The sequence below is a fragment of the Diplotaxodon limnothrissa genome, linkage group LG7 (genome assembly GCF_057381915.1).
Source record: "Diplotaxodon limnothrissa isolate DT_005_m linkage group LG7, D_limnothrissa_male_GT1.1, whole genome shotgun sequence".
NCBI classification, from domain to species: Eukaryota; Metazoa; Chordata; class Actinopteri; order Cichliformes; family Cichlidae; genus Diplotaxodon; species Diplotaxodon limnothrissa.
In genome coordinates this window covers 51,882,822-51,952,197 of record NC_140602.1, presented here as the reverse complement: position 1 = coordinate 51,952,197, position 69,376 = coordinate 51,882,822, and the positions used below count along the sequence as shown (strand labels likewise).

Below are 69,376 nucleotides of genomic sequence, written 5' to 3'. Positions count from 1 at the left end.
TATCAACATTCTAGATAATGCGAACCAAAGATAAATAAATAACATGTATATAACAAAGGGGGCTCTGAAGTGTTGAGCTGCTGAAATCTTACATGAAAACATGTTTCTTTCAAATCTACAGCAACCGGTCTGCCATAGTTTCCAAGCCCTTGAAGAGTGTTGTTAGAAGAGCTGATGCAACTCTGTGGTAAACATGCCCCTGTCGCAACTTATTTGAAAGATTTTGCTGGCATCAAATTCAAAACAAGAACTTATGTTTTCCATAAAGAAAAGGAAAAAGGCCTGAATAATCCTTAAATTCTATTTTGTGCTTCATTAATTCACTTTTATTTTATTTTTTAAATATAGGGTTTAACGTGCTTGCAAATTATATTGTTTTATTTTCATTTTATATAGCATGCCAGCTTTTTTTAAATTTTTTATTATTAAACACTTGTATTTTTTTATTTACTATTTAACTCCTTTTGAGTGTTTTTTTGCAATATACTTCTATTAACTATATTTAAAAATATATATATTACACATACCATGATTTCACCCATATTGCTCACAATGTTAACACCAATGATTGGCTGTGAGAGAGGCTGTGTTTTGGTCTATAGATAGTGTATGGATTTGGACGGAATGACAGCCTGTATGTAACAGGAAATGTCAGTGTCGAGGTTTCAATATCAAACATGCCTTTGCATTTTAAAAATGGAAAGAAAATGTGCTTGCCCCTACTCCAAAGTAAGCAGTGTGGCAACCTGAAGAAACTGTCAAAGACAGCTGAGAAATGAGAGCACATATAGAGTGAGGGGACCGTCTCAGTGACAGCACAGTGTGGAGAGAGGAGGGGGAGGAACACATGGAAATCAGCAAAAAGCACACTGAAGGTTAGGAAGAAAACTACAGTCTTTATTGGAAAAATATTAGTATGTGTGGCACTGTGTGATAATAGTAATAATAAGAGTAAGAGACTCTACATAAGCATAATAAGCATAATAATAATAATCCCATGCAAATAAAGACCAAAGGCAAGGCCTGACCATGCTCTCTGTAGGGTTAACAGAACAGAAGCAGCATCCAATGAGTAGATGTGTATGCTTACAGCACATTTCAGTACAGCAGGGACATCTCTTCACAAAGATTACATTGGAATCTGCTGTTCAATGTGGAAAAACAAAAGTATAAAATGACCATGCATTAGGATCTAATACAAGAACATAAGGCAGAAAAACCACAACCAAAGAATAAAAAAGACATTTTGATTCTAAAAAAGGAGATCTACAGCAGTGCAGGATATACACATCCCTGTAAAATGGATAGCATTCTGGAGGTGCTGGAGGTAAGATTTGAGAGGGAGTGGTAGTGGTGGTGGGGCGCTGCAAAAATGGCAAAATGGGTTTAGATTCACATCTCTCCAATTTATTGTGAAGTCCGCTCAGCTAGCAGGGACAAATGCTTTGACACATGGATAGGATTATGACCAGCAACCATTAACAGGTGCAGTGGACCTTCAAATGTGGGGAAAAAAAACATAACGTCGCCAAAAACAAAATGACTTAAGCGCTGCATGCCAATTAGTGATTATCAGGATAACAAGATTATTAGTAATAGCAATTGTAAAGTGCTCCTTTGACAACAAAAAGACGGTACAATGCACCTTTGTGAGGAGAGTAATCAACGAGTTCGATCAAGCCTGGCTGTAATCGAATCGGGGAGGATCAAAATGTATCCACTTTACAGAAATTTACAGCAGAATGTAGTCTATCCACACTGAATGGGAGAATCACAATGACAGTCTGTAGTAAAGTCTAACGCTACAATGGGTTATTCACTAAAGAGCAACATGACAGTTTAAATTAAGACAAACTGTTTTCTACAGAGAGTGTTATTCTTTAGTCTGTTACACAGAAGGATACGGTATGAGTGGGAACTCTGTTTTAATGCCAATGTCGTCTTCAGATGGAAAGAGGAAATGAGGAAGAAGGGGTTCACAATACAGCTAGATGCAGAGAACAGGCAGAGGCTACGGCAGACAGCAGCAGATGATCGTTAGCTACACAATGGAGGGGGACAAAGGTCTGAGAAATGCGGAATGTAGAGCCAGCCTCGATACTATGGAACAGGAAAAAAGAACACAAATAAAAGCACAATGAAATCATTGGTGCTACTGCATGTAGTTTTAACAATGCACGACAAATTACTATTATTATTACATAATCAACACAGAGAGCCCTGCTGCAGTGGAGGATGATGTTATTGTTGTTATGCCCTATTAAACGGATTTTATGCTGTTTCACTACTGGAGCACCTGCAGCGAAATTTGCAGGGAATTTTTTTTATTATTATTTTTATTAGAGGTTTGACGGGGACATGCTCCAAAAATGTTAAAGCCTATTCGCATTAAAAACCAGTCATATGCTTATACTAATTTACACCGATTAGCCTAATGCTGTCTTTCAGTGGAAGAACCATCCAGTTAAAGTAACTCGCAGAAATGAGATTTTTTTAAAGGATGCACTTTGGATTCAGAGGTCTACCCTAGCTTGGCTAAATTCATAATTTAAGAAACCCCTGTGGAGGTTGTAAGCTAAATAAAGCTGGGCTGGTATTAATCTGCCGTTGTTGTCCGGGCTGTAGTAGCTAGCGGCGACGGCACACACATAAACAAGGCGAAGGGATAAATAGATAAACCAGACAGAAGCGCGCTAGCCGCCGAGGGTAAAAAAGAAAAAAATGAAAAGGGGAAAAGAAAAGCTGCCGCTTGACAGCTGAAGTCCTTTTAGTGCGGTTTACAGGCCCGAAACACAACGTCTTCGTCGGCATTTGAGGGCTCACGTCTTCGGTCGCTTCATTAGCGGTCTCGGTTCGGCTACAGCTAGCAAGAAGGCTAATATAATTTCGGTATCGCTCGCTGTTACGTTGGCTCGCTTTTAGCTAGCAGGTGTCAGCTCTGTTTACATCATCTGTGGATATTTAAGACAAGTAATGAAGAAGTATTATTTCGGGGTTAGCGTTAGAAAAAAAAAGAGAGAACATAAAGCTCCTCATACCTCTGTTTCTAACTGAGCCGAAGACGGGGAGAACCAGATATCCGACATGCACTAAAACCATCCTGGGTCCTTCTTTGTTTTGTGCGCAGCCAGTAAGACAGATGGTCCATGGAAATGATCCTCTTCAGTCACCAGCACATTCAAACAGACTGCGCTGCCTGCACACACACACAGACCCCTGTAGCCAATCAGTGGAGCCTTCCGAGCAGGACCCTCCGGATTTGACAGCGGGATCCGCCAATAGGATCAGTGCCTGGGCGGAGATATCCTTCCCATCCGCACGCACAGTGCGGGGTACTTTCGTGGCTGGAACATTTAGATCTGATGGTACCTTATGGCTATAGTTTATCACGGAGCCTGAAATAAACGGAACTTTACCTCACCAGGCTTTACTCAAGTATTTTTTTATGAAAGTTTTGACTTCTGCTTCACTGCATTTATTTGACAGCTTTGGTGACTAATTGCAAATATTTTTCTATTTTGGTCTTCCTTGCCCCCCTCTCCCCTTTTAAAATAGGTTCAAGTTTTCATTACACTATGTTTTCGTTACACTTTTAAAATTGATGTGATACTACAGATAAATACTATACTGGCACAGTTAACAACACCAGTATTACCCAATATATGTATAAATTACAAAAACAGCAGCTGTATCCACAACAATAGTAATCAGCAGTTGCCCCAACTTGTCCCGATTATGCCTTTATATCAGGCATTTTCAATGCAGGACTTGAGATGATTCTGCTATATACATTACCTTCTTTACACGTAAGGCATAAATGTTGCATTGCAATGTAGTAGATTTATCATTTATTTAGTACATTTACATTTTTAAGTTCAAAGTTGCTTTCATGTATTGCAGATAGGGTATACTGAACTGAACAATGCAGGGATTTATATGAGATATGCCCTGAAAAGTATGAAAAGGTTTCTATTCAAAGGATCTAAGAGGATGGCAAGATAGGTGTCAGTGATACTCATAATAAGGAAAATCATATGTACATGGACCATGGGTAAAATAACATTTGAGAGTACAAATGTGATTATATTTAACACTCTGAAGGGTCTTTTCAGTAGCGTTACTCTTGATGCTTCAGGTATAGTTGGCTTAAAAGGGAAGAGAAAATAGCATTATGAAAATTACACTGGATTCAGTACCATACATGTATTGCTGGACTCATAATGGGCAGCTTGCAAAAAATTGATAAGGCAGACACAGTTGTTTGTTTGTTTTTCACTTGCACTTTTCAAACCTTGTCAAAGCCTCTTGCCTATATTACCCAAAAAGCTTAGCAGGTGGCAGTTCATTTAAAGAATCATTCAAAGTTAAGTCAGTAAAAGTGAGAACTTCCAGGGCTGAAAAATTGAGTAAATTTAAAACTGCAAACACCATTAGCTTCAATATGGTACCTTCTTGTAAAAAGAAAAACAAACAAACAAACAACTTACTTTATTGTCCAATTTCATCACATCTGCTTTCAGTGAAATCATGAAAAATGTCAGTCTTCATCAACGCTGAAACAAGTACTGATGGCAGAGAGGAAGGATGTAACTTGCTTTAACAATTAAGGGCCAACAAGGGTGATTTGTGACAGCCAAATATTCACTGCCTGACAAGAAAAACAGCACAGGTTGTCTTACACAAAAGTGAAACAAAAGGTATTTACTGTTTTTGCTTTTTAGATTGGATTGAAGTGCTGTGATTGGTTGGGCCTAACCCTACCTATAGGGCAGCCAATGGTTATGCATATGCAACTGAATTCTCTCATAAACAGAATTGAAAAAAGGAAAGATATATACTTGCATAGATTATTTGCCTTGACCTTTGTCAGACTCGATCATCAGGAAAATGTTGCTGAATGATCTTCTTGATGATCCGATACAGTTCAAGTAATACTTAACTCTTTGAATATTCGTGAATATATGTTGGCCAGATTTGTCATACAGCAGAACTTGTGAAAAAAGGGGCCTGTGTCCCAAAAACCTCACTGCCTGTAGTGTTAAGCCTGAAGGATGAAGGAACAGATGGGCCTGTGGAGGCTGAGGGGGGTCACAAAACTCTTAGTCCCATATGTCCTCCAGTTCCCGTCATCTAATGCCTTAAGCCTGCTGTGAAACACAAAGAGCCTTTCGCGATGCTTTACTATCACTGCTGCAATCAATTTCACACATCAAAACTGCCACTTTATTCCACACATTTATGTACATTTGAACACAAGCATTTATCAGGATAGCTGGCTGTAGTTGACGTATTAACAGAAGCAGCAGCTGAGCTCTCTTTCAGCAGAACCTGATGTAAAAATTGTGTCCTCACCAGAAATGAGACTTATTTCCACTCTTTATTTTTAGAAAGCCCTCTGGAGGTGGGCAGAGCGAGGACTGAACAAATGAAATGCCATTTTGAAGAAACTGGAGATAACTTGGAACAAAACATGTACAACACAAAAATCCTAAGTGGCATCATTTAGTGTAAAAGGACATCTGCAAGATGAAGCGCAATCATTTCTGGCTTTGAGAGTGAGCCAGCACATTCACTGCTCTGTGAGGCCACCGCTGCCCTGTGAAAATTAGCATACAGCTGATGTTCTGCCCCGAGGGTGGAAAGAGCTGGCTAAAGGGCTTTAGTTTTTCGTTAAAGGGCCCCGCAGACTGCATTGCTCCACTCCCTCATTGTCTTCTTCATGTGAACTCCATATGTCCCCCTAGTGGCAGGTGTTACAGGGTGACCTCTGACCTGGCATGCTACTTTGGTGGGTGAGGATGAACCTGCATTGTTCACAGTCAGGCAGCCGTCTAGACTGCTTGGCCACAGAATAAAATAAACAATGAGACATCTTGTTAAGTGCTATACCTATGGTGGCAGTTATACAGTACTAAGTCTTGTGACACCCTTTAAATATTTTGTTTCCAAGGAGCCAGACGCTTGTAATTTCTTTTAAAAGTGATCTTGAGCAATAGTTCTCCAGGCTTCTGAAGATCTGTTAAAGTGTCCTTGGACATTGTCTGCTTTTTCACTCATTTTCAATCCAGGCCTTGTACGTAACCATTTTGTTTGTTTGTTAAGTCACTTAACACTGACCTATCAATCATTCAAACACAATAAAGGATACTTAACTTGAAGGTTGAACTAGTGTTGTTGTTAAACCAGTTTTGTGGCAGACAACCTAGAAAGAACTTGAAGTTGTAAACACATAAATTGTTCCCATTTCTTTATTTGCATATAGGAAAACTGTCAGCTTGACGTGCGTAAAATTCGATTTCTGCACTAACAAGGCCATTTCCAAAAAGATATTAGCTTAAAACTTGGCAGATCTTGGTGTGGTGTGCAGTGTCTCCCTAAAACAAATTGAGGAAGCTCGACAAGTGGAGTACAAAAGAAGAAGCATCAGGGCTAAAAAAAAAATCTACAGCAGATGAGCAGCATCTGAAAGTCATGTCCTTTAGAAGTAAGATGGAGAGATTCATCTGGGCCTTCACTTCATCCATCTAATGTTCACTGAATCATAAATGGTCTTAATGGGGTCGCTATCAAGGAGTTATTCTTAAGGAAGAGAAACAGGCAGAAAGGTATGTTGAGGTATGCCAAATTACACAAGAACTGGACTGAAAACCAGTGGCAACACGTCTTATTATCATGAATATGTACCAAGGACGTCAGGGTAGAGGTACAGCAGTGAGTGTCAACAGTCATCTGTAAAACACAATGGAGTCATGGATTGGCCTCCCCAGAGCTTGGACCTCAAAATTATTGAAGCAGTGTGTGATCATCTTGACTGAGAGCAGAACAAAAGGCAGCCAACGTCCAAAGAGAGCTTTGAATGTTCTTTAAGAAGCCTGGAGAAGGATTCCTGGCTGTGTCGAAATATAAAGGTGGCCATACCAAATATTAATTTCAAGCTATTAGAACTGTACGAACTATTTGTCTTATATACTGTGTTTCATGTGTGCATGTTTCAGTAACTCACTTATATTGTTCCCTCTTACCTTATAGTTATATTTCATGATGAAAATGTAAAAGGAATGAGGGTTGGCTCGAGACTTGTGCACAGGACTCGACAGATAAGAACACTCAAACAACACTCACAGTAAGCAAGAATTCAGATCAGTCTTGTAATGACATGATTTAACATTTTTAGGGTGAACTGTTAAAAGTGAAATTCAAATCGCACTTTATGCTAAAGTTGTAAACATACCTGAAAGGCTGAAACGTGTCACCATCCTCGTCTCAGATTAATTACACCACTTTGGTCTGCCAGAAAAGGCAAAAATCTGTGACTGGTGTCAAAATCTTGACACCAGTCACAGCACACGAGCAAAAACTGCAAATATATGCTTGTAAAACACAGAAATAAATGACTTGACAAGAGCTCATTAAATAACGGTCCGTTTATTTAGTTTTAAAATAGTTTCTTTTTGTTCTACAGACATAATTTCAAGGAAGTCAGGGACTTGCAGAAGCAACAAAATAAACACTTCTGTTAAGTTAAAATACTGACAGCAAAACGGAGCAAAAACAGAAGAGTGAGGCTGAAATACCGGCAATGACGATAACATCGGAGATGAGGATGAAAGATGCCACCAAACATGCTATGTGCAACCAGCATCACTGCCGTGGTTTCTACCACACTTATATCACTAAAGACACAAGTGATGCCTCGCTAGCATTTCATAATAGTCCCACAGAAAAACAGCAAAATGGTTTTTGCAAGCTGAAGTGTTGTGGTACAGAGTTCTTACAGTGGTAGATGTATATAACAGAAAAAACTGGCCAAGTAAAACCAAATATATATTCAACAATATATTCAATTTGTAACTATATTCGATCTTTTCACAGCAAATTCACTGACTTCCAAATGAAGAGATTCAGATTCACATAGTAAATTTCTAAGAATAAATTGGGAAATAAACTGAGAACATAAGCTCCATATAGACTTTGGTTTAGATTGTTCAAATTTTATCTTTCTGTGACCAGCAGAAGTTAAAATAAATCTATAATTATCAAGCGTCACTTAGGAAAGTGTATGTTATTAAATATGCAATTACAAGAAATGTGTTAAAATAGCCTGTAAAGCTATTGATTACATTTTTTTTAGCCAGCGTGGCTGCAGTACTGCATGAAGACAAAAGAAGACAGCAGGAAAGAGAGCAAGCAGGCCCTGAGGATCAGGGTTGAAAAACAAAAACAGAAAACAGTTTATACAATAATCATCTCATCTATAAATGCCCCATAACTCACACATTGGGCATAAACTCAACATCACTTTTACTCTTTTTCTATAGATATATATGTATAGATATATGTGTGTTTGTGAAATTAACATCTATTATTAAAATATTTATTGTTGCGATAGCAAAATCCGCTGCTTTGTAAGGTAAAAGAATAAGCTTTAAACCTTTCTAAAAGGAAATAGTGCACATTTCAAGGCATTCAGGCCATCTTGCTTTGCAGTATTCATTGGAAGATACAGTTCCTCAGTTATTATAAAGGGGTCCCCAGAGATTTAAAGGAGTTTGCATCCATTCAAGGTAAGCATGCAAACAATAAGTACAACCAGCCAGCACGGCAAGGACATACATTCACTGATAATTAAAGTCGCCCTTGGACACTCAAACACTGTAACAAAAGTGTGGCTTCCAATGCATCTTTGAAAACAAAAACAGCACTGTCGTAGTGTTTTGTAGCTTGGACTTTTTTTTTTTTTTTTTGCTTATTTTCTTCCCAGGCTTCAAATCACAGGTGTGCAATTAATTTCCCCCAGGTGTCACATGACAAACTTGAATTCTTGTGGAGGGCCCAAAAAACAAGACACCCCTAACCAAAAATAAAAAGTTTTATTGTTCCTGTATTATAGTGGCAACAAACAAAAACTGAAATTTTAAATGAAGTGACTTCTTCAGAAATGTTTATTGGCATTCTGGTGATGAGTAAACATTAGATGAGAAGATCGATAACCTGACTGTGTGAAGCTAGCGGCCAGTTAGCTATGTAGAAAGAATAGAGACCAAGGAAACTGCAAGCATGCTCGTGTCCATCTACTTGACCTATTTATTTCTGACCATACTAAAGGTGGAGAAACCAACTCCCAAGTGTCTTAAACCTGTATTCTTTTTAACAGCCGGCAGCAGGTGACTCCTCTGGCTGCAAAAAGACTTCTGGTTGTGCGCGAGCCTATCGGAAAACAGCCGTTAACCTGCTTGCTCTGTAATCTCACTGAACACTTCCCTGATGACTTCATGGGCTCCATCACTAGTTTCAGGTCATACAGAATGAAACATGAAGCTCATTTTGTAATTTATGGTTTACATAAGGAGTATAAAAGGAGGATAAATGTTAATGACTCGTCAGTCAAAGACCAATGTGTACGCAGTGTCCGGGGTTTCACACTACAGCATGTAAAAAAAATTTTCTTTTATTTTTTAACTACTCATACTGATATACCATGTGTTAACTAGTAAATGCAAAGGAACTAGTATGTGGCTCTTGGAGAGAGTGTTTCCCTGATTTCTGTCGAGCGAATATAAATGGACTGCAGTCTTAGTTTTTATGTTTTGTCACCCACCTAAAACACCCATCACACAATCATGCATCCAGCACTATCACACAAACAGTCAGATGCAGATTACACATTAATGGGAAGATTCTGGAGTTCAAAATTTTGACCCTTTTGACATGTGGCTAGATGGAGCTAGGAAATCAAAAAACCCGACTCTCCAATTATGGGATGCCTCACTCTCTGTGTGGCTCTGAAGATTAAAGGTCTTCTACTGATTGGAAGATCAGTGATCCAATCCCTGGCTCTTCTTCATGTCGAAGGATCCTTGGGCAAGATATTGAACCCCGAGTTCCCATTAATGCATGCATGTGCGAGTGCTTAGGCATGGACAGAAAAAAAGTGCTTGTATGAATGTGGGTGAAGGGAAAAGAGCGATAAATACAGTCCATTTACCACTCTACCTCAAGAACCACATCCACCTAGCTCTAAACTGCTTTATTTTTTTAAATAGATTTCTGTTACCAGTCTTCTCATCTAACTCTCTAAAAATAGTGAAAGTTTCCCTAAATATCCGATACTTCTTTTCAAATGAAGCAAAGCACTCACTGACAGCATCAGAGCATGGGTTGTACACCGTATAGTAAAACAATCTATAAAGGCAGACGGATCTAAATGCAAGTCCAGTGGCAAGACCTTTGAAAATGGGGGGGGGGAAAAAATAGAAAATTACCCTTGACAGATACAAAGTAAACTTTGTCATTTATCTATGGTCTACTACTGTACAACAGAAAGTGTACAAGCTGCCATTCTGTTCTGACCTCAGGTGGCTGCAGATTTAAAAAAAAAAAAAAAAAAGCCAAATCAATTCTGAAAACATTTCATTCAAAGTCTGTAGTGAAGCAGGTTCACAGCCATCTCATGATACTGACCTGCTCTAAAGCAGCAACTTGAAATGTTCACTATACGGCTTGCAAGCACATGACACACTGCCTATATCTGGTATTGAAGGGTAACTGAGGTATTAAATGAAGGGAAGATATTGCTATCATTACCAGATAAATCATTCTTGTACATTTCCACCTTCACTTGAGGTGCTGTGCCATTTAGATGCAGCTAAAATTCATAGCTGACAAGCAAAGGTTCAGGGAATCACACCAGTTGAATGGCTTTGATACATGATTGTTCAACAGTAAAGTTAAAAACAAAAGAGTGCTTTGGAGCAGGAAGAGCCCACAAGCGGTTACAGGCGAGGCCACAACTCTAGAAAGGATTCAGTTTAGCTTTAACGTGGAGGACAGGCAAGATGGATGAGGAGCAGTTGGGAGGAAGAGGTGTGTAGGGAAAAAAAAGTCTTCAGTGTATACGTTGGGTTTTTTTTGTTTTTTTTTTTTATTAAAGTAGGTATTTGTGTCCGCCGTCCTCGTCCAGCGTGAGGTCCACCACTTCAGGAGGGGACACCCAGTTGGGCTGAGGGGAAACAGTAGTCCAGAGCTGTGATTGATTTGTGCTGTTTAACTGCTCCCCTGAGTTCTCTTTCCAGGAGGACAAACTCTTTATGACCCCCCCGCAAGGATGGGCGCATCTAGATTTGAAAAGGAAAGAAAAAAAAAAAGTAAAAAAAAAAAAAAGTAAAAAGTTGAATTCAGTGGAGAGGTGGGCAGTAACAGTAGAATTTTACAGTTTCCCCACTGAAAGTCTTTACCGTGCTTTTTCTTGCACTCCGACTATTTCCACCTCACTGTCAGAGGAAACAATGTTAATCTGGCCCTTGTGCTGAGAGCTCTCCTTGTGCGACAGCTCTGCCTCCATGTGGCCTGAAACAAATGTAGAGGAACACAGTCATGCTTTGTGAGGAGGGCCGAAGCAGTAGAGCGCTTCAGACCTCGCTGACACGTGAAGACAGCAGCTGCTTTGACACAGACACACAAAAAACACAAACCCCAACACAAAACAGAGATGAAGCTGACAGTGGTGTTTGTAAAACTGACTGGACAGCATGGAGTGACACATTAGATGGCTGCCTTTATATTCATGTTCTGTTGGCTGCAAAAAAGGTCAAGACTTTTAGTAACATCAAATGCCAGCTGGCGGTGTGTGGGATAAAGAGTGCTTCAAAAGTGTCTTGCTGAGATTAATAAGACCGCCTCCTGCCACACGGCACATTTCAGCTTACTGATGACAACCCATGCCTTTAAAATGTCCTGCCTTCACTGAGAGGATTGGAATTTATTATACCGGGTTTGTAACTGACCTGAGGTAGAGCTCAGAGCTCTTATACACCCAGAGTGAGCTGCCATATCCTGGCCTCTGTGTGTTTTTAGCTCATGCTTTATCACCGTGGGCCGGACTGCCTCCACATTCATACTCTCGTGGTTAGAATCAGTGTCTGAAATATCATAGTGACCCACTACTGGAGGCCCGTCTGCAGAGAACAAAGAAAACACTTCATTATTCAAATCATGCCTGGGAATAGTGCGACTTCTGTTTGAATGAGAGACTGGACACTGCTTCCACAGACCCGCTAAGTCTTAGCATCTACAATAGACACAAGAAAACCCCCATTGGTCCCCCGTTTCCCCTGAAGTAAAGGTCTACATTAACTCTAAAATAAAACAATGCATTATACTCTTATAAATGATGGTTGTATTTGAAGCACATCAACAAACCTTTTGTTCTTTCCATTTATTGCTTTTTAAAATAACAGCCATTCACATAAAAACTACACTCGAGTACAGTCGTTACAAAACACATTTCAAAATAATCTTACTCAGTGAATGAAATGTAGTGGGGATAGTCAAAAAAACTAAACAAAACAAAGCCAAACAACAGGAGTGTAACTAGAAGAGCGGGAGCACATAATTGTTCTACCCTGTAAAAAGGAGTCCCTGGGAAAGAGAGAGAGAGACACACAGACACAGACAGACACACACTCTGCTATCCAGACATCTGTGGGTGTGTGAGAGGGGTTTTGTCTGGACAGCATGTACTGTGAGAGAACACTGCCTATGAATAGCTGATATAGGTAGATACTAGGGTTACCAAAGAAACCAAGCACATGCCAATATAAAGGCCATGTATTAGAGATAGAAAAGCACTAATGTAGACCAGGTTAGTGTCTTTGGTAAACAATGGACTGTCCTTGCTGTTGTTTTTAATGCACATTTTGATTTCATGGACAGGCTCTCGTTACTGTGCTGACAAAACTGTTGATTTAAAAGTCATTCTAGTTTTAAGGAGTACAGGAGAGCTGACGCTGGATCTATTTAAATCCGTAATGGCAAAGGAACGCTTTACAAAACAAGCAATCTTCACACAACATGAAACCGTTAGGTCAAGGGAAAACAAGGAAAAAAAATATAGAGATAAAATGTCCCGTCAGTCACCGTTTATCAGCATAAGGAAAAGCTATAGCTTGCACACGTGCTGCTGATGTAAACTAATTTGGCCTTGCACATTCTATATACTAATATACTCGCATGCAAACAGGTGGGGGAAACACGTCGCTTAGCTTTAGGCTCTGTAAAAATGACAGTCATAGGGCTACATATACACATATAGAGAACACTTTTGAACATCTTAACTTTAAATATGATCAGGCCAAAGATTCCTTCATCAGTCTCTGTGATGGTTGTTAGCAGTATTTAGAAATAAGACCCAAATGGTCATCTACATCAGTGAAAACAGTGTGGGGGGGGGAGGGGGGTTCAAGGAGGATTGTTTCCTCCCCCCTTTCAAAGACCACAGGATGTGAACCAGAAGGCCACTTGATCACATAGATCTCACTTTTTCTTTTCTTTTTTTAATTAGAAAAAAATCCGTAAACATTGCCATGCACCATACTGCAGCTGTATTACTGCTCTATATCTGCACGTTTGATGCCTGGGTTTTCAGTTTAAAGTCAAGATGCGAATACGCAGTGCCTGGTGGGGACACTGGATAAACTGGCAGACCAGTGCAAACAAAATTGAAGTAGACAAATACCCATTACTATAATATGACTGAAGATTTGAGGCCAATGCAGCCAATAGCCACAACAAAAGAACCCATGCCTTATATGATGTTATAAAATCTACACCTAAGCTACTAAAATAACCACAAGTTTTCTTTTCCAGATTCCTCAATCACTCGTTTCATGTTACTGCGCAAATGCAGTGCCAGCAGCAAATGTAACAGAAAGGCCTTTATTTAAAAATGTAAACACGTCTAATCCTTAATATAGATTTTTAAAAAAGCAAGAAATTGTGTGTGTTAGTATATTGTGTTTATATTTATAGGCATATCTATGTTTAAATGTTCTGTTAGTAAAGCTATGCCACCAAAATAAAGGTTGTCACAAGATTTTCCTGAACTGTTTACAAGCAAAGTGCAAACAGTTCAAGACAAACGGGGGGTATGCAGTGGTAAACCTGATTCTTAAGGAAACAGCACTATAATGCTTTACCCATCATGAGTTCAGAATGACAAGGCACATGCTATTACACAGCAGCACCCCACTTAACACTGCAATGATGGCTACCCATCATTATAGTTCATATGCTGAATGAAAGAAATAAAACAGTTACTCTGTATGTGTCAAAGAGGGTATTCAGCTGGTGCTGAAAAAAACGAAAGAAAGAAAGCAAAGCAATACAATAAGAGCCCTGACTCAGTCTATTGAGAAGCCATGTTTCCGTGTCACAGATGCTGCAGAAATCAAATAGGTGAGTTGAATTTTTCTCAGTGTCAAATCTCACAGTGATTCAGTGCCAGCACACATGCTGAGCCTCAGGGGCCCGTGCTACTAAGCAGGATTCCAAGCTAGTTTCAGGTTTTCAGGGTTCCCCCGCTTCCAAATTCAGTTCCTTCTGCGGGTACACTGCCACATTAGACCACACCAAAATACACGACCTCCTGAGTAGGTCATGTTCAACATAACAGATGAACGTATATAAAGCACCAACTACTGACCAATTGGTTGTCTTTTGTGAAGATCCTTTGGGCTGTACAGCACATGTACTGAGTGGGTTTTATTTCACTTATGCCTGTGAGCATTTGAGCCCATTTCTTCTTTCCATATGTCAAGACTCTTTAACTGATTAAATTCCAGTGCTTAGACCTTATAAAATTTGCAAGAATTTAAAAAAATATTTTACCCGATGTCATTCGATTTAACATTACCCGGGTTGTAGCTGAAACAACAGAGCTAAAATTATCTAAATAAACAACCACAGGTAACACATGAATTTGAAGAAATACATCATTGTAATTCAAGTTATATTTTCTTGTTTGTCAGTGATGGAGCATCATCACTAATGGGCCTTTTAGTAAATTGCACATTCACACAAAATGCAATTTTATGCCAATTTTTCCTCCTGGCTTTTTGCCTGGATTACATTTTTAATTTTCTTCATATCAGGATTACTGTTTGTTCTGACTTTAAGTGGCTATAGTCCCATAGTCTTTGCAGTTGGTCATCTGGTGCCACCATTACGCATGTTATGCGAAAATGCTCATAGCTGGGTTTAATTAAAACAAACAAACAAACAAACAAACAAACAAACAAACAAACAAACAAAAAAAAAGAAAAAAAAAGAAAAAAGAACCCAACCGATTACCAGACTCCATGTGACTGTGTTTGCTAGGCTTAACAAAGCCATATAAAGAAGACATGTTAAACCTGCTTCATAGCACGGGCCCCTGGTCTGCACAGAGTCAAGTTCAAATGACCAGTTCAGGCCCAGCTGCTGCTGCTGGTGGTGTTTCTGTTTAGTGCCCTCACATCCTTGAACGGGTATACCCCATTGCTTTCTGCCTTAACTATCTCTACACTTGCCGAGATCAAAGTAAGAAACTGCGAGGGGTGAAGCAGAAGTGAAATCTAAACATTCAAGAGACCAGGGTCTGGAACACCTAGATTTCCATTCTGAGTGACAACTTCAGGGTGGATGTTGTTGTTGTTGTTTATAGGGGTGTGGGTGAGACTGTTGTTCTCTCGTGCCAACATGTAGGCAGCCATAGTCTCTGCAGACTCTGAAGATGGCAAAAATGAGCTTGGGGGGGAAGGCCGTGCCCCCTGTGAGGCCTGCTGCTGCCCTTCTGGGCCGTCACTCGAGCGCTTGGAAGAATCGTTGTCCGAGTCGAGGTGTGCAAGCTTTTCCATCCAGACGCGGAAGCGCTCCTCGGTCTGACGCTGCATCACAGCAAAGCGCGTCATGGCCTCCTCCAGAACGCTGCCGATGCCGTTCCTGTCCCACGAGCCGCTGTCCAGTAACCCATGAATCTGGGATCCCACTCTGGATCTCTCCGAAGCACGTCTGAAGCCAGCTTTAAAGACATTGAGGCCAAGCCATAAGAAAATACAGTAGCACTTTCATGCTTCGGAGGTGGACTTTTGCATTACAGAGAAAATGACAGTTTGTTTCAGGTAACGTGCAGATCGACTCTTTTCATGCTGATGGACTACATCATGCAGTTGTAGCACTCAAATCTGTGTGCGGGATGTAAAAAATGGCTGAAAACATTTCATGTCCTACAGATCCCTGAAGGAAGATAATTGGTGGTCTGAGGGTGACTGATCGAGTGATTTGGAAAAGGTTTAAGATTTTAAAGTAAATGCAACAACCCAAAGCAAAATAACTTCAAATCTGAGCCGCAAAAGCAACAGACATAACTAAGAGATAGACTTTATATAAACCAAAGTACCTTTACTAATACAAAAACAATTTATTACGGATCATCTATGAAACACAAGAAACTAAAATTTGATTTTAATGTAAAAATGCTACGGTAATAAAATACATCAAGCTATACGCTAAAGAACACAATCATGATCAAAAGATTATCCAACAGTAAACCGAGTGCTTCTCTTCCGTTGGGAGACCTTTAAACACCAGCCTGATAGGAGCTACTTCTGGAGAATTCAACTCACCCAAAAGATTTCTACAACATGTAAGCAAACTCACGGGGTCTAACGTGCATGCAAGCGTTACAATCAGCGTTTGCCAATGAGTGTTTATTCCAGGTAGACACCTCTGGCCCACAGATTCGCAAAAAGCCATTCTCAATTAGATTTGTATATATTTGTATGCATTTACACTTTCAACAGGATGACAAGAACTCACGGTCTCATCTAAGGTGTTGCAAAATCATTTAAAGTATAGGAAAGCACCCAACTACATTTCTGACATGATTCACTGTAGGAGGAGTGAAGTGTGTGATGGGTCAGGACAAAAAGAATATTGAAACATTAAGGAATATTTAGTAAGGACAGAAATGCAGGAAATGCAATACTAAATGCCCAGCAGTTTTCATGTGAATGAAATACTTGCTAAACTCCCTCTAACAAAACAGACTAATTACTTATGAGGTTAGGCAATCTAGTGAAACACAACATTAGATATTGGATTTTATGTCCTTACTCATGTATAAGCCAGTATTTCTACAGCTTACTGACACCAGCAGTGACTGCAGAGTCTTGCAACTCAGTGAGATCATAGTATGTCTATTTAGAGCAAAGGCTGTGTATATTAATGGCTGACTTGTTGAACTGCAGAACTCACAGTAATGGTTACATTAACTCAACTCTTTTTTTACCACTCTGAGCTGGACAATGTTGATTAGACTCCCATAGCAAATCATCAGTAAGAAAGAGTTTCATGACAATGTTTAAGTCTCTTTCAGACATGGGATATGTCAGATTGCTTGCTTTACCATTCTGTTCCAGTCCTGGTTATCACTCATAAGACCCTTTTCCATCAATATCTACTCAGATCGACTCGGATCGACTGGTTTTCCATTACAATTTAGTACCTCCTAATGTGTGTGTAAACGACGCGATTAATATGTGACATGAACGCTACAACAAAGGTGGACGCCGAGGCAAAAATATACCTGCTACTCGGTCTGTGGCTTTTCGCCAGACTCAGGGACCACGGTTTTTTGTAGCCATTGTGATGCTACTGACCAGCTAATCAGTGGCATGCAGTCTGACGGCATCACATTTTAGTACCTGCTCGGATCACTGGAACCCCGGCTGAGCAAGTACGAAAAAGTACCAGGTACCAGGCAGGTACTATGACCTAACAGAAAACTCTGAAAACTGTGGCGAAACGTGCCGAGTCGATCCAAGTAGGTACTAATCGAAAAGGGGCTTTATATTGTTAATTATATTATTAATGTTGCTTAGTTGTTTAAAGCTTCATTGATATAACAGTGATGGGGAGAGCCATGGTATGTGTGTCTTATTTGCAGGATTTCTCCAGCCAATCAAAAAAAAAAAAAGAAAAGAAAAAAAAAAAAGCTTCCAAAGAGGTTTTGACCTACCACCAAAGAACCAAAGAAGAACAATCAGGTGATGAATCTATATTGAGACCATTTTTTAATGATCTTTAATTTACTTTAAGCTTTAAATATAATTTTATATACACTGTTGGTTTATAAAGTGCCAAACAAAGTGACAAGGATACTTTCAACTCTGAAGAAGTGTAATCTCCTTTTTTGAAGACTTTGTTTCCTCCTTCATCATCACAAGGACCAGGTTCTGTATGTGTGAGTGTTTGCTGTAGCAGCTCCCAAATACAGCATATAGACTGTGTGAGAGCAAATGAGCTTTATTCTGGGTTGGAAAAAGTGAAAATTCTTCATCATGGATGTCTTACCAAGACAAATGCTAAGAGAGATGTGCAAAGTTGCAATTTCATTAATGCAACTGCATATATTTTAGACTTGTGTCATACTGACAGTGATATGCAAATGCAGGTTGAACCTACAGCAGCTTCAGCCTGTAAGAGTGACGCTCTGTTGAGACTTCTAGATAAAACTGAACAGAATGATTGTCCAGCCAATGCATTCTAAGATGATGTCTGTCTGACTAAAAACGGTACATGTCTGAAAGGGGTAATGCTGTATTATGACTAGGTGCTGGTCCTCTAAACATATACTGTATACATCTAAAGACAACTTGAATGAATATAGACATGGATGGGAAAATAACTAAGGAAAAAAATGACAAAACAAACAAAGCAGCCCTGTTATTGATTTGATGTTAGGAAGGATTTGTACAGCTGTTGTATCAGTTTAATGATTTGGTTGACAATTTTTTTTTTAACTCATGCAGGCAGACTCTTATGTCTAACTGATCAGTAGTCAATACTTTCTTATGTTGTAAACCAGTACTAGTCTGCAATGTGAGTCAGAGATTTATATGAAATACTAAGTGGCTGCTAGTGGACAGTGATGGTAGTAGTACTGAGCTCTTAAGCATGCGTTGTAAACATCGGTTATTACCTGGAATATCTGTCTTGATTGTCTTGCTACCCCCTGAGGTGTCATCATCCTCATCCTCGGAGGAGCTGGTGCTGGAGTCACAAGTGAGCTCGCTGTCACTTGTACTGCTGTCCTGCAGCAGGTTGTACTTCTTCCGTGCTGCTGCCTCTCGTTTTTGCCTCAGCAGGCGCATTCGCTCCTTGTGTTTCTGACTGCGGTGACCTTTCACTTTTGAAAACTTGCCATTGGTTTGTTTTTCCTGGCCTCCTGCGGCTGCTATCATGGTGGGCTGGCAGCGGTTCTTCTTTGCAGCCATTGTATTTGGAGGCACCTCACTCTCTGAACGTGACCGTCGAGACTTCCTTCCCCCTGCAACTGTGGCAGATGCTTGCATTCCTCCTGCCTGCCCAGGATCACCTGTAGCTTCCATGCTGCCCTCTTCTCCTATGGGAGGAGCAGCACCTTCTTCCCCTGAGGAGAGTGTATCAGAGTCAGCCAGGTGGCCACTGGATGAAGGCGAGAGCATGCAGGGGTTCGAGGAGTCACTCTCGTAGATATGACGAGACACGGGTTTGTCACTTCCTGTTGAGGCATGCTGAGACTCTGGTGAGTCTCTGCGAAGCTCCTTCATCAAGCATGGCATGGACAGGAGACTCTGCTCACCTTCTGTATTCAAGGGGCTGTCCGCCTCCTTTTCCCTTGGGGGCGAACTGGTACTGGTAGTGGTTTCTGTTTTCAGATGCTCATCCTGCTCTGCTTGAACAGAAGCTGTGGCTGATTGAGCTTCATCAAGGCACTCTGAGGGGCACTCAGCATCTACAAATTCTTCTGCCTTTTCTGAGTCAGCCATCTTCATGCTAGTTGAGCCCAGCGGCCAAAGGTCCAACAAGCATGGACCAATGTCCCTGGACAGGACCTCACCTGCTGGAGGAAACGAAGCATCACAAACTTTAGTTAAACAATCTAAACAAACTTGAAAGACAATAACAATTGTTTTTAAACCTTAATTCTTTTAAACAAAACAATTACTTTTACAAAAGAATTATATGAAAAAAAACACAACTTAAAATAAATATCTTGCATGACACATAAATTCTTTACTACAATATTTATTTGGAAATATTTAGGAGACTGAATAATTAACAATTATTACTATAACCGTAAAGTTCTTAAATCAAAGCTATACCCTATACTAAAATAAATAAAAGTGGAATATTATAGTTTACTACTTCTTCCTTTCTAATCCAATTACTGCTTTAAGTATAAAAGCACACAGACACGTTAAATGTCGGACAATATTTGGCCAGAATATGTTTTTAACGGTATTACTAGAAGGTGCTAAGCATCTGCTTTAGTTTTAGATTTCACAGACAGCGAAAACGACCCTTTTAAACAAAGGTTTAAACCCATTAAAGTACCCGTGTAAACTACAGGATGTTTATTTGTTCCCGGATAAATTACTTCAGTTAGTTGTGTCAAGGGCTAGCTGGAACTAGCACACCCTTTTAGCTGCACAGTGAAGCTAACCTCGGTCATAACCTTAAGATTCCCAAACTTGGCGACAGGCAGACGTGGAAAAAATATTCACGTTGCAAGATAGCGGCCTATCATTAGCCTAAAAATGGAAGCGCTACGAATCCAGCCAGAGCTGTAACAAGCAGGATAATGTCAGCAGCTATCAGTCAAAAGCGATAACCAACTTAGCCTTTAAAATAGCACTCGGCTAGTTACAACTTACCGCAGAGTTACTTATATTCTTCTTTTCCAAGTGTCACACTCGACATCTTCAGTAACGTGCAACCTCTCTGATATGTGATATGTAAACTGTGCACCGCTGAATGCACTTGACTTATTTACAACTTGGAAGAATTTGAATGTGTTTTGACGCAGAAGACTCGCAGCTCCGCGAGCCCTGTTTAGCAGTTAGCTGTATATTTTTTTTTAAAATGTCTCCATCGCTCACAAAGCTACGTGCGCCACTTCCGGTATGCGCTACTTAGACGAGCGCCCCCTATTGTTCGGAAATCAGCACTTCTTCTTCTATCGGCTTCTTTCCCCAAAGGGGGTCGCCACAGCGGATCATCTGCCTCCATCTTACACTATTCCGAGCACCATCTCTGTCACCCCCACCCCTCGCCCTCTTTCTCTCTCTTTCCATATATCCGCATTATTCCTTAGGTTAATGATCTGTGGAGGAGTAAGCCACATGTATGTTAAAGTGTTCGCAGAAAGGAAACTGTTATATGTCATAAAAATGGCCTTCATATATTTATGTATATGTATATATGTGTTTTTGTTTTGTTTTTTGTTTTTTTTTGTGTTTTGTTTTTTGTTTTTTTTTTTGTTTGGTTTCTTATTCAACCTTTTCGAGATGTTGTTGCACTAATGTTGTCTCCCAACGAGAGATTGTAATATGTGCATAAATTTAATTAAAGTATGAAAAAAAAAAAAAAAGATCTGTGGAGGAGCCACAGGAGCCATCTTTTAAAAAACATAAAAATTAAACTGAAGTACAGTCAGTATCCAAATGATTTTATTTTACTGTGATCTATGCAGCTACCGACACACTTTTTAAAGGGAACCCGAAGAAATACAACAAAATAAAGTAAAAAAAAAATAAAAACTACAAAAAGTCTGGAGAGTGGTTTATTTTGAAGTACTTCCGGGTTGCGGTGACCTCTCTACAATTTGCTGCCGTGTCCGCCATCCTTCTCTCTCCTCTCCAGGAGCAGGACAGACCTCGTAGGACACCAACATGCTGTCAGTTCGCGTCGCAGCGGCTCTCGCCCGCAACCTGCCCCGCAGGGCTGGATTGGTAAGCACCTCTACTTCTATATGTGACGTTTTTGTTCACTTCTTTAAGGAAAAACAAGAATTTATTCGCACAAAACCATGGCGGCTGTTGTGCGCGCGCACGTCTTTGCATCGGAGGGCACTGGGCCCTTCACAGTGCCAGTCACTGTTGCTAACATGTTTGTAGTTGACAGACAGCAAAACCCAACTTGAGGAGTCGATAAATGAAAAAAAAAAAAAAAAAAGCAAACGCTGGTCCACGTGTTGCACTGCTAGGCGAGTGTCAGTGGAAATGACAAAGCTGTAACTTGGTGTTGAAGGTCAGGTTTGGCCCCTTCGGTATGACAGCTTTAGTCATAATGTATATATCAAGCAAGCTTTGTACAGTTCTTTCAGTACATAAAGCAACATTATGGTAGACATTTCACTGTTCTGGATGGATATTATAGACTCGATCTGTACCAGTCATCGGTTGAGATTGTCCTATGACTCTATGACCTGAAACCTTTTATATACAGTTTGTCATACTTAGAACCAGCCCAACCTTTTATAAAATTTTAATATAGCTGCTGTGATTAAATGACACGGTAATGCATGGTGCAGTAGTTCATGTGTATTCTGTATGTAGCTTTTTAAATTTTATTTCTGCTTGTCACCTCTGTGACTCAGGGGGCTATAGGTGATTTAAATCCAGTGGCAGTGACACCTAAAACAAGTCCAGTCTGTAATCTTTACTTTGGTCACTTATTTTTTTTTGCTGTGTTTTCTGTATTTTCACAATAATTGGTGTTGAGTTGACGGTTGGTAGAAAGGTTCCCTAGCAGCTGGGGATTTTATTAAGTTTATCATCTACTTTTTTATAGACAAAACATTAGACATTTCAAAATTAACAGCACAACAAATCTCAAAAATTATCATACAATGTAATTAATAATGAAAGACGGGGGTTTCATTATTATTTTTTATAATGTTCATTTGGAACGATTTATTCCATGATTGACATCATGACCTCTTTAATTTTAGTTTGCCTAATAAGCTGCCAGTTTATATTTGGTTAGACTGTTTTTAAATAATTAATGATTGAAAACTGCTGTATTTCCAGCCTGGATAAAACTAATTCTTTCGCTCTTTCTTGATGTGATAAAGGTATCAAAGAATGTTGCTGCGGCTTGTGTAGGAGCCAAGAATCTACACACCTCTAGCCCATGGCTGCAGAAAAAAACAGGTCAGTGTTTTGGGAAGTCTGCTTCAGCCTAGAATCTAAGAAATGAATTATTTTGGAACATTTCTCCCCAGCAATGTTTGAGGAAGAACCACTATGTAAAGATCTCACAATATCTGTCTTAATTAGTTTCATAGAACTTTATTAACCCTGAAATGTAAACACTCATTATACATTACAGGCACTGCTGAGGTCTCATCAATTCTGGAGGAGAAAATCATGGGAGCTGATACCAGTGCTGATTTGGAGGAGACTGGTCGCGTACTGTCTATTGGTGATGGTATTGCCAGAGTGTACGGTCTTAGGAACGTGCAGGCTGAGGAGATGGTGGAGTTCTCCTCTGGTCTTAAGGTGACTATCTAAGTCTTACATAATGACCTTGTTTAAATACCACGAGTGAATAAAAATATTTAAACAGTTTCTAGATCATTTTAAGTCAAAGGTGTTTGGAGAATGATAGATTTTTACTTTAGCAGCAAAGAATATCTGTAAGCCACTGGGTAAGCATACTGCCTCAAGTTTAAATCCCAGGTTAATGTGTTGTTCCTTGAAATGATAACCTCTGATAATAAGTGGATCTGTTGGCAGAAAATTGAGTTAAAGATGTGGTTTTGATTAGTCTTTACCCACATACTGTCCTTTAAAATGGATTATTAAACACAGTGGTTGTTCAAGTACTTTGCATGGTAAATTCATGCAAACAAAGGTAATAATGGTTATTTGTTCTCCTACCCAGGGTATGTCTCTGAACTTGGAGCCTGACAACGTTGGTGTCGTAGTGTTTGGTAATGACAAGCTGATCAAAGAGGGCGACATCGTCAAAAGAACAGGCGCTATCGTTGATGTGCCTGTAGGCGAGGAGCTCCTGGGTCGCGTTGTGGACGCTCTTGGAAATGCCATCGATGGAAAGGTACCTGTCAGAAAACCAAGAGAGTCTTGTTTTCCAGATTCTAAATTAATTGCGTCATTGCTTATTCTAGCCGAACAGCACTTGAAACTTCAAATATTATAGTTTATGATCACATGGTTAAATGTAGAGTGTTAGGTATGTTTGATAAATGATTGAAACTGCTGTTTAATAATCTATTAGTAAACTGAGGAGTTGGTTCATTAACTTTCAACTAAAGTTCAATATGTGTAAAGAGATTTTTGTTCACCCAATTTTGCTTGGCCTTTGGCTTTGTGGAGTTGATTGATGGTACACTTGATGGTTTTATACATCATTTTCTCCACAGGGCCCTCTGGGCTCCAAGGTTCGCAGGCGTGTGGGACTGAAAGCTCCTGGTATCATCCCCCGTATCTCTGTGAGGGAGCCCATGCAGACCGGCATCAAAGCTGTGGACAGTTTGGTCCCCATAGGTCGTGGACAGCGTGAGCTCATCATTGGAGACAGACAGACTGGGTAAGAGGCTCAAAGTGAATAGCTGAATACGACAGAGTATTTGATGGGATTTCCAGTCCCTTTTAAGTGCTTCTACAGTAGTGGAAGTGACGCTTCCAAAGAAGGGGTCACAGATACCCTATTATTATAATAAGTTGTTGTTGTGTTTTTTAGCACTTGACCATTATTTTTTTCACAGACAAGTTTTTTTTGTTACTTCATAAATGACATTTTAAACTCATTAGTTCATATTAGGCTAAGTTCTGCCAGCTTTGTTTCATGTTTCGTTGCAGATATGATGTCTCATGAAGCATCTGATTGTTTTTTGTCAGATGGGAAACCAAATGTGCAAAATAATTCCATATATCTACATGAGCTTACATCACTGTGAACAAGGTGTCATTTTTGTATGCTGGAAGCTAGGATTTTTATTGTGTTTATGAATAATGGATTAGAAATACACTCTTTATAATATAATACACTTTTTTTAGACTGTTAGATCTTCTAAAACTGTTCTAAGCACAAAAATGTGAACTGGTGGTTTGTGTATCCTCATTTGTCTTGCAGAAAAACTGCCATTGCCATTGACACAATCATCAACCAGAAGCGCTTCAACGATGGGACTGATGAGAAGAAGAAGCTCTATTGCATTTATGTTGCTATTGGCCAGAAGAGGTCCACAGTGGCTCAGCTGGTGAAGAGGCTCACTGATGCCGATGCCATGAAGTACACCATAGTGGTGTCAGCTACAGCTTCTGATGCTGCTCCACTGCAGTACTTGGCTCCCTACTCTGGCTGCTCCATGGGAGAGTACTTCAGAGACAATGGAAAGCACGCCCTGATCATCTATGACGATCTCTCCAAGCAGGTGAGTTTATTTGGTCTCATGCTACAGAGCGTTTTTTAACACAAGCGTAAAAAACTGTGTTTAAAGTCTGTGTCTGGTTCTTGCTTTCCTGCAGGCTGTCGCTTACCGTCAGATGTCCCTGCTGCTCCGTCGTCCCCCCGGGCGTGAGGCTTACCCAGGAGACGTTTTCTACCTGCATTCCCGTCTGCTGGAGAGAGCTGCTAAGATGAACGACAACTTCGGCGGTGGCTCCCTCACAGCCCTTCCTGTTATTGAGACACAGGCTGGTGATGTGTCAGCCTACATTCCAACTAATGTCATCTCCATCACAGATGGACAGGTCAGTGAGTTGCCTTCCCTCATTTTAATTTGGATCCTCAGCCACCATTAAATATGTTTTCTCCCGCAGATCTTCTTGGAGACTGAGCTGTTTTACAAGGGTATTCGTCCAGCTATCAATGTCGGTCTTTCTGTGTCACGTGTCGGATCTGCTGCCCAGACCAGGGCCATGAAACAGGTTGGTCTTTCAGTCTTGCCTAGTTCTAGTCTCTCAACTGATTTTTGTGCTGGGAGTCTTTCACATTAACTTCATTTTTCCTGTCCATCATCAGGTGGCTGGTACCATGAAGCTGGAGCTTGCCCAGTACCGTGAGGTGGCTGCCTTTGCTCAGTTTGGTTCTGATCTGGATGCTGCCACTCAGCAGCTGCTGAACCGTGGCGTCCGTCTGACTGAGCTGCTTAAGCAGGGACAGTACTGTGAGTATTTGCTGTTTGTATAGAAAATGATGCATCCATATTAAAAAAAAATAGAATTTATCCATTCTGCAGTTGTCTTACTTACTGTGCCCATGAACTTCCATCTTTCAGCTCCAATGGCTATTGAAGAACAGGTAGCAGTCATTTATGCTGGTGTGAGGGGACACTTGGACAAAATGGAGCCAAGCAAGATCACCAAGTTTGAGAAGGCGTTCCTGCAGCACATACTGAGCCAGCACCAGGACCTGCTGGCAAATATTAAGTGAGTTTAACATTTCTAAAGCAGTAGCAGATTCTTTATTTTTAATGCATTGGTTACAATACATCTCAATCTGTTCTTCATTGCAGGGCTGATGGCAAAATCTCTGAGGCATCCGATGCCAAGCTCAAACAAATTGTGTTGAATTTCCTCTCCAGCTTTGAGTAAAGTGGTGCTTTTTGGTCTGGTTGTTTTCATGTTTGCATAGTTCAGTGTCAGTTATACTTTCTATGAACTTAAAAAAAACAAACTCAAAGGGCACTTGATCTTTAAATGTATAGATTTCTCTGAACAGAGAATAAAGTATTCCACCTGACTCAGTTTCCTTTTTTGTTTTTACAGTACTGCTGTTATGTGGAGCTTTTGTATTTTCCCAGTTGCCTATTCTTTAATCATTTACATGTAAGCATTGAGCTAAAGCATTTATTTAAAACTGTAGCAGAAAAAGAACTGCTGCAGTTGTATATCCCTCAAATTTCAAAAGACCAGCAATGCAAATAGTTCTCATTTGTATTCATATGATCATACACTCAAACTTTGTTTCAGTGCCAGGAAATGCATAATTCAGCTTTTTATCAGGTCAGACTCATTATTTGAGCTCAGTTCTTTAAAGTTTCCAAACACTGTTTAAGACAAACTTCCTAGAAACTGGAAGTAAATGGTTGATGAGGATGATCGTCTTGTCGTTGTAACCATATCTCAGCCTAGATCAGTTGTATTAGAGGATAAACATCTAGAGCTCATTGTAAAGTTTTCTAAAGGTTCATCGCATGTGCTGTAGTTGAAGCTTCTTTTAAGATCAAGGCTTGAAGACCTTAAACAGAAAGGAACTGTTTAAATTTTCTGTGACTGAGCAAGATGCATTAATACATACAGCCTGTATTCTGAAAACTGCAAGTTTACTTGAACCACATTGCAGCACTGTTTATGAATACCATTCAAGCCAGTGTCCTTTTATTCTGTGTTATTAATCTACTGCAAAGACTCGGCTGCCTTTTTATTTAGACATTTTTAAAAATAAGCACAATCCCATCACAAACCATATCACCAAGCGCGCCCTCTGCTGGTCAGGAGAGGCAACTGGAACATGCCGAAACAAAGTATGTAAACATGAAGTTGTTTTTTTTATTATAAAGATTAACAATTTCATCAATAGGTACTTTATTATATTTTACTACAGATCAAAGTGAATCAAAGAATTTCAAATCAACTGTGAAACTGATTGTTATGAAAATGTTTGTGATACTTAGAACCAGCCCACTGGGCCAGTGCATGTGAAACTGAGATGAATTAACTAACATCAGTGAAGCGTGTTATCAGTGCACTGACAACATTTGATAGTAACTGAAGTCAAAGTGAAGAAGAACATAGTCTGAACAGGTTCTGTGGAAGAGTGAGTTTTACAACAACAAAAACTATGTCAGTTTGTTTAAAGTGTTAAATAGTGTTAATGAGACAAAGAAATTCTAAAAAAAACAACAAACTTAATGGAATAAATACATGATACACATTAATAAACATTAAAAGTACAAATTTACACCCAGTACTGTTTCATGTGGATTGCAGGTCTGCGATGTTTATGTTTGGGTATATTATTCTGTTTGACATAGCAGGGGTCATAATAATCCCACTCCAGAGCTGAAGCCAGCACTCCGTTGGACAGGCCGTCACTGTCTGCAGACAGAATCCGCAGGGAGACCCCTGAAAGGAATTGCATTTCCACTTTAGATGTTTATTGGATCAAAGGTTGTACTTTGCTGCACAGTCTGTTTTCAGTGATTGCAAAACTGGAGGATTCATATCACACAAACTTTGGATTTTTATGTGCATGAATTACACTCCGATATCTTTTCTTCGTCTGCGGTCAAATTCTATGTGGACATTCTTCGTAGTGAAAGGTCAACAAGAAGAAAACTTTCTAATCTTTCCAAGAATTTAGTGTAGATATTACTGTCCGTGATCACTAGTCTACAGATTTCTGCAATTATTAAAGCAATTATTCACACTTAGACACTTCATTAGGTATATCTAACTAGTTCTGGATAGGACTGCCTTAATTCTTCACGGCATAGATTCAACAGAGTGCTGGAAAGATTCCTCAGAGATTTTGATCATTATTGGCATAGTAGTGTCATACGGTTGCTGCAGATTTCATGCCTAAGGTGCTACTGATTTGGATTAAGTGCATGTAGATTTCAGGTGATTACAGTGAATTCATCGCCATGCTCACAAAACCAGTTTCAGATGATTTGAGCTTTGTGATATGGCACGTTATCCTGCTGGAAATAGTCAGTAGAAGATGGGCACACTTTGTTCATAAAGGGATGGACACGGTCAGCAACAACACTCAGACAGTCTGTGGCATTTAAAAGTTTGCCAGTATCCCTCACACCATTGTACCACCAGCCTGCAATGCTGATACAAATCATGGTTTATGCAGCACATTCTTACGCTACCATCTGAATGTCACAGCAGAAATCGACCAGGCAACATTTTTCCGCTCTTCCTTTGTCCGATTTTGGAGAATCTCTGAGAACTGTGGCCTCAGTTTTCCTTAGTTGCCACTCCTAAAGAGTGGCACCCAGTGTGGTCTTCTGCTGCTGTAGGCCATCTGCTTAAAGGTTTGATATGTTATGCCTTAGAGATGCTCTTCTGCATTTCTTATTTGTATCAAGCGGTTATTTGACTTACTGCACTCTACCCATTCTCCTCTGACCTCCAGCATTAATAAGCCAGTTTCACTCAGAGAGCTGCCCCTGACTGGATGTTTTCTCTTTTTCAGATCATCCTCTGTAAACACTCAAGATGTTTGTGTGGGGAAAAAAATAAAAAATAGAAAAATAACAGAAGATCAACAACTTCTAAAACATCCTGGCACTAACAACCACACAATGTTCAAAGCCAATTAAATCACCTTTCTTCCCCAAGCAAATGCTCAGTTTGAACTTCAGCAGGCTGTCTTGGCCATGCTTGCCAAGAGTTGCTGCTATGTAATTGGCTAGTCTTTGTATTTCTGAGCAGCTGACAGATGTACCTGACAAATTTGCCAGTGAGTGTACGCATAAAAATCATGGGTCAGTTTCCTGACCATTTCTGGGCTACAATCAAAATTTAATATGCCAACATTTTCTTATTTGTCTAGAAACTGGTGGATTTAATTTAAGAGTACTTTCAGTCAGGAATAAAATGTGTTTTCAAAATAAATGCAAGCCCCATTTCATGTATGGATCAACATCAGTTATTGAAGACATTTGTATACAGTGAAGTTGTTGTAGTGGTGATCATTGTGAGGGGAAGTACCTGCACTTGCTCCAAAATCACTATCCAGTCCAGGACCCGCTGCAGACGCGTTCAGACAGGACGCCTCTGAATGCAGGTTGGTGTACTCGCACTCCATGTCTATCTTGTCAACCCTGCACCCTGCAACACCTGGGTCCACACCTGGCAGCATCTCATAAGTACTGCTCCTCCGAATCAGACCCACAGATTCGGTCTCCTGCAGAAAACAAAGGGATACAAAAAGCTGCTCATAAGAACACGATCTACTGCACACACACACACACACACTTCAAGGATTAACATCTTCCAGTGATAAACTGCATCACATCACACTTCATTCAAGATAAAATTAGACTTATTTCTTCTATATGCCAAAATACTTGCAAATATATTTTGCAACATCTAAAATAACCCCAAAAGATCTTAAACGTGCAGGCAAACTATATAGCAGATAGATTACCACCAAACCAGTGCTGCCCAGGGCTTTGGACTCCACACAACCTTCAGAGATTCCTTGTGTAACAACTTTCTTTGGTATATTTTTATTTTACAGATAGTTTATTTGGTAACATCAGAGCATGCAACACAAAAGCAGTTACTAATGGGAGGGTTTTGCTGCTTCTAGTGAGGCCTTAAACTTCTCTTTGCATTTGTACTTAATTCAGCTACCACACACAGGAAACCTGTGCACACAATGAGCGGTAACAAGGGGGTTAACGGGCCCTAAATTGGGTTAATTAAGCCAGTTGCGCAGTTTGAAGTATTTGCGACTCAACGTTTAATACTTTGTCAAAAAAAAAAAAAAAAAATTGGGGAAAAACCCAATTACTCACCATAGGAGTGTTTGGAGGAACAAGGTTCACTCTGGTTTCAGTCCCTGAATCGTGCGGTAAAACTTGTGCACTCCTGCGCCAGCCTGTTTTGCTGAGGCTGTAGGTCCGTGAGCTGGAGGCCAGGTTTAGTCTCGGGGTAAAACAAGCTTCTGGAGAGGTTGCCCGGATGGTGCTCGGCGCTCTCTGAGACCCTGAACCTGTAGCGCCATCTGGCCTCAGAAGCCGGATCCTGTGATCCAGACCGATCCTTTCCCTGGAAGAAGCTCTGGAAGAAGTAACGGGATGAGGGAGCACGGGCTCTGATAGCGATAAATACGCTCTCCGCCCGTCTTGGCGCAAAGGAAACGCCACATCGGACAGTCTGACTCTCTGAGGAGACCGCAAAAGCATCTCCTCCATGCGTTCTGGCCACAGACTGATTTTCTTCTTTGACAGGATCAGTAACTTGTAACCCAGCAAGAGGCAGTTCAGCAGAAGCAGAACGACCACGCAGGGAACGAGCAAGAGAACGACTAAGGTCAGACTCGTCACAGGGTTCCCTTCAGTCAGACTGGATGCTGTGGTTTCACTTACTTGCGACATTTCATTCCTAAACACATGGAGGCTGAATTTCGGAAAACTTCAGATTACAGGCCGTCTGTCTTTACACAGGTGGCTCGATCTCTTAAATCAATGTGGACTGTCTTTTTTTTGTTTGCCAGTATTTTCTATCTGATGCCATCCTGCATCTCAAATGTATGCAGCCTCCAAATATGAGTGTTGTCCTTAATCATTCTTGTCTCCATCACTGTAGGCATGCGCTCTCACTGCTATCAGAGCACTGGCTTTATTTGACAGGACTGTGCAGCGCTCAGTTGGCCGCCACATAAATTACAGACCAACAGGTGTGCCTTATTGTGTGCAGGATGATGTTAGGACTGGCCGCTAGATGGCAGAAGATGACTGCTATATCGCTGAGCAACTTCAAATCTGGTCTGAAGTGTGATTTAGTGGACTGCAAATGTCTGAGAGTTCACTTATGTAAGTTTAGGATTTGAAAATAATAAACTTTTATCCAATAGTGAGGCGGAAACAGAAGTCAAATTGTTCTTTTTCTTTATTTTTCATGCTTCCAAACATCTCTATATCAAGTAATAATAACAATAATAATAATACATCAGCAGGTGGCTCATCGCAGATTATATACAGACATTTCAAATCATTCAATAGAACATTTGACAGATGAATCTCTTTTAGAGACAGTGTTTCAGCATTTTGTACACAAAGTAGATCTTTGTAGACAAGTATGTTTGCTATTGTAATAAATCAATGCAAAAGATCAGTCATATGAACACCATATAACTATAATGATGACAGTAGTAGAAGTAATAATAATAAGAATACTAAAGTTGTGTTATTTCCCTTACATGTTTCTACCATTGAGGTTTAAGGAAGTCTATACAGACTTGAATAGCACACTGATATCCTGCGAAAGGTTTGCAAGTATAACAGTACAGATAACTCATTCAAGAGAAAGGCTATCGAGTCAATGGATGCCCTCAGATACCAAAGACCCCCATTAATCAGCTGTCAACTCACTGCTCGCACAGCACTGCTAAGTTGGTGTGCATCGTGCCGAGCGCCCGCAGAAAGTCATCTCCTCGCAAAAAGTTGCACGTGATCTACAACTTGCTTATGCGCCGCTTGCCGCTTCCAAACACAATAAGAGGTTGTGATTTGGTTGTGATAGCACCTCGGGCAAGGCTGTGTTTGTGAACTGGTAAGAACTGGTAAGAGTCACCCGGCTAGCACTGTGCCAGGCTGTGCTTGATGATCTCTCGGGACTGTGGTGGGATTCTGTCTGGGAAGGCCACCTGGAACTCAACCACCAAGTCGCCTCGCTGGGATGGGCTTTTAGGCAGGGGAAGGCCTTCGCCCCTCAGCCGGCGGACGGCACCGGGTTTGATGACATCGCTGCAAGGCAGAGGCATCATCCGGTTGTCAAGCGTTGGAACGTTTACTGTGCAGCCGCAGAGAGCCTGAAGACAAGAGAAGAAAGAGACAGTTAGCCCTGCAGACCCATGAAGCTCTTAACCTGTTTCACAATTCTTTTTTGAGTGGCCTAATTACGAGTGGAATCCAGTTTCTCTAAAAGTGTCAAGTTGCATAAGAGATAAATGTGGGGTGTCTGTCCTTCTGAAACAATTCTCTGTGTTATTTTCTGCGTTATGCAACAGACCGGTGTTACAGATGTTATAATCGCTGCTCCATTTACTGGCTCAGTGTGGGCGTTAAGTGTTTTAGTGACTGAAGTGAGCCATAGGAAGATGGAGGCGCTCTTTGAAATGTCATTCTCTGTGACTGCTACCCTGCTAATCTGTGTGTGGGCTGGTGGAAGCGAGAGCCAAAGACAGAGTGAGCCAAAAAAAAAAAAAAAGGCGCCTGCCTTATACAAGCAGAGAAGTCTGCAGCCAGCATAGTAGTTGTGAGGGAGGGTGAAGTGCAATTCGTGGGGGCAGTCAGTATTGGGAGCTAAATTTAGCTCCTGCTTGCTCGCTCTCTCTGCAGGGGCTGATGAGGTAAACGGAGGCGTTGGCAGGCTTACTGCTGTTTCTGTGTTTGTGGGGGTCTGTCAGCCCGCTGTAAGCTGAGGGGTTCAGATGCCCATAACAGAACACTCTGTTCTGTTCCTCAGACTGCAATCAAAGATATTGTCCTCCCTCCCTGCATTTGGCAGAGATTGGACCTTCAATCTTATGTATTACTGCTGTTTTTTTCAGGAATCGATTTTCTCTGGCATTTAAGAAAGAACGTTACTCAATGGTTATATAAAGGACAAGAAGTGGTGCATAGATCTTAGCCTTTATCTGAGTAGGTGTAAGTGGTTGTATCTGAGTATAGGCCACTCATATGTTTCATAATGTATCTGATGGTGATGCACCAAACTCACCTCTTTAAGGGTGATCTTGGCCGTGTAGACGAGGTTGGAGCCCTCTCTCTTGTACTGAGGATGCTCCTGGTCCCTGAGAATGAAGGTGATGTCTGCGGGGGCGCTGTTGGGGGTCTCGTCCCCCTCCCTGGGGAAGGTGATCTTGGTTCCCGATTTCCAGCCTTTCTTTACCACCACATTCAACACCTTCTCTTCTGTTCGCAAGGTGCGGCCGTCTGGGTTGAGGCGGCTGCGGGTAATCTTCACATGCTTGGTGCAGCCCTGCATCACCTCCTCCAGGGTCACCAGCAGGTCGTGCACCACCACTTCGCCCTGCAAGTGCCTCGGGCCTTTCCGCAGGCCACCGTCGGGGCCTGCAGACCCGCTCACGTGGCTGAAGGTGAACCGTCTGAAGGGGTTGAAGAGGTCGTCGTCGCCCTCTTCGTTGCCAAAGAAGATGTCGAAGTGGTCAGAGCCATTGAAGAAGGAGGAGAAGGTGGAGTGGGGGTCGCCGTGGAAATTGCTGCGGAAAATGTTGCCTCCGTTTTTAAGGCCTGAAAAGGGGAAAGAAAACAGGTTCAAGTCAAATTGCTGCAGAACGTCTCCTAATTTAATGTTCCCTAAGTTCTCTTCATGCCACCTTTTCTAAAATGTTGTAGAGACCAAGAAAACTCTTCTGTTTCTCCCTCAATAGCTAATCAGCCTCACAGCTGTCACATTTCACATGTTGAGCTTGTTTTATAGGAGTGGGAGTCATCACACATCAATATTTAGCATTTGATGATGACATGAATAGTTAATCTAATCGCCCACGCTACACTAATCACTCAGATGGCAGTTACTAGTGAAGCAATTTAAAATGCTAGCAATCACAATTTCAGATCCTCGCCCTTCCTCACCTTCCTCTCCAAACTGGTCGTATATGCTTCTCTTTTTGGGGTCAGTCAGGATCTCATAGGCCTCTGCGATCTCTTTGAACCTGTCCTCCGCGTCAGCATCGCTGTTCTTGTCTGGGTGGAACTTGAGGGCCATTTTCCTGTAGGCTTTCTTGATTTCATCTTCATTGGATTCAGGGGAGACGCCCAGGACTTTGTAGAAGTCTTTGCCTGCGGGTTTGATGGGCAGACAGGGCACGTCCTGCTCTGACCTGGTGCTTTCCTGCGAAAACACACAAAAATGTCACATTAAAAACCTGTCTTCACCTTTTAAACATCAGCTTGCGCCAACCTTGTATCCCAAGTGTTGCCAAGCAGTGGCGAATAAGCATGCAAATTCAAACCTCTATCACCTAGAATGTTAAACAGAGTAGCTGATGCTCAAGATATCTTCCAAAAAACTGCTGCAGAATATCTATTAATATGCAGAAAATCCCCCCACCTCTAACAGAGTCTCAGTGGGAAAACACCCTTATCTCCGTGCTGCTGCATGTGCGGTCACATATCCATGAATTTCATAGGCTCATGCACAGCACAACGTGATGGGGGAAAGTCATATAAGAGACTGAGATACTCTGCAGCGATTGGCTGAAAGCGAGCCGGCAATTCTTACATATGAATGAATCCGGTACAACAGTAATGTGCCAGTTCTATACACACTGTTTAATTATACGGTGTCGTTCATACGAACTGTCAGCACCGTGCAGCTTTACACACTTCATACATGCTAAAGACAAACAGCCCCAGAAACTTCCCCGCGAAAAATGCGAAACTTACCGCTGAAGACGAGGAGCCGGAGCTGTCCCCCCTGTGCATAACTCGCACTTTGCACTTGACATTGCCATTTTTGTGCTTCACACCGAACTGGGTCCAGATGAGAACCATGATGGGAAACTTAGCTGTGGTGCTACGTGTGTCGCTGTCCTCGGGGCTGGTGCTGAAATCGCTCCGCTCGCTTGCTCCGCTCGCTTTCCGTGCTGTCTGAGCTCTCCTCGGCTCTCCGTTAAATACCAGAGCGGCGGCTCCCCCCTCCTTTCCCACTAGCCGCTCCATCCGCCCACGCGGTGTGACTGAGCTTTCCCCGGACCCGCCCATTTCCTCACGCGCGGCAGGGGATGCCGGTGTCCTCAGCGCTCTCGGTGAAGAGCTATTGGCGCTCGGGCGATGATCACGCGGATGTTGCAGCCTCCCTTTTCCATCTTGAGACTTGTTTCCGGAGTTCTTTAAGGCAGATTTGAGCAGTCACGACTCGGTACACCGAGTCCTCTTTTTTTCTCCTTCCACAGACAGAACAGGCACAGTTATGAAAAAGAACTCATAAGTGCTGTCTGCCCAGACAAACTCCAGACAGAACATACCCTGCTGGGTGATGGAGCCCCTGTCCTCGAGTGCCATTTTTGCATTTAAGCTCACGCCTTGTCGTTCTTTTTACAGATTAAAAACATGTTTTCAGTGGATGGGAGGAACAAAAATGACTAAATCGTCTTTATGTTGGTGGGTATGCAGAATCATTTAGGAATAGCCATTTCTGAAGTACATATTAATAATGCCATAATACCCATATTAGGCAAGATGCCCTCAGGTAAAAGGGCGTGTCCTTCACACCTAGTTTGATTCAGATCGATTCAAAATAATTATATGTATACATCATATTTATATATCATTGCTTTTAAATTCACATTATGAGCCATCACAGTGCACCTTATACTGTAAGGCAATGCTCATTCAGTTGCAGGGGGAATGTATTCCAGTTAAAATGTATTGTGACTATTTTGTTATGTAGATAATAGTACATGATTCTCTATCTACGACTGTCAAATCTAGATGAGGATAATAAGGATGTGGTCCCAGCTATTGAAAGGAAACGAATATGGCACCACCTCAAGGACACTCCATTCTGGTGAAATGTGTCGACAGGCTGGTTCTCAAGTACATCAAAGACTCCATCTCAAGCCAGCCTGGACCCTCACCAGTTTGCATTCACAGCCAAAAAAAACTAAAGCAAAAAATCGCCAAAACTATAAAAACACAAAGCGTGCCATCTCCACAGCAGCCCCCCTCCACATCCCCCATTCAGTCTTCACACACAGTGAAAACAACACTTACCCCCCCCCCCCCGAGAAACCGTCCAACTTGGCAGTCTGGGCTCATGTTACACACTCGAGACAGTTTGGATTGACAGTCACGAATCCTCAGTTTTTGTCTTGCATTTTTACAGCATGTTATCTGAGTTAGTCTGAGTGAAGGATGTGGCTTTCTAATAAGCATGTAAATGGAACATAGCATAAGACGAGGATTTAGTAACTGCCAACAAACAGACAAACGGGTCATGTTCTCATATTTGAACTTATTCCTAGTGTCAGAGAATAGTAATAATAGTAGGCTGTGATGAATATGTGTTACATCGTGGCAAAACGTGGATACTAAACTAAACAATGGTGCTGGGATGATCCAGAATCAGAGGTAGCCAAATCTGCTGCTTTTGAAAAATGTCATTATGGCTGACACACTGGCATTTTCTCTGTGTATCTGTGCCACTGAGCACCTAGAAGTAAATTTTTGGTTGTAATGACTACATTAAGCATAAATCTGTGGTAGGAAGTGACTGCCCCTCTTCTACTGGTCCTGGATGAATGATTCACATGATGACATGTGCTGATTACTACACAAAGGCCACTCTTTTGATGAAATTCAGAAAGTCATCTGTTTTTAGTTTGTTTTTTTTTTACTCCCATTGAAGAAAAAACAAATTAGCGTTTCTATTTTGGGATCGTACTACACATACTATGAGATTACGACACACACAGCAGACTGCACTCATGGATATGGAGTCGGTGTCACAGAGAGCGTACATACATGGCAGTGCTTCCTCCTCCGTGATGCTTCAGGCATCCAATGGAGGATGGAATTTCCTCAGGATTCTCCCTTCGTCTCACAGGAAGCAGCAGACAAATTTGGTTCGAAGATGTTGAGCCAGGAGCGTCATGCAACAGATAGCAGCTCATCCATACTATTCACAGACTGAGCAGGAGAGAGTGAATCAGAACAGCCAGCATTCATAACTCCTGCCCACGGGAACAGTCAGTGTGTTTGGTCCTGTTTGTCGCACATTCACACTCTGTGTCTCTCTCACAGAGACACATTCAAAGGTGCCTGTCAGTCTCGGAGAAAATAATGCTAATTAAAGAACCAAGCAGCAGTAACACTGTTATTGTTAGGTGGTGAGAAGGCGGACAGCTTACACGGAGCCTGGTGTTCTTTGTGGTGTTGTTCGCGTGTTTTGTAGTAGCTGTACTGAGTGTTCACTCTCGTCTTCCTTTGTCCAGGCTGCTGTTTTTCTCCCCCCCCTGCAGTAGTACATACTGTACTACTTTTTATTGTTTGGAATCAAATACATGAAGTTAACTTTAAATTATATATAACATGTCTGAGTAGACTAAAGCAGTGGTTAAACTACCTATTTCATACTATCAATTACTATTACTTCATGAGCTTCCATAAGCTCACTGCAAACCTCATTAGGTACACCACTTTAATTCTTTGAGGCACAGATTCAACAATATGCCAGAAACACTCTTCAACATTATACCATCACACATTTTCTGCAGATTTGTCGATGATGCAAATGTTCCAAAATTCTCCAAACGTGCTCTGTTAGATTGAGATCTGGTGATGGTGGAGGCAATTTGAATATAGTGAACTCATTATGTTCAAGAATCCAGTTTATGACTAGGTGTGTCATTCTGCCAGAAGCATCCATCAGAAGATGTGTGTACTGTGCTGAGGTTATAAAGGGATGGACACGATCAGCAACAATACTCATGCAGGCTGTGAAGTTTGAAAAATTGTCATCTGATGCCCACAGTGAGTCAGGAAAATGTCCCTGTTATGCTCCCTCTTTCCAAGGAAGGATCAGTACTACAGCAAGGTCTGCAGGCCCAAACACAATAGTTTATTTTTTTCTATAGCGGTAGAAAATGTCAGGGTGAGCACATCCAGAAAAACCAACAAAACATTAGGTAAAGGGAACACAACTAACGTAACCTAAACAAGAGAAAATGTATTAAAAGAAAAAGACTTCCCACCCCTGCATCTACCAGGTGCATAAAAAGATCAAGCTGTTCTAGACACAGAACTCTCGGTCACACAACACTATGCAATTATACACACAGCCCAGCCTTGTTGGAAACAGGAAGTAGGCAGTGCCCAGCCAGTGCTGACAGGTACCAATTTATAGCGAGTACCATTCAGTCTCCAACCAATGGTCAGCTGTCGCCTGGAGCTTACATAATCAAAACACAACAGAAACAATGAACAACGCCACCCCCAGGTGTGGAGGAGCGGACAGAGTACGCACAATGATGACTTGGGTCATAACAATCCTCCACACAACTACATTGCCGTCACCTGAACCACAAGCGCTTATTTAACATGTTGTTGCCTTCCTATCGATCCTAGCCGCTTCTCGCTCTACCAGCTGTCTATTATGCTGTCAGTCTGAAGCAGTCTTGCCCACCCTTCTCTGATTTCTGGCATCAAGGAGACATCTTCACCCAGAGAACTGATGCATGATATGTTTTCTTTTTTTTTTTGGCCATTCTTTGTTAGGGAAAAATCACAAGAGATTAGCAATTTCTAAAATGTTCAGACTAGCCCAAATCCATGTGATTTGCCTGATTAGACACTAATGAGCAAAGGAACAGGAGGGTTGTGGGTGTAAATCACTACTACTTAAGAAACCATCTTTATGGCAGACACACTCTGTCCTCCAAAAGCATAATACCAGCCGACTCATAATGATGCTTTCAGTTCAAAACAAGGTGATGAAGCAAAAGCAGACACTGAACCCACTGAGCTCTGAGCTGACCCCCCCCCCCCACACACACACCACAAACTGATGGGCAGGCAACCAAACAACTGATATTGGACTTCACAAACAGATCCCTGGCAGTTTGGATTGGCAGTCACACCACCTCCACTTTGCCCCCTCCTCCTCCCCCCCCCCCCCCCCCCCCCCCCCCGTTTTGTGTGCTCAGCCTCCTGTTGTGTCCTTTCTATTCATTCAATTGACTTGTACTTAAAGTCCATGTTATTAGAGCCCTGCCCACGTAAGAGTGATATTCTAGTTGTACATCTTGATGTATTTAACAGCTGTGGCTTACATACTGTTGCATCTTCTCCATGGAGTGCGAGATTTTTTTACCTTTAACTGCATTTTCTGCAGTTTTATTTTCAAAGTTGTACAGCTTTTCCTGTATATAAAGAATGCAAGCTTATTTAGAGAGAGGCTAATAATTATATAACGAGGCCGTGCAGATCAAGAAACTGCAACACTGCTCAATAAAACACCCTTAAAAGAGCAGGAAAAATGCAGCATATTTAACTGATACCATCAGTATTTGTACCAAACAAGTACAAGTGGATAATGTAACTACAGTTATGGAAGACTTTGGCCTACATTTCTGTACCAGACATGCTATTCTTATCTGACAGCATAGTAGACAGCTGGTAGAGAGAGATGTGGCCAAATACTTTTTATTTTCACTCATTTCTTTCTTTCTTTCTTTTTTCACAGCACTCATACAGGCGACTGTTTGCTAATGCTTCAGCCCTGTCTCATTTTTGTGGGAGTATTGGGTGATGCCTGCAGGGGATGCAGAAAGGTGAATCATACTGCTGAGAGCACACGGGAGGAAGCGACGCCAACCTCATCTCACATCATGACACCGCCGCCCTGTCCTTCAAATGTCACCGGATGAATCGACATTGCTTGAAAAGGCCACCGAAAAAAATCTATTGTCTGAGGTCTGGTGTACTTACAGGCCGCTGGGGAAAGTTTCCTTATGTAACGTAATGCACCAAGAGTTTAAGCAGAGATCTTTTTGAGTATTGTGTTCAAATGAGGGCAGAATTAGGGAATGCATATCAGATATTAAGTTTAAAAAAAGACAGTCATAACAAGCCATATTTTATCACCAGGCAAAGTAATGAGACATTCTCATTTGCGACTCTGTCGCCTTCTCCCGTCTCGCACCTACCCCCCGACTGCAGCTCCCACACTTGTCTGGGTGTGTGACTGGCTCGTATGTGTCGTTCTGGCTAGACTATAGCCATCCGCCTTCAAGTGCAGCAGATAGAGACAGACAGATGGCAATAAGGACACAGAAAGATACAGGCAGAAATGCACACAAAGATACAGACCGTGACCCAGATAGAAAAATCATTTTGGTGGAGGACAGAAAGCTAGATGAGGACAGATGATGTCTGAACAGAGATGAGCAAAAAGAGAGAAAAGGGCAGAAAGGGAAGAAGTAAGAAAGCGGGTTATAAAATTTATCAGAGAGATGGGGAGGAAATGATAAGAGAAAACATTAAGACAGATTGCGGAGTACAGAAGGCGGAGATGGATTATGTCTGGCAGTGAGGGAGGTGTTTTTATTTTTGTTTCTCTGCTGGGGGGGGGGGGGTTATGAAATCTCCCCTGCAGCTCATTTTTTGCACAGCTGAAAACACTTCTGCATTTTCCCTACATATCCTCTACCAACAGCCACTACTGTGCTGTCGAGGAAAGACTGCCCAGCCCCCCCTAATTTTTTTGCTCTGCAGTCATAACTAATCAGCACGACAAATGTTGTGGTTTGCAAAGTGAAGCTTAATAAAATATGCTACAGCTAACACACACACACACACACACACACACACACACACACACACACACACACACACACAGATGTGCTCAGCCTGTTCTCTCAGTATGATTAGATTTACATCCACTGTTGTTACACCCTTTTATTGGAATGTACTGCCCTCTTCAGGGCAGAATAAATACTGAAGAAGAAAATATTTGCTGTTTAGAAATTCATCATTTGTCACCATGCACAATGCCAAATTATATAACAAATTTAGTTATGTAAAGGGGGGGCGGCGGTGGGGGGGGGGCGCCAGCCATTCCATCACCGTTCCATTCCTACAATATAAATGCTCACAAAGGTAAATGTTAAGGACAAATTCTTCTTCTCTGCAGCCAGATAGACACTTGGTCCTTCCCTCTCCTTCAGCGGGGCCTCCTCTTGGCCGCTCTTCTGCTGACTGTGCTGAGCTTTCTTTAATTGTCTCTGGTAGCAGAGATTTACCTCGGGGTAGGAGACCACAGACAGAGGCAGTCTGCAGATTGCTGGAATCTCAGAGGAAATGAGGAGAGAGATGAGAGTCGACAGGCAGAAAGGCCACGTGCAGGCCGGTAATGCAAGCTGAAAGGGGATGCCATAGGAGAGGAGAGCGTGACACATGATGAGCACGTGGAAATGATGTTTGCAGACTTGGGAGGAAAGTTTCTGAGCTACTGCAGACATCAGATTTGAGGTTGCTGCAATCATCTGTGTGTATGTGTGCAGAAAAGTTTATGAGTTTCACCAAACAGCAGAACCAGAGGAAGACACCCCCAATGGCACTGGAGGATAGTGCACTATTACATCCCCACAGCCTTGTGTAAATATCCCTTTGAGGAGCAGGCCAGAGCAAGCCATCCACCACACATCAGTGAAAAACACTTTAATCCCCCCATTTGTGTGAAGTATTCCACAAATAACAAGCAACTGCATGAATCTGAAAACTGAACGTGTGCATTATTTAAGAAAACATTCCACTGTGCCATTTAAAGAAGCCAGAGGTCATTCTTGAGGCTCAGACATTATGCATATTTCTATGCAAATTGTTTTGAGACTTTCAGCAGCAAACATGCCAGCAGCAGAGCCCAAACGTGGCATGAAAACAAATAGCTGGTAAGCAGAGCAGCAGGGACAGAAGGATGAGACCTCCTGTCCAAGGACTGTCACAGCCGTACACCTGGCCAGCACCAACTGGCACTGACAAGAATAGCTGCAAAATGACAGCCTCCGTTTATTTACATTTTAAACAGTTAGCACTGTTTTTTTAATGGCGCTGATAGAAAAATGTCAAAAAAAAAACCACAAAAAAACCACAATTTAGATATTCATAGCTAGTGGACCAGAAACATGAGGTTTTTTGCATATCTTATGCACTCTGTAAGATTATCTGTGTGAGTAGCTCATGTAGCTGCAATGTGCAGCCACATCCACAAAATTAGATGGAAGGATCTCATTTGTTAGCAACTGAGGGCAAAGCACTGACAACTACTGGGCAGGAAATGAATTAAGAGGAAACTTGGAATCGCTACAGGGTGACATTATATTTGTTATTATTTATGGGGCAAATGTCCAATCAAAGAGAGCCAGATGAGCAGATTCCCTGCTGGATATTGCGCTTTCACAGCTTTTGAAAAGAACAAACAGAAAGGCAACAGCGTGGTAGTTCTATGCAAAAGTCAGGCGCTCACCAAACACATCAGAGACCATTATTTTTAACCATCCAATTGACAAGCTGAAAAATTCAGCCAGCAGGAGCTTTCATTTGCACTGGAAAATTGATGGGCAAAGCTGCTCTAAAATTAAAAAACATGTTGTCCAAAACCTCTAAATCACTCTATTACGACTTTAGAAAAACAGTAAGGCTCGAGTACTTTGATATTTTTCAGTCTGCAGTAAATTGAGATTAAGGACTGAGACTTATTAATCATCATGTTATTGCTGCCACTGTAGAGTTATGGCTGTGTCCTGAAAACACTCCCTTTACAATGCAACATACTGTCATTTATTGCCCCAATTAAAGTTTTTTTAAATGGTAAAATGTAAAGTCATGTTCACTCGCTCATCAGTATGTGTCTCAGTGTCACAGCGTAAGCTAAAGGTAGTGTTCGTGGCTTCCACACCTCTTTCTGCTAGCAATCGTATAATCCAAAGAGCCACATTTACAGCTGACAGTGAAACTAAATGATGCAGCACACTGCCGAACGCTGCTGTACTTAGCTGAAAATAACAACCATGTAATTGACCCCTTTTTCCCTTGAGGGTTTTTTGAGGGTGCTTTATGGTAGATGCATTTAAACCATCGTAATTTAGACACTCAGAAAAAAAAAGGACAAACATATTGCACCGGAGTATATCAGCTGCTCACAGTGCAGCTTATTATACTGGTCTTTAACATTTGACAAGGTGCCTTTCCCATTTACAGGATGCAGCAAATTAATTTCTGGAGGAGAACACTTACTGCAACATGGACATAAAAACATTTGACATGAAAAGCCACCAGTGCCAGTGTCTTTAGGCAGAGAACATGGCCATCACTATGTTCCGTTGTAGGCATATAATCCCACTGACGTGGTCTCCCTGAGCTGAATGTGACAAATATAGCCAAAATTAGTGAGATGCAGCTAAATGAGAAACTGTGTAAAGTACACATGTAAAAGTCAACAGAAGTGTAGGCCCAGGGAATATAAGTGGAAAAGACAGTGATAATGACTTTGTGTTTGGAGGAAAGGTGTTTTTTCTCTCCCTATTTTCACGATGAACTCAAAGAAGGTTTATTACAGATAAGTAGAAGCCATTGGGTCTCTTTAGTCCCAGCAAAGAAGCCAGACCCAGTGGGAACTAGAACACCTAGAAGACCATTCAGAGCGCTCCAGTGTTCTGTAGGATGAGGTTAACCACAGTTAGGAGCCAGCTGAGAGGGCTGATGAGAAATGTGTCTTGGGCTACCCTTTAAATGATGCGGTCTAGCACCTGGATTATTATAGCCCATCTAGTGATAGATGATAAACTGTGATAAACTGACTTCAGTTTTATTAGTAGTACTATGAGTCACCATCAGTCATAATTATTCACACTCAAAATTAACTCCTTGCTGAAATCTATTGCATATCCATACTTCTATTAGTATAACATTACATGTTCCCTGTAAAAAGCCCAATAGGATGGAAGCAAAAGGAACCAGCTGGACTTTCTTCCTTTGAAGGTTTTTGGGGGTGTTTTTTGCTGTTTTTGTTGTAGTGCGTGCTTGTTCATGCAGATCATTAACTGGATTATGTACACACTACAGGTTATAGCAGCTACAGGTTGAATTGTATAAGAGTTTGTAGAGACATTGTCAAAAGAAGATAAAGCCTGGAGTTCAACCAAGTTTTGGTTATATAGCGCCAGTTGACGACAAAGGTTGTCTTTGTATTGAAAGGTAATTACCCTGCAGTATTAGAGAGAAAGCCTCAATGCCCCGCTTCGTGACTGTGGGAAGGAAGAACTCCCTATTAAACAGGAAGAGACCTCTGACAGTGTTTCCCTGACCTTTCCTCTATGACCACCGCGTTCTGTCCATCCATCTTCATCCAGCGCAGGCAGAGTGCACCCTGGACAGGTCACCAATCTATTGCAGGGCTAATACTGAATAGAAGTGCCAGTTAACCTAACCAATGCATGCTTTTGGATTGTGGGAGTGAGCCAGGAGTCCCTGGAGTGAATCCATACAACCACCCCACACAGAAAGACCCTTGCTGGCCAGTGGTTTTGACCATCATCAACATTGCTAACCATCATACCGCTGTGCTGCTTGGACCACAATGAGGTTGAGCATCTTTAAATGAGTTTTTCCTGATGACAACATCTGTCTAGAAGTAAACATAAGATGCAGGAACTGCCAAAAACCACAGTTTGAAATATTACAGCAGAAATAATAGCTCTTTACAAACAACAACATTTCTTTCTATAGTTGTTTTAGCCCTTTGTGACAACTACACAGGGGATTTTCTTCAAACTCACCCACTAAACTTTAATAATGCTTTCACCATAAAGTGCAAGGCCACTTTTACAGATAAGTGGCCACTAGCTGTCTGCACTGCATCACCTCCTTTCAAGTCAGCAAACTTGAATGAGTAAAAATGCTCTAAAAAGATTTTTACACATTTTGTGATGCAATTATCAGACAAATTTTTGCCTGTGGGATCCACCCATACAGTATGGATGCTCTTTGTTATATACGCAGTATACATACATACATGCAGAACATTCAAAGCTTGAAAGCAGGGCTTCACTTCAACATCATAGTGCCTACATTAATCTTTTATTTAACATTCATAGCCATTGCTCAATATATTCTTTAACCTCGACAGGGTTACTAACTGAGCAGCACCTCAATCTTTGAGATTATGATAACATCAGACCATATTCTGTGGTTTTAATGGCAAGTTTGCAGAATTTTATCATGAAAGAACTTTAAGGTGAGCTGACAGCAGTTCTCCAGAGAGGGGAGCTCCGCTGCTATAAGCAACTGCCTCAGTATTGATATTCAGAGCTCGTACCTTTGGTGAATACCTCCAGATCTACGCTCTACAGAGGATAAGCGATCAGACGTCGGTGATCCCCTCATCAGGGAGAATTACTCTTATATTCAACGAAACACAGCGTCTACATCTCATATGGACGATAACGATTTGTGGCCAATGTCTTCCAACATCTTCAGTGATCCCCAGAGTTTTAATGTTCAGCTGATGGTGACATCTCAAGGTGACAGCAACACTAGTTCAAAGCACGGCTGTGCAGCCTCACAGAGCTGCCAGCACGGTTAAAGACTCTTGGTTTGTTACCAGCATCAGCTTCTTGTTTGTTGTGTTACAAAATTAAGTTACAAAGAACCCCCCCCTCTGTCGGTATGTTCATTAAATAGTTGTTGTGTGGCACAGCACAGACATTGATGTTATCAGGTTTTGTCATCCACTCTCTGCTTCATCACAAATTACAGACAAGTCAACATCTCCCCGTGCACCATATAAATCAGTGAATGATTCTCTCATGCCCCCTGAGGTGGAGACAACTCCAGCAGAGACGTGCGAGCTGAAATCGAAACCTGGCTGCCACTTTGCCATGGAGTTTCCTCTCCCCCACCTGCCTTATTTATTCATTTTGAAGGAGTGATCAAAGCCGATTTTCCAAAGAGCTTCCCACTGTTCTATCGTCAACATCTTCGGTCACAATTCTCAGCAATGAAAGCCCGGGTGTCTTTATGCTGTGCAGCTTGTACTGAACCCCTTGATCTCTTCAGCTCTGCTGGTAACCTCTTTTCCTCCCTGCTACAATAGCAATTTTCAAACAGGCAACAAATATGGAAACTACTCAACACGATTCCACAGTAAGTTTTCAAACTGCAAACCAAAAAGCCAGGCGATCAGAAGGAAACTGATCAATAACTTTTCTCTGTAACAGCCATCAAACAAAGAATGTGTCTGTAGGTATTTCAGACAACAAGGCTATTATCTTCAAAAACACTGTGCTGATTTTTCATTATTACTTTGTGTTGTTTTCACTGTTTGAGTTTACACACACACACACACACACACACACACACACACACACACACAGTTTTGCAGATTGCTGCTGCGTCCTAAAAGCGGTGGTCCCGATTGCTGCTCTTGAACACCATTTGCAGCATTTTAAATTCCTGTCACGATGAAAAGTGTGGCACCGTATCTGAATTTGCATATTTTTTTCCAAATCCAATTTATAAAAGCTTATCCAAATTCTGGTCTCAGCTCACCATAAAACAGCTCTACCTCCATGTGAATGCAAAGTTCCCACTGGTGAGATTCAGAAGCATCGTGTGGTCTGCCTGATTCTTTAATTAACAAATGTTCCATCAGAGGGATCTGCAGTGGCATTTTAGGACCCTTTGATCAAAACAAAACAGCACTTTCAGCGTAAATGTTGGGCAATTCATTTTTCCTAAGGGGTCACATGAGGTCATGGAGTCAATAAGCTAATAAAGAGATAACATAGAAGTGAATTAAGCTTATTGATGTGGGGCTTTCATAACAGTCCCAGTTTGACATGTAGCCCCTTGGGATAATTAATTGCCCATCCTTGAAAAGTAATGAATGCACGCATGCATGATTTTTAAAAAATATATAATGTTAAAAATTCTGTATGATTCTTGAACCTGGTCAAACAATCCAGACTAGTACAACTTATAAAATAACAAAACCAAATAACAGCAAAATGTCCTTTATGTGTATACAACATATCTTTATCTCAAAGTAATTAGTGGGCTACATAGAAAATACTTCTACACATTGTAATGAAAATTTATTTTGGCCAGGTTCATGACTATATATATATATATATATATATATATATATATATATATATATATATATATATAAGTGAAATGATCAAAATCTCAAGGTTCAAATAATAGAAAGAGAAAACCATGTAAAACCAAACTGGCCTTCTAGAGTGAGCGAGACCAGAAACATGATCAGCCCATTTTCTGGTAGCTATTATAAAAAACAAAACATAAAGAAAAAATTGACCCCACAAACACAACGACCCACCACCTAGCTGTCCAATATTAATAGTACTGGAAATTACCAAAATTATTTTTATATTTCTTTACCGGTTAATCCAAATGATGAAATTATATTTTAAATGCTAAAATACAATTATTGTTATTATCTATGAATTTTCAAATTGATTGAAATACAAGAAAAGGTGAAAAAAACCCAGCAAAGCCTGTTTTTTTCTTTTTCTTTTGACAGTTATTTACTTCCATTTCTGACAAGAAAATGTACCAGCTAAATTTGGGTATAAAAAGGTGAATTTAATTCCTTACATGCCAATAAATGTAAAGACGTGTTTTTTTATTTGGTTTTTATGACAGGTGGTCTAAGAAATCTGCTAAGCACTGTATATCCCAAAAAGCGTTCAAATATGACTTCTGCGTAGTAGTAAAAATTATTATATGATAACATCTCACTTTATTTCCTGGGAAAATGTAGAATTTATTATGAAAAAATCATAATAAAAGAACAACTCCAAGTATAGGGGAAACAAAACTAATAAAACTGTATGCAGCGCTATGGTGTCTTATGCTACATTTTTTGGTAAGGATTCAGCTTACAAGATGATTTAACCACGAGTAAGGCACTAAGAGGAAGAGAAGAAGAGTATAGAGTAGAAGACAAAATAAAAGACACTTGAATTTTCTGAATATGGACGCAAAAAATGAAGTTTGGGTAAAATAACTAAAATAACTGTGCAGGAGATCAAATGCATCAAATGCACATTGACATCTACACCAGAGACTCTTCAGCATGTCAGTTTGTAACTTTTTGCATGAGGAAACTTTGAAAAGGATTATGTTTTACAGAGAGATACCAAAGGGTAAAAATCAAATATGCAGGATTTCTAAGGGGGCATATTGCAATGTATTTGATAAAATCCATTAAACCTAAAAGCTCAGCTCGAGACATTTAAGAGAAATGAGACAGCATGAGAAAATACACACACAGTACAAAGATTGTGGCCATGTATGCACAAAAGCCATAAACATCAAAACACAGACACAGGCATCCACACACGCACACACAAACGTGCGCACACTCGCACGTACACACTCGCACGTACACACTGATGCATTCCTCGTAGCTCTGCAGTGGTATTTTTTTCCGCGTTGGCTTTAGAGCGAGTCGACGCCATGCTGAGTGCTGAACTCCTGGAAATCCTCCGGGATGGTGTCTGCGGAAGTGACAAGTTAGGCGTTATGAGACAAGCTTAAAATCTCATATCTCTTCACAGCTGCAGTCTTTATGTAACAAGATGGAATATGAAGCTGTTGCAGACAACTAGTCTCAGAGGTCATGCAGCAAGATGCTGCACATTCCGTGAGGCTGAGAAAGCCCTTTAGTAAAATGTTGATCAGCATATTAGCATAGTTTTCTGCTAATTACCTGCACTAAACACCAAATTAGGATGGAGCTACTGACAGTTTTCTAGCATTGTTATCCCATTTGTAAATTATGTTGCAATGTTTGATTTCCTTACCATTGCAGCGGTATTTCAGATTGGACCAGATAATGTTTTCCTGCGAGAAACAGAACACGCCAAGTCGTCCTCCTCTCATGGTTGTGTCGATGGTCACGCCGGAGTCTGCAACCAGCTCAGTTCCTTCGTAAAAGCGGGCTCTGCACAAAGCACAACAAGGGATTTTTACCTTAGTTATTAAATTACAACTATTAAGACTAAGAAACAGCCAGCCTGGCTTTCCAATGGCTGAACATACAGTTTGCACCTACACACAATGCTGACCGTCTCATCTTGCTCTTGGCAAGAAAATTTAGGAAGCCGTAAGAATTTTATAATACCTGATGTATCCAACCTGTGGGCGGTGCTGCAGGTACCAGCGATAGGACACCTTATCCTTCCAGCCCACATTTCTCGGGTCCTTCCACAGCAGGCGCACTTGGTCGGTGGTGTCTCCCGTGTGCCACAGTGAGTTTCTCAAATGCTCGCCGGGGCCTGATCTAGACTTCACAGCCTAACGCAGAAGCAGAGACAAGTAAGGCGATTGTAGAAGCAGAAGGAAAACAAGAATGTGTAAAACAGGTCGAGTGAGTAAAACTAAAGTGAGATGACTCGCCCTCTCACCTTCAGCTGTATGCCGGGCTCGGCCACGGCTCTGAAGGGGGTTGCCTGCCAGTAGGTCTGTTCAGTCTGCTTCCACATCACCACGTAGAAGGAGGATGAGTCCTGGTAACCAAAGATGAAGCCAGCGTAGTCATCATCAGTGACTGTATTCACGTGAAAAGTCCCCTCAAAGTCCACGCCGCTGAAAGCCGTGTAACCTGACATCAGAAAGAGTAATTAGCGCATTAGATACGACGAGTAGTTTCTTGCACACAACACTAAAAGTGATATTCAGGTAAAAAAGCTAAATACACCTTACCGACAGCAAGTCCAGGATCACTATTCATGGTCTGAACGATTTCCATTCCCTGATAAGGAAGAGATGTTTTTAATGATGAATGATGCACCGTGAAACTTTTAATTTCAAAAGCTTGTATTTGCATTTCAGGTTTATTAAAATGTGCTTGCACACGTACTGTTTTTAGGCCATGAATTAAAGCTGCCGTGACTCTTTTTTTTCTTTTCTTTTTTTTAACACACTGTGAACAACACGACCTTTCAAGTTGATCTGGCAAGTGCCCTATATACACATTTAGCAGCTCTGATTTTTTTTTCAGTTTCTGGCCACAAACTGAATACAGATCAGCACCCTGCTTTCAGCGTAATTTTTCTGTTCTTCCAGCTCCCGAGGGCAACATCTGCTGAACATTAGCTGCTAAATGCACCAACACGTTCATCAGCTACCGACTAAGTGTGTCTCAACTAGAGATGGACCGATCCGATATTACGTATCGGTATCGGTCCGATACTGACCTAAATTACTGGATCGGATATCGGAGAAAAATTAAAAATGTAATCCGATCCATTAAATATCACGAAAGCACCTCGCAAAACTTGCAACACGCCGTAACTCGCCTCAGAACGTTAGCAGTCGGAGCAGTATGCATCACGTGATAGAGCAGCTGTGGCATGCGGGACCTGTCGGTGGTCTGGATAGCATTTGGAGCTTCGCTAGCAACCTGGCATTTCATCTCCGACAAAGTTATCCCCGAGAGAAGTAAAGCAAGTGTGTAAGTCCATCTCTGAATGTTTGTAAAGCATTCCCACGTTAAGCTTAACAAGCGACTGCCTCTCGCTCTCCGGCTGCTACTTCAATCGTGAAACTGCTTAATGATCAGCTGATCGGCTTTTCTGTCGCGAGTCCGTCTCTCTTGTTTGTTTTTGGCCCACTTTGCACCAGAAAGAGGAAACCAGCAGCTGAACAACAGCAGCACGTTTAAGCTTGATCAGCTGTTGTTAGAATGTATTTAATATTAGTTTCTACTCGAGGATCTTTTTCTACGTAGCTGACGCTGGTAACTGTGCAGGGGCGGATCTAGCAAAGTTTAGCCAGGGGGGCCGATAGGGCATTAACAGGGAAAAGGGGGCACAAAGACATACTTTTCTTTCTTATTCTCATTTAAAATGTCGAGCTTTTAATAAATAATTATCTGACACCCAAAGTTTTAATTTGATGTAAAATGAATAGAAGTCAATTACTGTATATAGTGACTATTAAGTCTAATATATACCCTAGTAAGCTATAGTACTTTTTACTTTGGGAAGGTACCATCTGTGCAGTCTGCAATTTTGTTGAAGAAAGATGTTGAATCTATTTAATATTTCTTGAAAAATAATTGATTTCTGTGCATATTTTTTCACACTGCATCAAATTAAGGTTGATTACGTCGATTAAGCATCATGAGGTGGAGCGTGAGGGGTGGTTCCTTATTTTTTATTTATTTCTTTTTGTTGTTGCTGGGAGTTGGAACCCTATTAGTTAGGTTGCTTAATATTTACGCTAAGTACTCTTTAAAATACCAGAATAGGGAGGATGGTGTAGGTCTAAGTTTATTAGATTGATCAGTATTGCTGAACTATGAAATATTTTTTTTGTATACAGGTATAACAGAATAGCTTTAGTGTAGTTGTTGTTTTAAACTTGAGTATGAACTTGCAGACTTGCAAAATGCAGCAAGATATTTTAAAAAACAGTTTTGTTGATTAAAAAACACTATATCGGATTCATATCGGTATCGGCAGATATCCAAATTTATGATATCGGTATCGGTATCGGACATAAAAAAGTGGTATCGTGCCATCTCTAGTCTCAACATGTAGTGTAGCGTGGGTTTTTAGTTTTTTGGCAATAAAAGGCTGCCTGCTGGGCCAGAAATCTATTCAAGGAGAGTGGTAAGAGTGAACCAAAACAGCAAAGCTGGACAACAAAACACTTGGGGAAATCACAAAAGTCAAGTAAAGTCAAGCATGTGTATATAAAAATATCTGCCTATGATGGATAAATTTGAATGATCAGTGATAATAATGTTCATACCTGGTTCAAAACAACCCAGTTGGGGTCAATCTGGGCATCGCCCTCGGGGTCCAGCACAACAGTCTGATAGGCCCTGAAGTCAGTCAAGGTAATCTCGGCATTTTCAGGACAATTATCAATCCTGTCTATCACTTTGTCCTGGTCAAAGTCAGACTCACAAATATCTCCAACACCGTCACCTGAAAAGTTAAAAAGTACAGTTAAAAATTTGGTGCATGAGTAGTTTCAAATCTTTAATTTACTTTGGAAACACAATAGTGTATGATCAAAATATCTCAGAAGCTGTGCAACCTCATTGGATAAATGATCTCAAGTACTGTACTTTGTCACTACACAATAGCCAGCCTTGATAGCCGGGGATAGACCGCCAGGGCCTCTGCTCGATGCGTTTCACCCGACCCCTTTAGTGACTCCTGTGGGTGGTGGAGGGCAGGCCTATGCTTAATCCATGTGAGCTAAGGGCCAGCCACCAGCCACTCTCCTTCAAGCTCCCTCCACAGGCCAGGGTCCAGGGTGGGGCTACGGTAACCCTGCCCCGGGTAGGGTGACCTGGTCCATTAACTTCTCTCCTTTCCTGAATCTGAATGGATAATGACTGACAAGAATGAGCTTTCTCTGAGGGGCACCTGAGATGGGGCTAGTAATTCATTCATTCATTCATTCATTCATTCATTCATTCAAGCAAGGGCTCAGAGTGGAGCCACTACTAAACACTGAAAGGTTTTAGTATCTGACAAGGATGTCTCTTGGGCACCACCAGGGAGAAGGCCCCGTGAAAGATCACGGGGACACGCTGGAGCGATTATATTTTTTGGCTGGCCTGGGAACACCTCAGTTTGCCCCTGGATAAGCTGTAGGAGGTGGCTGGGGAGAGGGAGGACTGGGTTGCTCCGAATAGGCTGTTGCCCCTGCAACCCGGTCCCAGATAAGCACATGAAAATGGATGAATTGATGCACTAAATGTTGTCACACAGTTTTTAAAAAATTGCTGAAAAATTAAGACCTTTTAGTGAAGCTCACTGCAGTCCACACCCTCCAGTACGACAGACATATACTGATATGGCTTCTCGCTGAGTCTTTAATAAGTCAAAATCAGCTCTGAATGTGTCTGATTCTTCCTAAATGCTGTACCGAGACACAAACATAAGCCGTCCACGTTTGCAACTGGGATTTTGTGATAACCATACATTATTCTGTAATGTTGAACCACACATAATGTTACGAATGGACTGCTACCTTTCAGTAACAGTAGTTTGTACAGGCTCACAGAGTGCACGATTGAGTAGAAATCTAGAAAAAAGATTACAATGTCAAAGGGAACCACTTTGCTTTTATGTAGTTGGTGGGAATTATGAGAGTGCCACACATCAAAGGCCCCTGAATGACAGCGAGGGGGAAACAAAATCTGTGAGGGCAGAAAGAATGAATCACTTTGTTGTGTGGAGCAAACAGCAACTAACCACCAGACGACACACAAACGAAAGAAACCTTAATCACGACACAGGCTACGTGCTTTCTGGTCTCTGCTCAACAGGGGACAGCAATAGCCCTGGATGGCAGTTACAAAAAACAAAACCCTCTGTGCGATAAACTTCAAAAGAAAACCGAATCTAAATCAAAGGGAGCAATACCATTTCTTGTCTAGATGCTACATATTAGCTGGCAAAAATACATTTGTCTAACAGTACAGCTTTGGACACATGACATTTAAAAGGGCACTGATTATTAAATAAAAGCAAATATCTGACTTTTGAGTTTTGTTAGGCTATTAAAACTGTGCTACTACCACAACTGGCTACACAAGAAAAAGTTGTGTGTTGTAATAATGTAAGTAATGGTCTGTTAACTCTGCCTCGCTGAACTCTGACTGCTGGGAAAAAAATGGCCTTGCCCCTCTTTATTTGAATTGACACTCCACTCCCATTAGTTTCAGAATCCATTTTCACACAAGTAATGTCACAGCGAGTCATAAAATTGGCGAATGAGTTTAGGCTCGCAAAAATTGCGCTTTTTTTTTCTCCTCACAAAAATTGCCACTTAATCTGCCCAAGGTTGCTACTGTTTGATCCGCGTGGGTGTGAAATAAATAATGTCAGTAACAGTGCAGGGGGAAGAGAGACGTTCTCCCGAAATTATGACCATTAATCTTTCAGCATCAATCTGCTTTTTAGCCAAACGTCTCAACAAAAACAACTGAACATCCCTACAAACTCATTTTTTTTAATTATCAGGGGACAATCTGAAACTCACTGTTATCATCAATCTGATCAGGATTTGGTACCAGCCGGCAGTTGTCTGGACCCGGTGGTAAAACATCCGGTATCCCGTCGTTGTCATCATCGTCATCGCATTCGTCACCCAGCCCGTCTTTGTCAGTGTCCAGCTGAGAGCTATTGATCACGAGTGGGCAGTTATCCTTGGTATCCTGGTGACCATCGCCATCACTACACAGGAAGCGACGCAGTGACATGAGTTAAATTGAAATAAATGAATAAAAGCTATACTGGTACTGTAGATATCAAGATAGTGTTATCACCTGTCTTGGTTTGTATCACAGGAATCCCCAACCAAGTCATTATCAACATCAGACTGAAGAGAGAGCAGACAGCAATGAGACAAGTGTGAAAATACAACTTTAATCCTGCAGTTAAGATCTTATTTTTGTAAAGGTAAATGCACAGTGCAAACAGCTTCGTTCAGCAGTAATATGGACCTTTTGAATGACATATTAGAACTGCAAACTATAGAACAAACTGCATTTATCTGACTTTTCTCTGATCATTAGATAATTTTTCCTTTTATTTCAAAGAAACTGTTAGTGTTTTTTTACGGAGCACAGAATGTTTGAAGCACTTCAACAGTGTGTTGATAGTATATTTTTGTATTTCATAAGATGTTGAATTTGAAATCTCATATCTCACTCATAACTATAGTGGTTAGATAAATCTAGTGAATCAAACACTAAATACTACGAGCAAAATCAAATAAACTATCCTTATGTCAGTGTATTTAGTTAATTTACATGACCGCCATACATCCACCTGTATGACTGACCTGATTTGGGTTGGGGATGTCGGGGCAGCTGTCACAAGCGTCTCCCACCCCGTCTCCATCCCGGTCCAGCTGGTCTCTGTTCTGGACACGCTGGCAATTATCCAGGAAGTTCTTCAGACCTGCACATCGATCAGGTGACACTCATTTAACACTCAAACTGCCACCAAGTGGGTTTATAAAATATATAAATGTGCAAAGAATTTGATGAGCAGTCAGTTAAGTCAACAAAGACTGTAAATCCTGCATGTCAGCTGTAAAGATGTGCATTTGTTTGCTTTCTGCGGCAGTGGACTGAATACCTTGCTTTAAAAGACAGATATGAGTTTGGGTCACTATTTTCCAGGAAATAATCAGCAGTATTCTTTGTAATATAATCACAGCAGCATACCTGTGGAAAGCAAGCTGTATTACTGACAGAGTCATCTTTATCATGAAACACGAGCAATAGGTTTATGCTGCTGTCTCACTAAAGAAATGATTTTATAAGCTGATCTTTCTAATATCACCACTAGGGTGCACTGTTGCATTTTCTATGTTGTTCCGGAGAACCTGCATTCAGATGGTATTTTACTTCATCACAGGGAGGCAGTAGCAGCACTACTAATGCATAAAGGTCAAGCAGCAGCAGTGGAAGGAAGAACTATCTTCTTGTCCTGTGGGGGCTTCATGAGGTATAATCACGCTGCTGAGTGATCAAAGGTTGTACTCGCTTTGGGGTCAGCCTGCTATCGGCTTTCATCATTTATTTTTTTCTTTACGGTGTTGTTTATTCAGCCTGAGCTGGCATACAAAATCTATCCTAATATAAAGTGATGCATTTAAACAACAAAGGGATCTGTAACTAACTATAAAAGTTGCATGCATCCTTGTGAGTAATTCACTACGAGACCACAGCAGTGGAATCATAAAAGGGAGTGCAGGGTAAGAAGTCATAACAGCAAAAGCCTCCAGTGATGTTGATTATATAACAAGAGCGTCAGCATCAGTGATGTCATTTCTCTCCTCACCATCTCCATCCATGTCATCATCACAGGCGTCCCCTTTGCCATCACCGTCAGTGTCCCTCTGGTCGGGGTTCTCCACCAGGCGGCAGTTATCACAGGCGTCGCCGTGGCTGTCCTTGTCGCTGTTCCTCTGGTCCACATTGGCTTTTAACCTGCAGTTGTCCTGATGAAGAAGGAGCGTGTGCACATATTCATTTATGAGTCATGTGAGTGGGTAATATGGTGGGTAAAGCGTAAGCCTCTGTATGCTTCAGGGCTGAAACCTTTTCGATTTTTATGAGATTGATATCACTGTGCATCTTATTATAAAAGATGAAATCTTTTGTTTGTTTCTTTGGCTGCCTGTACTGTCAACATGATTAGGAGTAGCCAAACTTAGCACATAGGTACATCTTAGCCCCCGATTCGTATTGTTAGGGATATCAGTTAAAATCATCATGTTGCTTTGCAACAACCTGGAAGTGAACTAAAAACAAAACAGTTTTTGGTCATATAAATGACATCTACTGCCCACACTTTTAACTTTTCTCAGTGTCATTAAGCATGTAATTTTGCCAACAGCAGAAAAAAGCCAAAAACAATAACCTAGCATGGACATGTACTACAGGGAGTGCAGAATTATTAGGCAAATGAGTATTTTGTCCACATCATCCTCTTCATGCATGTTGTCTTACTCCAAGCTGTATAGGCTCGAAAGCCTACTACCAATTAAGCATATTAGGTGATGTGCATCGCTGTAATGAGAAGGGGTGTGGTCTAATGACATCAACACCCTATATCAGGTGTGCATAATTATTAGGCAACTTCCTTTCCTTTGGCAAAATGGGTCAAAAGAAGGACTTGACAGGCTCAGAAAAGTCAAAAATAGTGAGATATCTTGCAGAGGGATGCAGCAGTCTCAAAATTGCAAAGCTTCTGAAGCGTGATCATCGAACAATCAAGCGTTTCATTCAAAATAATCAACAGGGTCGCAAGAAGCGTGTGGAAAAACCAAGGCGCAAAATAACTGCCCATGAACTGAGAAAAGTCAAGCGTGCAGCTGCCAAGATGCCACTTGCCACCAGTTTGGCCATATTTCAGAGCTGCAACATCACTGGAGTGCCCAAAAGCACAAGGTGTGCAATACTCAGAGACATGGCCAAGGTAAGAAAGGCTGAAAGACGACCACCACTGAACAAGACACACAAGCTGAAACGTCAAGACTGGGCCAAGAAATATCTCAAGACTGGTTTTTCTAAGGTTTTATGGACTGATGAAATGAGAGTGAGTCTTGATGGGCCAGATGGATGGGCCCGTGGCTGGATTGGTAAAGGGCAGAGAGCTCCAGTCCGACTCAGACGCCAGCAAGGTGGAGGTGGAGTACTGGTTTGGGCTGGTATCATCAAAGATGAGCTTGTGGGGCCTTTTCAGGTTGAGGATGGAGTCAAGCTCAACTCCCAGTCCTACTGCCAGTTTCTGGAAGACACCTTCTTCAAGCAGTGGTACAGGAAGAAGTCTGCATCCTTCAAGAAAAACATGATTTTCATGCAGGACAATGCTCCATCACACGCGTCCAAGTACTCCACAGCGTGGCTGGCAAGAAAGGGTATAAAAGAAGAAAAACTAATGACATGGCCTCCTTGTTCACCTGATCTGAACCCCATTGAGAACCTGTGGTCCATCATCAAATGTGAGATTTACAAGGAGGGAAAACAGTACACCTCTCTGAACAGTGTCTGGGAGGCTGTGGTTGCTGCTGCACGCAATGTTGATGGTGAACAGATCAAAACACTGACAGAATCCATGGATGGCAGGCTTTTGAGTGTCCTTGCAAAGAAAGGTGGCTATATTGGTCGCTGATTTGTTTTTGTTTTGTTTTTGAATGTCAGAAATGTATATTTGTGAATGTGGAGATGTTATATTGGTTTCACTGGTAAAAATAAATAATTGAAATGGGTATATATTTGTTTTTTGTTAAGTTGCCTAATAATTATGCACAGTAATAGTCACCTGCACACACAGATATCCCCCTAAAATAGCGAAAACTAAAAACAAACTAAAAACTACTTCCAAAAACATTCAGCTTTGATATTAATGAGTTTTTTGGGTTCATTGAGAACATGGTTGTTGTTCAATATTAAAATTATTCCTCAAAAATACAACTTGCCTAATAATTCTGCACTCCCTGTAGTTTGGGGTGAGGGGGAATTCAGTGCCACTTGGCTCATATTTCTGCACATAGCAAACAGCAACTTTTGTCCCTTAAGTATAAAAATTTGCAGTTCCTCTTTAAGAGTTAAAGGTATACTTTATAAAGGATTTTGGCTTTGTTTGATGGTAATTAAACACACTCTAAATATCGGATGTTCAGTTTCTCCAGGCAGTTTAATTTGCTTTAAGTCTTTTTCGTAAGCCAGCATTAGCATCCCAATGCATCTTGCTAATCTAAATAGCAAGCGATTCCCCTGATGTCAGCAAATGGTTGTATCCACACCAAACTTGTGGCTTTGTAAAGGTAGCCAGTGGGTGACCTCAAAGTTGCTACATCCACATTTCTGTGCATAAATGTGGTGTCTGTGGATATGATATGTTAATAGGTGAATTTGGAAAACAGCGGCAAGTGGATTTTGTAATCTTTGGACAGAGCTAGGCTAGCCCCTTTGCCCACTTTACAGTCGTAAAATAACCGTCTGCCAGGAGCAGCAGTCATTTTAGTGCACATACACATAGGAGGTATTAGTACTTTTACAAGCTTAATCAATCTAGGAAAATTAGCAAGACAAACAAAAATGAGAATCTTTAGGTATAATATGTTTTAGAGGCATTTGTTGCGAGATAGCCACCGACCTGTTCGTTTGGAATACCATCGCCATCTGCATCTTCATCACAGGCATCTCCATAACCATCTCTGTCGGCATCCTCTTGACCAGAGTTAGGAACAAAGACACAGTTATCCTGCAAAGACATGTGACAGTATGATGATTAAATAAAGATATACCTGCCACAGCAAAGCTGCTAATCTTGACAACTTGCACCATGGTTACCTTTCTGCAGTTTGGATCTTTGCATTTGAGTTTCTCATCTGGATATCCATCAATGTCCGTATCCTTTCCACACAGGTATCCATTTCCAGCCCAGCCAATTCCACACTGACAAGACAAATGAAGCTTCTTACAAACTCATTCATATACTGCACATAAGCATTTGAGTGATGAAGAATATTACCTGACAAGAGATGGATCCGTCTCTTTCTACAATACACTGAGCGTTGACATCACAGGGGTTGGTCAGGCTGTTGCCACAGCTGATCTCCGGCTTACAGCCCTTCACCTGATCTCCTGTGAATCCTGACTTACAGCTACCACAGTGATAGGAGCCCTGTGCGGGAATTATCACAACTGCACATGAGCATCTTTGAGTAGCAATAAAGACCTGTAGTAATGGTCATACAATACATCAACGGTGTTCTTACCGCAGAGTTGTGGCAGTTCGAGTTTGCAGTACAGCCTCCATTGTCAGGTCCTTTGCATTCATCGATGTCATCGCAGACCTGGATTGTAAAAAAATGAGCAGACTGTAACAACTTGTTCAGATTTAATTGCTCCAAAAATAAGTGTAAAAAATACGCCCCAAAACAAAACAAAGGATGCCATATAAATCCTCTAAAGCCCCGAAACAGCTGAAGCTGTGCTTTATAATACTTACAGTATTAGAGCACAAATTAAAGTGGGAGTAATTTATGCACACCGGGTATTTTAGGTGTTTATTTTGTAGGAATCTAAAATGCATTAAAAGGGTAAATAACACGCTGCAGACTGCAGGTCATATTTACAAATTCGGAGCAATAAATAAGCATGGAAGTAGAACGTAAATCAGCAAATTAAAAAAACGATATCCATCTGTTCCCGCCAATCAGGATCTGGTGCATCAAGATAAACATTTAGTGTGGCTAATCCTGTGTGACATGATGGAGATAATGAAAGCAGTCCAACGAGGTGGAAAAGTTATGTTTTCTTCATGTTTTAAATTTGGTGTCTTCATTGCTCTCGACCAAGTTTGTCAAACATAAGGCACAGGGGCCAGAATTGGCCCGGAGAAGACAAACCGACCCACTGTATGGTGTTGGAAAAAAGTGAAGTTGGGTAAAACTCTGGAGTTTTAACTCATTTGTAAAAGTAATGCAATTTTTCCTACTGATAAAGACCGTGCCCGTGGCCATTTACACAACACTAAAGTAATTAAGTAATTAATAAACAATTACTTGTGCCAATAGATTTCTTTCATTCACTACAGCTGCATTTCAGGTAGAAAAACTGAGATTTACCACTGAAATTGCCCTTTTCCTTATATTAAGATATCTCAAGGATTCAATGGCCCGGCCCTCTTGAGGTCAAAGTGGGTTCTATGCAGCACATGATATCTAATGAGCTTGACAGACGTGATCTACTGGCTGACTGGACTCCAGTGAAAACCCCCATAGGTTTGTGCAAACTTTTTTAAACACCTAAAGTAAAAGTCACTTGTGTTGGCACATTTATTGATTGAACTTTTTTGCTCTTTTAAAGTGAGAACCCTCCTTTATTGTTTAAATGCTTAAATAAATAATTTTATGGTAAGATCAACAACATATTGCAATCTGCTGCTGGATTCAGACTACATTTAAGTCCATTTTTGTGTATGTGTGTGTGTCTTTTTTGATATACACTGATAATAATATTCTGTTTCCTTCATGATGCATCCACTGTCTTACCTGTTTATTGGTCTGAGCGTACACTATGCCCACACCCTCCACTGGCAGGCCGGTGTAGCCCAGCGGACAGGCGTCACAGCGGAAGCCTGGGGCAGTGTTGACGCAGCGCACTCCAGGAAAGCAGGGGTTAAACTGACACTGCAGAAAGGACATGAACTCTGTTGAGCTGCAAAATGTATGTGGTTCTCAAAGGGCTTCTCCCCAAAAGCTTTTAGGTCTGATGACATTGCTCATGCAAGAAAGAGAATGCTGAAGGGCCCAGTCCTCAGAAAAGAGGTCAGTGCAAACAGAAAAGACAGACAGGCAAACACGCAATCTTGTATTGCCATCCTTATAAGGTTCTCCATCTTGTTTTAGAAAGTTCTACCTTTACCTGCTTTTTTTGGTCATAGTCTAAATTATAGAACATTAGCCTGTGTGAAATATCTTTGCTTCTCATGTTCCAGTTTGATGGACCCACTGCCATTCAGTCTGTATATGCTGAAAATGGTGAAAAATACAGTGAGATGCATTTCTTTCACCTATAAACAGATCGTCAAAAAAGTCATTTATGGATCAATTCTGGAGCCACCATTATTCAGTGACATCAAGGTGTATTTGAGTGTACTCCTTAATCGCAGCCTGTTAATTCACACTGTTTCTCATCGGGATCCAAAACCACTAATATGAACTTGCTGCTATGCCAAATAGATACACTCAAAACATTTATCTGTCTTTACCCTAGCTATAATCTCATAAACCAGCAGCCCAAGTAGTAGCCATAAAATACTCGAAAGGATGCCGACAGTTTGCCCTTACACCACAGGTCGTAAATTTATATTGATTGTCATGAGGACAGAAGCATGGCAAGACGCGCACACACACACGCACACACACACACACACACACACACACACACACACACACACACACACAGAGCGATATTGAGCTTTACCTCGTCGACATCATCACAGTTAAAACCATCTCCAGTGTACCCATCAGGACATGGTCCACATTCAACACCTTCTGCTGTTTCTATACACATGTCGTCACGGAAACAGACACCCGGTGCACACCTTGGCTTCACCACCTCTGTGCCACCTAGACCTTTAAATAGGAGGAAATAAAGATTTTTTTTTTAACCATCTGTTATTCATTCAGTAATATCAAAATATCATGTAGGCACGGATACTGATAAGGATGTACTGATACCATTATCACGTGCGATCTGCTAATAGGATAACTAATTTATTGAGAGAGTTTTGAGTCTGAGGGGTCAGTGCAGAAACAAAGCAAAAAGAAAGTCTTCCATTAAATTAAAATGTGCACATTTGTGCCATTTTAATTTGCATTGTGACACAACATGAGATAATGAAAAAAAAGAAAGTGATCAGCTGTGATAAATTAAACAATTGGAAACTGGTCCTCAATTTTCCTCTCTACAATGACTGACAGCTACTATAGACATTATCTTACCACAGGCCTGACACTCTGAGATGGTATTCCTGAGAAAGGATGTTTCTTTAACCTGGAACGGGTCAAAAATGAACAAAAGTTTATATTCAGTCAGGCGAGCTGTCAGGGAGGTCAGGATTGACGGAGCAGAGATTAAGTGGCCTCAGAGGGACTGCTAAGAGGTGGTTACCTGCTGAATTAGGACGTCTTTCAGCTCATTTATCACCTTCGTTAACTCCAGCATTTGATTGGACAGCTGCTTTGTGTTGACCCCTGAGGGAGAAGGACTGTTATTTTATTCAGCTGAAACAGAGCTAAGGGCTTCTCAGAGTCTGCCCCCCTTTGACCCAACATTTCCTATCGCTGAGAGTGTTTTCACTGACATTTCCACAGAAAGAACCTTACCCAGAGTCTGAACTGAGTCTCTTTGCTGGAAGTGGCAGTCTTGTAGCGACGCAACATTTTCAAATGAGTCCCCAACCACCAGCTTTAGTTCATCTAAGCTTTCCTGTTTAAAATCAATCGAGTGAAAGTGCACAGCTAAGCCATCTGGAAACCTACAGAGTCATTATCGTGACAGAAGGGCATTCACTATTGTGTGGAAATATTGTAAGCGATGGCTCACCTGCTCTCTGGCTTGCATAGTCTTTAGTTCCACTGTGCCATAGCCTGCTGGCAAACCCTGGAAGGCAGCAGGGAGATCCCTGACTGTCTCCACCAGCCTGCAGTCCAGATGCAGCTCCACCCCACCTGGCCCCTGCTGCTGCTGCTGCTGCTGCTGCAGCCCCCTGAGGTGGAACAGCAGTCGGTGTTGCTGGCCATCTGCCAGCACCAGGTTGTTGAATGTGACAGAGGCCATCCTCTTGTCACTCCTCAAGTACCGTAACACGGCTTTAAGAGGACACGGCATGGAAGAGGAAGAAGGAAGAAGAGGTAATGAATAGAGCAAAATTGACTGTGTTGCTGTAAAGGGTTTATGTAATGTTAAGCATTGATATTGTTTGCTATTTGTTTCTCTATCTGTGCTTGGATTGCGTCTTAGCACATAGCAACAGCAACGTCATTATTTGTGTAGCTATTTGGCCACAACCAAAATAGTTTGGGGCACAAACTCAGTACAGTTCATTATGTGGGGGCAAACACTGTCTGCTGGATTTCAGGTCTGTCTGCAGAGTCTTTAAACATTATCACGTTTAATCCATTTTTAATATGAAGACATTGATTGGCGTAGCTTTAAACAACCAGCGCCTCTTTGATGTCCTCCTACCTCGGTTGAGCTTCCCCATCACTGTGAACTCAAAGTACTTGCTGTTGTCCCTGGGGTTGTGCAGGCCAAACACAGTGGTTCCGGTCTTGGGCTGCAACTTGAAGGAGGTTAGGATGAAAGCCTCGTTCACCCCTTGCCCGGTCAGGCCCCCCTGCAGCAGGTCTGGCAGGCAGTCGGGTGAGGTGAGCAGATCGTAGACTGTTGAGACAGATAGCAAGGCAGGGAAACGGGAAAGCACATGAGTAATGGATGATGTGAATATTTACAACCCGCAGCGGCGCTCTGATCCGAGAGTAAACACATTCCGAGTCGACAAGAAGAAGATGATGATGTTGACCCAGCATTAGATGCTCTAGCAAGACGCTGTGTCAATCAGTCAGCGCAAACTTGGCAGGCTGGGTCGGCTCAGGCAAATCAAAAGGAGGCGGTTTTGTAAGTAAACAGCATACAGTGACGTTAGATGTGTGCTGTTTTTATGATCTTCTCTTAGGTTTGTTTTAAAACTGTTTGAATTGTAAAATGAGATGGAGCTTCTGCTTGCAGACAAAAGCACAGTGAAATTTAGATGTTCTGACTCAACTGACAGGCAATTTAAAAGTAAAAAGCCAGAGAGGAGCAGAACACTGGTGCTCATGGTCAGAGTCTCCTTTTAATAAAGTGGCTTGGGAGCTGGGCAAACCACAAGAGGATGCGCATTGAATCTCTAGTCCCGCATCTGCACCATCGTGAATACACAAGTACCACTGAAACGGTCCGCACGGCCCTCTGTCGTGAGGGAGCAGAAATTGCTCCCAAATGCTTCCGCTGACTGTTGTCAGCCAAGATTGCCCCAGATGAGATCTCTCGCTCTTTCTTTTATCTCTCTCGTCTGCCTGGGGTCCCTTGTGTTTTGTCAGACACAACACAGAGCCTTTAAATATGTGCGCAGATAAGTGAGACTAAGCCACCGAAATGCCTGCTTGCACCGTGCTGTCAACACTACTTCCACTAAACATGTAAAGCTTTTCGAATCCTTTGTGTTTGGTTTTTATCAAGATAAGAACTTTTTAATATATAAAAAAAAAAGAAAAGAAAAGAGAACAAAGGAAGCTCGATGTGTGCATCGTGTCTTTAGTGGCATCCACACACACGAAGCGCACAGTCCTGCTTTTCATAAGTCTTCTGGACAAAGGGCTTCGCAGGGTCAGGGCTGTCTTACACAGGAGACCCTGAGAAAGTGTCTCACTTCACCCCCCGATTAACCTCAGATTTCAAGCTTCATAAAACTAGTTCAGCTGAAAGCCATAAAGGAAAACAGTGTCTTGACCTTTCCTTAACACCAGCATATAAATCTGTCACGGTGCGATTACTGTAAAGAGTGCAAATGGCTGGCATTCCTTGTTTTAGCATTTCAGCACACGCTTCGCACTCGAGCATTTCTGTGTGGCAAGCTTTAATTTATCGCATCACATTTAAAGGCCAGCCATAACAGCAGTGAAGTAATTACGTTAACAACATCGTAGTGTATAGAACAGAAGAAGCAAAGTCACATTTAGCCAAGAGTCATCTAGCTACCCAGGACCAAAACCATGATATTCAAACAATATTAGGCTTTTATGTGTATTTTTTTAGACATTTTTAAACATCACATGGCATATTGTCACTTTTAAGATGTGTAAGTGTTTACAAATGTAACTACACGTGCACTCCTACTTTACTTCTGACACTAGCTTTCCTTTTGGCTTCCATTAAGTCTTGAATAAACTTGAGTAAAAACTAAACTAAAATAAGTATAAACTAAGTAAAAACGTGCTTTCAGCATTTCTCTTGCTATTTTTGCATTGCTGTATGTGTTTTTAATTGATTTACTTGTTAATACCCTCGATCTTTAACATTACGGTGCGATAATGTTGGAAAGCAGATCACATGGTCTGTGCTGACATGGGGAGTTGTCATAAACCCAGAAACCCACTGCACTGATGTCGCAGCTTCAAACAAGAACAAAGCACACATTGAGCAGTGTCCAAAAGCTTTTTCCCCCCCACTGTAAACACAGAGCAGTATTCTGTAATGTGTATTTCTCCAGGAGACCATCATGATTCTGCGCTGACACTGTGTCTATTCTTAAAAAGTGAAACTAAATAAACTGGATGAAATATATTCTGTTGGATGAGTGCAGCCTACGTGAATCAATGAATCAGCTAGCCGTGTGTACATTTACAGAAAGATATATTCACGTAAACACAGAAACTCTATGTGTTATTGTCATTATCACTGATTTAGGTTACATTTACTTTCAGCTTTGTTCTTAGATCCACGCTGACATTTGAATTGTAAGCGGAAGAAAAATGAATGGAAAAAAGTTGCTGGCTTTGACTTTCTGCCACCTGTTATCATTAATTCCCCCTCTCTTCTACAGCGTGTCTTTCGTCCTGTCCCCCTCCTCTCAACCCCAACTAGTTGTGGTGGACTCCTTATTGGTTTGTCCCGGAGGTTTCCTCCTGTTAAAAGGGAGTTTTTCCTTCCCACTGTCGCCAGTTACTTGCTTGTAGAGGGGCATTTGATTGTTTGGTTTTTTGCTCTATTAATGTAGGGTTTTGTTTTTTTTTACAATATAATGCACCTTTACTATATAAGTAAAAACTGAATTGAACTGAACTTGTCAGCTGAGCTAAACAGTGAGTTAAGACTCACCATAAACTCTGCAAAGATAAGCAGAGCTGGATATTCCCCCCTTTTACCTCATTTTAAAGTTTGATATAGCTCGGCCTGGAGGATGGCCCAGAGGAAAGAGAGTCCGCTTTAAACTTCAGTAATATCATCTCTCAGTGAGCCATCCTTGAGATGTTAATATTAATCAATAACATAGATAACGCTTATGGAATGTCATTTTTGAGCACCTAAAACCAGACTTGGCTGGTTTAAATGGATCTCACTCCTTGTTTTGTGGTCACGCAGACAATGAGCCTGAGAAATGATAGATGACAAACTCCATTAATCTGGACTTGTTTTATACATACCATCAGGCACCTATTTGCCAAAAGACTCCAGGGATTAATGAGCATTTTAAAGGTATGCCATCAATCACCTGGTGGGGTTTGCAAGAAGGGCGATAAACTCGAAACGCCAACATTTCTATGCGTCGCGTAGCCCCGAGTTTGTGTGTGACCTTGAATAAATGCGGGCGCGTGCGTGTGTGACTGCAAGCGCGTGTCAGACAGTGTGAGAGAGAAGAGAGTCTTGAACTTCAGTACTGCACCCAGATCATCTCTGATTATTCCCATGTGTGTGACCCAGCTGGGATTTTCTTTAAATTAAAACGAGCCAGGAAGCTGAATCTCCCGAGCCGAAGTAATCAAGCAGATCCGGCTAGATGGATATCAAAATCAGGATGTCTTTACTTCAGCGGAAAGATGGTGGGATTTAATACTCAAACTTTTGTCTACTTTTAATATTTTTTTCTTATCTTTGCCTGCTTCCTGTCAGAAACACACACACCCAGCCCAAATAAAAGCATTTGACTGCCCCATATCTTCTACAACTTCTACTATATTTAGCATTTTATTCGCACCTCAGTGAGTATCACACACATTGTCTGATCTTTTTGTGTTTGGGCCTGCATATCATATTCTCTTTCACAGTGTCTGCTTCATCCATAATGCATTAAAACTCATACATAAGTGTGTTAAAATACTGAGAGGTGGAGCCATTGAATCTTTTCTGACAGCTAATGAAAATGGACGATTACATTGCAGGCAGGGTGTCAGAAATAAAAAAGAAAAAAGAAACCTTAAAGACATCGTTCCTTATGTGTGTTTGTGTAAACCTAAAAAAAGGAAAGATGTTTTTCCACTTCTTGATTTTTTTGTCATCCCAAGCAGCAACCATATAATCCAAATAAAAAAAAAATGCAGTGACATTTAAATAACTGACATAAAAGCGACTCAAAACACTTCAAAAAAAGAAAAAAAGACACTCACCCAAAGCCTGTGCTTCCACGTGTAAGCACATTTTTAATAGCAGCTGCAAGGCCAGTGTGAGGGCCGTCCACACGTTCATTTTGTCCTTCCAACTGGTCCCAGATCTGCAGTTCTCTTTGTAGCTACTTAAATGTGTCTGAAACACCAGCAGTTTCCCCCCGTTGAGGCGTATCTGTGTACTTGTCTTCCTTTCTGAATCAAAAATGAGGCAAAACTGTCATGTTAAGCCTAATAGAGGGTGCTGACTGCTTTTATGTGTGTGTGTGTGTGAGAGAGAGAGGGAGAGTGTGTGAAGAAGGGATTGTAGGAGTCTTATTGAGGGAGGAGCAACAGGGCCAGAACCTGCTTTTAAAACCCTCCTCAGGCGGCCCCATGCAGAGAAGGAGTGACCTGGGAAAACTCTTTCTTTTGGCAAATAGGTGCCTGCTGGCTGCTACCAATTCCCACAGGCGCCTTCACAAATCTGCTGTACACGGTTTGCTCCCTTTAGAGTCTAGGAACCCACGTTTGGCCACCAAAAACACGTTTCAAACCAGACCGGAGTCAGAATATTTTTAGACTCTTGAGTTCAAGCTTGGGGTGAATTTCTGAAAATGTGTTTCCCACTTCCAGCAAACAGACTTCTAGTATTTATTAACACTCTGCCTGAAAAAACTAAAAGACAGATTTTTTTTAACTTTCCTTACAGGGATCAGATGTAACACCTTTCCTATCTGCCCCTGGTTGCCACTTCCATCCCTGGGCAAGGTCAGGAAACAAGCGCTCTGCTGCTCGTGCCTCAACAAGCCGCGTTAAGCGGCCAGTAGAGCTTCAGACAGGCTGCTGGCTCACATGGCCTCCGGGTCGTCAGCATGTCTGGCACCGCGTGACCGGCCACAGTTGGTAGAGGTGAGGAAGCTCAGGTCAGAGTTATGCTTTGCTTGTTTTTCCCTCTTTCTTTCACTGTTCCATTTTATGTTTTTAAGTAAGTTCCTCCAGCCTAATTCCATGTTACCACAGAACCTGTATTAATTATGTTGTACTCTTTCAAGTCTTAGTGGCTACAAGATGATGTTCCCACTTAAAAGCATAAACACGAGTACCCATAGCAACAAACAACACCAAATGAGTCACAGTTTCCATACGCCAATACAGGTGCTCCTTGTGGTTATCCAGAATACAGCCGCACTGTTTTTTGGGGTTTTTTTCATGCTTGTGAACTGTTACAGACTCCATTCAGTCAGCAGCAGGGCGCTCAGAGTTTTATCTGCCCTCTGATTGGCTTTTAGAATGATGCTTTGCAGGCGTCGGGGTTCTGGATGACAGAAAGCTCCACAGACCTCCATGCGTGGTCGGCAGCCCAAGCCAGGAGCTCAACAGACCACATCAGTTTGCTGGAGGCCCTGGACTGACTCACATCATGGTGCGGTTGATGAGGTCAGACAGTGAGCGCTGCAGCTGGCTCAGAGATAAAACTAAAGCCCAAATGTGTCTGACACCATCGCCTGACTATTTTTATTTGTGACATCGATACAACCAAATCCCGAGACCCTCATACCCACACTCGTAACTCAACTTACATGACGTGTAACAGACATTAAAGATTACAACGCTGCTGCAACTCCAAAAACAACAAAACGTACTGTGTTACCAATAAGTACTACGTAGCCGACTTCAAGTTACGGCTTTACGGAACATAAAACAACACTGAGAGCTGTTCCCTCGCTCAGAGGAGGTCTGACAATTCGCATTTTTTAAAACCTTTCAACTCAAAACAAAGACAAGACAAACAGGTCAAAAAACAAGAGTGATTAAATGTCCATAATAGGAGGCAGGTGAGGCATTAACAGCAAAGCAAAAGATGTTTTATTGTAGGAAAAATGAAGAAACTACAGATATTTTATGATCACATTTAATTTTAATCAGATTCACCTTTTATGTTTTTTTATTTAAGATGTTTTTTTGGTTTTTTTTTAAATTAAACTCAACATTTTTCTTAACTCATAATGAACTGGTTTGTGGTTCTGTCACACTAGAGTAAAAACTGGATGCCTGCCCCTTCCTGAGCCTGGTTCTGTCAGAGGTTTCTTCCTCTTAAAAGGTAGTTTTTCCTTCCCACTGTTGCCTAGTGCTTTCCCGTAGGGGGTCATCTGCATGATTGTAGGGTCTTTGTCTTGCAATATAAAGCACCTTGATGTAATTGTTGTTGTGATTTGGTGCTATATAAATAAAATAAAATTGAAATGAATCAACTACATTGATTTTTTTCGAACTTGATGTCTGATT

The 69,376-nt window shown here is 41.3% G+C and overlaps 7 protein-coding genes across 10 annotated transcripts in view; 1 reads left to right on the top strand and 6 right to left on the bottom strand.

Moving 5' to 3' along the window:
- Positions 1 to 3,153, bottom strand: part of ark2ca (arkadia (RNF111) C-terminal like ring finger ubiquitin ligase 2Ca) — a 13,874-nt gene extending 10,721 nt beyond the window's left edge. The window contains exon 1 of the mRNA XM_085359897.1: positions 3,039 to 3,153. Within this exon, the coding sequence (XP_085216023.1) occupies positions 3,039 to 3,099 (61 nt within the window). The 5' untranslated portion in view covers positions 3,100 to 3,153. The remainder of the gene's footprint in view (positions 1 to 3,038) is intronic.
- A 7,240-nt stretch (positions 3,154 to 10,393) lies between these two features.
- On the bottom strand, positions 10,394 to 20,702 carry ark2n (arkadia (rnf111) N-terminal like PKA signaling regulator 2n). Of its 3 annotated transcripts, XM_085359894.1 has the most exons (5): positions 20,514 to 20,702; positions 18,797 to 19,699; positions 11,784 to 11,954; positions 11,235 to 11,346; positions 10,394 to 11,114 (listed from the first exon to the last, which is right to left on the bottom strand). In XM_085359894.1, exons 2-5 carry the CDS (start codon positions 19,629 to 19,631, stop codon positions 10,925 to 10,927), a joined length of 1,308 nt encoding a protein of 435 aa, XP_085216020.1. In that variant the 5' UTR covers positions 19,632 to 19,699; positions 20,514 to 20,702; the 3' UTR covers positions 10,394 to 10,924. The 3 variants fall into 3 exon arrangements, with proteins under 3 accessions (XP_085216020.1, XP_085216022.1, XP_085216021.1); XM_085359896.1 differs by lacking the exon at positions 11,784 to 11,954; XM_085359895.1 differs by lacking the exons at positions 10,394 to 11,114; positions 11,235 to 11,346; positions 11,784 to 11,954 and adding an exon at positions 15,137 to 15,835.
- A 764-nt stretch (positions 20,703 to 21,466) lies between these two features.
- Positions 21,467 to 26,341, top strand: atp5f1a (ATP synthase F1 subunit alpha). The gene is made up of 11 exons (XM_085358396.1): positions 21,467 to 21,590; positions 22,715 to 22,793; positions 22,972 to 23,141; positions 23,527 to 23,700; positions 24,026 to 24,192; positions 24,739 to 25,039; positions 25,134 to 25,358; positions 25,428 to 25,535; positions 25,630 to 25,774; positions 25,886 to 26,036; positions 26,123 to 26,341. Exons 1-11 carry the CDS (start codon positions 21,531 to 21,533, stop codon positions 26,199 to 26,201), a joined length of 1,659 nt encoding a protein of 552 aa, XP_085214522.1. The 5' UTR covers positions 21,467 to 21,530; the 3' UTR covers positions 26,202 to 26,341.
- A 1,226-nt stretch (positions 26,342 to 27,567) lies between these two features.
- Positions 27,568 to 30,727, bottom strand: hwa (huluwa). The gene is made up of 3 exons (XM_085358395.1): positions 30,146 to 30,727; positions 29,334 to 29,529; positions 27,568 to 27,734 (listed from the first exon to the last, which is right to left on the bottom strand). The coding sequence occupies exons 1-3, from the start codon at positions 30,725 to 30,727 to the stop codon at positions 27,568 to 27,570; spliced, it is 945 nt and encodes a 314-aa protein (XP_085214521.1).
- Positions 30,728 to 31,929: 1,202 nt separating this feature from the next.
- On the bottom strand, positions 31,930 to 34,873 carry LOC146629167 (dnaJ homolog subfamily B member 5). Its single transcript, XM_085358394.1, has 4 exons — positions 34,766 to 34,873; positions 33,953 to 34,211; positions 33,075 to 33,607; positions 31,930 to 32,163 (listed from the first exon to the last, which is right to left on the bottom strand). Exons 1-4 carry the CDS (start codon positions 34,871 to 34,873, stop codon positions 31,930 to 31,932), a joined length of 1,134 nt encoding a protein of 377 aa, XP_085214520.1.
- A 6,068-nt stretch (positions 34,874 to 40,941) lies between these two features.
- LOC146629166 (urea transporter 1-like) lies at positions 40,942 to 42,353 on the bottom strand. Its single transcript, XM_085357115.1, has 5 exons — positions 42,345 to 42,353; positions 41,729 to 41,866; positions 41,402 to 41,521; positions 41,332 to 41,364; positions 40,942 to 41,238 (listed from the first exon to the last, which is right to left on the bottom strand). Exons 1-5 carry the CDS (start codon positions 42,351 to 42,353, stop codon positions 40,942 to 40,944), a joined length of 597 nt encoding a protein of 198 aa, XP_085213241.1.
- A 5,990-nt stretch (positions 42,354 to 48,343) lies between these two features.
- thbs4b (thrombospondin 4b) lies at positions 48,344 to 67,205 on the bottom strand. Of its 2 annotated transcripts, none has more exons than XM_085358393.1 (22): positions 67,112 to 67,205; positions 63,153 to 63,350; positions 62,511 to 62,776; positions 62,291 to 62,393; positions 62,076 to 62,158; positions 61,907 to 61,958; positions 61,386 to 61,537; positions 60,452 to 60,589; positions 59,174 to 59,251; positions 58,927 to 59,079; positions 58,746 to 58,850; positions 58,549 to 58,656; positions 55,726 to 55,885; positions 54,719 to 54,837; positions 54,201 to 54,253; positions 53,915 to 54,108; positions 51,665 to 51,843; positions 49,610 to 49,658; positions 49,312 to 49,508; positions 49,029 to 49,201; positions 48,709 to 48,848; positions 48,344 to 48,402 (listed from the first exon to the last, which is right to left on the bottom strand). In XM_085358393.1, the coding sequence occupies exons 1-22, from the start codon at positions 67,188 to 67,190 to the stop codon at positions 48,344 to 48,346; spliced, it is 2,838 nt and encodes a 945-aa protein (XP_085214519.1). In that variant the 5' UTR covers positions 67,191 to 67,205. The 2 variants fall into 2 exon arrangements, with proteins under 2 accessions (XP_085214519.1, XP_085214518.1); XM_085358392.1 differs by having other exon boundaries at positions 61,874 to 61,958; positions 67,112 to 67,190.
- Positions 67,206 to 69,376: the final 2,171 nt, after the last annotated feature.

Excerpts from the sequence above, each read along its gene's own strand:
- ark2n (XM_085359894.1), bottom strand. The coding sequence starts at position 19,631 with ATGAAGATGGCTGACTCAGAAAAGGCAGAAGAATTTGTAGATGCTGAG. Across the intron at positions 11,955-18,796 it reads AATCAAGACAGATATTCCAG|ACGGGCCTCCAGTAGTGGGT; the intron begins GTAATAACCGAT and ends TGTTCTCTGCAG. Across the intron at positions 11,115-11,234 it reads GGAGTGCAAGAAAAAGCACG|ATGCGCCCATCCTTGCGGGG; the intron begins GTAAAGACTTTC and ends TTTCAAATCTAG.
- hwa (XM_085358395.1), bottom strand. The coding sequence starts at position 30,727 with ATGTCGCAAGTAAGTGAAACCACAGCATCCAGTCTGACTGAAGGGAAC. Across the intron at positions 29,530-30,145 it reads TTCCTCCAAACACTCCTATG|GAGACCGAATCTGTGGGTCT; the intron begins GTGAGTAATTGG and ends TGTTTTCTGCAG. Across the intron at positions 27,735-29,333 it reads TGATTTTGGAGCAAGTGCAG|GGGTCTCCCTGCGGATTCTG; the intron begins GTACTTCCCCTC and ends AATTCCTTTCAG.
- thbs4b (XM_085358392.1), bottom strand. The coding sequence starts at position 67,190 with ATGAACGTGTGGACGGCCCTCACACTGGCCTTGCAGCTGCTATTAAAA. Across the intron at positions 62,159-62,290 it reads AGACTCAGTTCAGACTCTGG|GGGTCAACACAAAGCAGCTG; the intron begins GTAAGGTTCTTT and ends CTTCTCCCTCAG. Across the intron at positions 54,838-55,725 it reads TGATGACATGGATGGAGATG|GTCTGAAGAACTTCCTGGAT; the intron begins GTGAGGAGAGAA and ends ATCGATGTGCAG.
- atp5f1a (XM_085358396.1), top strand. The coding sequence starts at position 21,531 with ATGCTGTCAGTTCGCGTCGCAGCGGCTCTCGCCCGCAACCTGCCCCGC. Across the intron at positions 23,701-24,025 it reads GAAATGCCATCGATGGAAAG|GGCCCTCTGGGCTCCAAGGT; the intron begins GTACCTGTCAGA and ends TTTTCTCCACAG. Across the intron at positions 24,193-24,738 it reads ATTGGAGACAGACAGACTGG|AAAAACTGCCATTGCCATTG; the intron begins GTAAGAGGCTCA and ends TTTGTCTTGCAG.
- LOC146629167 (XM_085358394.1), bottom strand. The coding sequence starts at position 34,873 with ATGGTTCTCATCTGGACCCAGTTCGGTGTGAAGCACAAAAATGGCAAT. Across the intron at positions 33,608-33,952 it reads CGACCAGTTTGGAGAGGAAG|GCCTTAAAAACGGAGGCAAC; the intron begins GTGAGGAAGGGC and ends TCCCCTTTTCAG. Across the intron at positions 32,164-33,074 it reads CCAAGATCACCCTTAAAGAG|GCTCTCTGCGGCTGCACAGT; the intron begins GTGAGTTTGGTG and ends TCTTGTCTTCAG.
- LOC146629166 (XM_085357115.1), bottom strand. Across the intron at positions 41,522-41,728 it reads CGTTTGGGCTCTGCTGCTGG|GTGGTGGATGGCTTGCTCTG; the intron begins CATGTTTGCTGC and ends TTTCACTGATGT. Across the intron at positions 41,239-41,331 it reads CCTCAAATCTGATGTCTGCA|CTTGCATTACCGGCCTGCAC; the intron begins GTAGCTCAGAAA and ends ATCCCCTTTCAG.